The sequence below is a fragment of the Gorilla gorilla genome, chromosome 6, assembly GCF_029281585.2.
Source record: "Gorilla gorilla gorilla isolate KB3781 chromosome 6, NHGRI_mGorGor1-v2.1_pri, whole genome shotgun sequence".
Lineage (NCBI taxonomy): Eukaryota > Metazoa > Chordata > Mammalia > Primates > Hominidae > Gorilla > Gorilla gorilla.
Genome location: NC_073230.2, coordinates 165,350,298 through 165,422,386, shown reverse-complemented (window position 1 = coordinate 165,422,386; position 72,089 = coordinate 165,350,298). Strand labels below are relative to the sequence as shown.

General features: G+C 45.0%; 1 long non-coding RNA gene across 2 annotated transcripts; it reads left to right on the top strand.

Moving 5' to 3' along the window:
• The first annotated feature begins 55,264 nt into the window (after nt 1-55,264).
• Nucleotides 55,265-68,808, top strand: LOC101147970 (uncharacterized). Of its 2 annotated transcripts, XR_008667395.2 has the most exons (3): nt 55,265-56,562; nt 56,969-57,030; nt 65,508-68,808. It is a non-coding gene; the product is annotated as an uncharacterized lncRNA (long non-coding RNA). The 2 variants fall into 2 exon arrangements; XR_010134798.1 differs by having other exon boundaries at nt 55,265-57,030.
• The last annotated feature ends 3,281 nt before the right edge of the window (nt 68,809-72,089 follow it).

The window sequence follows — 72,089 nt, the reverse complement described above, 5'->3', positions numbered from 1 at the left end:
CAAACAAATTTGAGGGAAGTTTGCTCTGGGGAAGATTTTCAATGTTCCATTAAGGAGCATCATTTGAAAAGATACAGGGAACATAAACCCTTAAAAAACCCACAGTTGAGGGAATCTCACTGAAGCAGAAAACAGGCTAAAACCTGGGGAGGGTCTTAACAAGGCTGAAGTTTGCCAGGCATGGTGGCTCACACCTGTAATTCCAGCACTTTGGGAGGCCAAGGCGGGTGGATCACGAGGTCAGGAGATCAAGACCATCCTGGCTAACACAGTGAAACCCCGTCTCTACTAAAAATACAAAAAATTAGCCAGGTGTGGTGGCGGGCGCCTGTAGTCCCAGCTACTCTGGAGGCTGAGGCAGGAGAATGGCATGAACCTGGGAGGCGGAGCTTGCAGTGAGCCGAGATCACGCCACTGCACTCTAGCCTGGGTGACAGAGCAAGACTCTGTCTCAAAAAACAAAAAAAACAAGGCTGAAGTAGGGCAAGAACAGGCTCCATGTTGCATGGATGGGAAGTGCACTGATGGGGCTGGTCTAATCATGAGATGCAAAATCAGATCAAATGATTGAGCAGCAGGAGGAATTTGGGCCTCCTTGAGCCAAAAATACTTCCATCAAAACTTTGCCTCTTCTTTTGGGTTTCTACCCCAGTAACTTACAAGTGTTTATCTGGCTTTTGACTTTGTCTGGATTCTTGAGTTTTAATTTTGTGGGTAAGGCCAGAATGCTTCCTTCAGGAAGGGCTTGACTCCAGGGAGGTAGGACAGAGCTGTGTCCTGCAGGTGGGTTAGACTGAGGACTGTTCTGGAAGACTCCTGAAGATTCACCAAGCCTCCCGTGGGAGCCCTTGGAATTCTCGTTTCAGACACATGTTACGTTTTCCACAATTTCCTGGTGAAATGCAAAAAGACCCTTATGTATCTCAGAGAAGTAGCTGCATTGACATCCACTGACACCTCAAGAGGACTTGGGAGGCAGAGGACTGTTGATATCAGGTCCTGAAGGGGAAAGATACAAAAGCCCACATTTACCGATCTCACACCTCTCCACTCCACCTGAAGCTTCAAGCTGCTTCTAAACAGCGAGGATATCAACCCGAGAGCTCTCAAAGCGAAGTCTTGACTAACTCAAACTTTGCCTTTCCTCTGAGAAGTTAGAAGCCCTTCCTTAATGAACAGAATTTGTCTTTATAGTATATTTGTGAAACGGAATGTGATGATGCATGATCCCCATTTTATAGTTGAGAAAGTCAAGTCGTCAACAAGCCGAGTCACTCTTGGGAGTCTTGGATTTTACCCAATGCTCTGTCTCCACTAGGCGATGCTGTCTTGTCACATGTTCAAGTCTAGTGCCTCAAAAGAAAACACACTTAAAAGAAGAAAACACCGAGGCAGAGGAAACATCGGGAGGTGTTCTGGAATACAGCATGATACGTTTTAAGCAGATTAGGAGGATTCTCTGCTAATGAGGGGAATTCCAGGCGTGCCCAGGAAACATCTTTCATAACCTGCCTTTATGTTTGGCCTCATGCGAAGTTTTGTTTTGTTGCCAGAGCATTTTCTAGGGTCATGCCAACTCTAATGAAGGTAGCCCGTGATCTGAAAACTTTGATGGTTGATGAATCTTTCTGATGGGAACACAAAGGCACAGACACTCAGAAAATCCTCAACACAAATGATGAAGGTAAATAGCATATCATTTCCTAAATTGCTTAATAGTATTTGGTCATAAATATCTTGGTAAGTCTTAAAAGATTTGCAAAGAGTTCTCAGGAAAATCAGGAACCTGAAACTTATTGCTTCAAGCAAAAGTCTCTTTTCCTAGTAAAGAAACCAGGAGATCGTCTTTTTTTTTTTTTTTCCTGCAGACTAATTTCAGCCCAGAAGTAGTAACTTCTTTATTTCACCATGGTATCAGGTTTGTTTGATTTTCAAAAAATACATTTTAAAAATTTTCATCAAGTCTACAACCAACTTGTTTGTAAGTGGTCTGTAACCTTTTGGGCAGAGAGGCTTTCTGACCCACACTGGCTTTGCTGCACCTGCTGAGGTCAGTTGCGTTGAATGAAAGGCTGTTAGAGGCACATTGGTGGAATCTGAGGCCTCACTGCCACTCCCTAAAGGGACACAAGGGTCTTTCCCGACATGGGAATCACATGTCCAGGTGGAAGCTGAGGAGCCAAGCCTCTTGGCTGAGGGTTCCTGTTTGGGCCCTGGCCCAGTGCCGGGAGTGGGATGGTGGACTCAGGTCGGCCTTGGCCAGCTGGTCTTGCTATGGCGCTATGCAGTTCTCTGGGTTTTGTGTAACAGACCATATATCAACTTAAGGGCATTGTTATGAAAGCAGAGACTGCTGCCGACTGTGAGTGTCCGAGACATGGCTTTGAAGAGTTCACATCCCGGGATCGATCTCTTCATTCTCTTAGAAATCCGCATTAATAAGGTCTATGTGCATTTTGCCACATTTTTAAATGTAGAACCTGATTTATTTGTAATGAAGCAGTGAGAACATGGTCTGTTGAGTGGAACTCAGGTCTGAGGAGCCCTCTTCCTTCTGCCTTCACTGCCCCAGGTGAGGTCCGGCCGAGACAGAACACGAATGCAGGGCCCATTTACAGAGGGATGGGTGAGTTTAGGGAACAGACACGAGAAACTGAGGCACCCAGAGAGCACTGGAAAGGGTTCTGCTCCCCAGGGCTGGCCTGGCATGGAGGGGACAAAGTGTGCGGAGTCCAGGGAGGGCCGTTCGCATGAGGCCCAGTCTTGGATGCGGCACTTGGTCGTCTGCTGCCTGTGTCTCCCGTTGGACTGGACTAGCAGCCCGAGGTCACAGGGGTCCAGGTGATGCGGCTGTAGAGGTGGTCCTAGGGGCACAGAGCCATCAGAGGAGGGTCACCATGGGTGGAAAGAGGATGCCAGGCCACAGAGGAGGGGTCAGCACAGGTGGGCAGAGGAGGACAGGCCACAGAGGAGGGTCAGCACGGGTGGGCAGAGGATGCCAGGTCACAGAGCTGATGGGAAGGATGAGGCAGGGACACCATGGTGGCCTCAGGAATGGAATGATGGCCCCGTGGGCCCATTTCTAGGGTCCTTTGCACACCTCCTGTGCATTTGTCCCCACAGATAAACTAGCACAGGGACTCAGATTCTGCCTAAAGAAGCAGCATTCTCCACCTCAAAAGATTTTTGCCTGGACTTCAAGGTCCCTTTCTGTTCTCAAATCTATGAGATCCTGAATTCTAATCCCAAAGCACTTTTCAAGTGAGGCTGTAACTCACACAGGTCCTGCAGCTACACATGCAGGTGTGAAGCCCTCTCATAACATCCCAGTGAAAACTGTTGGCGTTGCGTTGTGGCCTCTGTTCCATTCTCTCAGCCCAAAAACAAAATGCTAATGAAGACCTCTGAAGAGGAAGTCATCACCATTTAGAAAACCAGCATGGTATTTTCTTTTTTGCTGAAGGACTTAATTATTATGAGAAATGATAATTAAAATTATAGTTTACCTTGGAAGTATTGGGAGATTTTTAGTTCTCTCATAAACTTATGAGCAATTAGATAGGAAAGAGACTCTTATAATGACTTTTAGTAAGAAGAGAGAGTAAATTCAACCTGGTACTTAAACAAAATTAAAAAAATTATTGATTTTTCATCCATATAAATGAACGTGGGGCTCGGGAGAGCCACCCCCTTCCCATGTTTTCCCCTCCTTATGTTCCAATGTGCCTGAGCCCCCTCATCATTCATTCACATGGGCTGCTGCTCCCATCCTTCAAAAAAGGGAAATGTCATCTGGTTGGGCTGGAGCAGTTGCAGTTTCATGTACATTTTGGAAGGCATGGACTGAGGCTTGTCTGTGTTATTTGAGGAACATGTTATGGATGGAATGTTTGTACCCCACCCCCCAGATTCCTGTGTTGGTGCCCTAACCCCCAATGTGACTGTGTTTGGAGATGGGGCCTGTGAGGAGGTGATAAAGGTTAAATGATGTCATCAGAGTGGACCCTGGTCTGACAGGACTAGTCCCTTCTAGCAAAAGGAAACATCAGAACTCTCTCTGCCAGGTGAAGACACAGCAAGAAGGTGGCCATCTGCAAGCCAGGAGAAGAGCCCTCACCAGGAACCACCCTGGCACTTGGACTTCCAGCCCCCAGGACTGTGAGAAAGTAAACATCTGCTGTGTCATCCACTTGGTCTGGGCTACTTCACTGTGGCAGCCTGAGGTGGCTAATACAGAAAGATAAAGAAGTTCACAGAGTCAGATGCCGATAAAGTGGAGATAGAAGAGAAGAGACTTCTGCCCACTGGGAAGGATATGGGCTCCCTGTGGAAGTAAGGAGCACACATAAAAAACCATGGAGATGCTAACCACGGATCATACAGTTTTCTATAGAAACCCTTTCATTTCTCAGCCGAGACCCCCTATCTAAGTAGGCCCCAGTCTCTGATCTCTCACCTTCCCACACAGGCCCCTGCTGCTGCACTGGCATAGCGGAATCTGTTTCCACATCTCGCCATATTGGTCCTCTTATAGGCCTTGGTGGTTACACGGCCCAATTCATCCAAGGCAGAGCAGGCTGCATTTACAACAATTAATAAATTCTTTTCTGTTTTTCCACTTTCATTATTAATCTGATGAATAGTGAACTATTCCTGTACCTGTATGTGGTTCAAACCTTACTCCAAGAATCCAGAACTGTGTCTCTGTTTACCTCTCTAAATGGAGATGTGTTCAATTTGTCCATATTCACCTGTTATGGGCTCAGTCATGCCCCCATAAAATTCGTATGTTGAAGTCCTGATCCCCAGGACTTCAGAAGGTGACTGTGTTTGGAGACGGGTCTCTACAAAGATAACTAAGTTCAAGTGAAGTCACTGGGATGGGCCCTAATCCAATCTGACGGATGTCCTTATAAGAAGAGGAGATTAGGACATAGACATGCACAAGGATGACTATGGGAGGACACAGGGAGACGATGGCCACCTACAAGCCAAAGAAGGAGGCTTGGAAGGAACCAGCCCACTGAGACTTTGATCTTGGACTTCCAGCCTCCAGAACTGTGAGAAAATAAATTTCTGTTGTTTGAGAGCCCAGTCTATGGAACTTCATTATGGCAGTTCTAGCAAATGGATGCATTATCTTACAGGAGCCAGCTAACAGGGAGCATGGCATGTCACATGGTCCCTGGATATATGCCATCTTTGGGAGCTACTCAGATTGATTCATTTAATCATTTATCCAACAACTATCTATGATATATCTGGCACTAGTAACATACAGTGAACATTACAGCCAGAGTTCTCTGTGGGGCTTAGTATTTTTAAACTTGGTATTTTTTAGTGACTAAGTCACATCAGGCAGCACATAATATGGACTTGTACTTAACCACATTTTATGAAAAATCAATCTGAGGTCATTTATTATAGCCATTTTAAATTACTATTTAAAAATAGAACCATATATAGGTTTATAAATGTATTTTTCATTTTAAACCAGTAAAAAATAGGGCAATGGGTCTCTTTATCTGTCACTACATTATAGGTAAGCAAAATACTTCTAATCCTAACGTTTCAGGTTATTATCTCAAACACATCAATCTAGTTATTGTGAGGGGAACAACATGGCCCTTAACACACAAATGCACACACGCAGCTTGCGCTATATACACACTTTACACAGCATCTACTGCCTAGCATGTACTAAACATGAATGCACACTTTGCAAACACATACATGTACATGCATATGTTTTGACTTTTTGTTTTCAGTATGCAATAATGTCACGTCAAAATAAACTTGCTGAGTATGTCTGAAATAAATAGCAGAATTTTAAACTGTCCATGAAATTAATTTCCTAGAATATACTCCAGCCCTTTCAGCCTGTGTAGCATGGAATTTTCCAGTTAGTCCTTTTCATGAGCCAGGTAACAAGGTTGAATTGGTGCAAGCTAGGAGGGAGATAGGAAGCCAAAACAAGGGGCCCGGCTTGGCTTGGTCAGGAGGTGGGCGACTGGTAGCACCTTGAAGCAGATTGTGTGGTGGGGGAGCTGGAGTTGAGGGACAGCTGTGGAGGCTGCGGGTCAATCTGAGGCTAAAAATGAAAGTATGCAACAAGAAGACCAGGCTGAGGCTGCAGCTGGGGACAAGGCTGGCCAGCGGCCGTGCTTGTGGACGGCGCTATTTGCCTTGGAGCCTTCTGAGGGCTTTCTGAAATGTCATTCTCAAGGGCAGGCCTTTGTCTGGCTTGAAGCTGTTGCTCCCTCAAAGGCAGTGGCTGATGCAATTTAGAGACTGATCAGCAAGGAGACTCTGCATATCTGGACTCAAGCGGAATTGCTCTTAGTTCCTCCTTCATTATTAATAATTTAAGAAATCAAGGTGTTTGCCCGTCTCCTCTTGCCACTCTTGCATACACAATTAGTTGCAGCAGAGCTCAGGGTCTTCTCCCATCATTTACACATCCTGGTACCTGTGGCTGTGTGCTAAACATCATGGATGGACTATTTTATCTTTTTCTTCTACATGAACGGGTTCAAGGGTGAAAAAAGAGGAATAGAACAATGGAAACCCATGTCTAGCTGCTGCATACCTTAGTAGTTGGCAACTTGTTGCCGTGGCATTTTTGCTGAAGCATCTAAGATGAATTAAGGATGTTATAGATGTCACGGCACCTGGTCCTATAGAGCTGCAGCATTTACCTTTCCAAAATCAGGAAGCCTTCCAAGGTAAACACAATGCCACTATCACACTGATATGGTTTGCTTTGTGTCCCTACCCAAATGTCATCTTGAATTGTAGTTCCCATAATCCTCCCATGTCATGGGAGGGACCTGGTGGGAGGTAATTGAATCACGGTGGTGGATACCCTCATGCTGTTCTCATGATAGTGAATGAGTTCTCATGAGGTCTGATGGTTTTATAAGGGGCTTTTCCCCCTTCACTCTGTACTTCTCCTTGCTGCTGCCGTGTGAAGAAGGATGTGTTTGCTTCCCCTTCCATCATGATTGTAAGTTTCCTGAGGCCTCCCAGCCATGCTGAACTGTGAGTCAATTAGACATCTTTCCTTCACAAATTGCCCAGTCTTGCATATGTCTTTATTAGCAGCATGAGAATGGACTAAAACATACATCAAACAAAATTCCCAATTACCATCCCATACTCATTCTATATTCACATTTTGCCCATTGCACCCTGGGGTTGATTGATCATTCATTTTTGTTTCGATTCTGTGTCTGGTATTGTGACTTTGGACAAATTCACTGGGCCTCATTTTTTTCCTGTTACTTGCTAAATGGTGATAATAATATTTGTGTTTCCTGTCTTAGAGGAATTTCGTGCAAATATGAAAAAACAGATATGGAATCCCTTTGGCAGACGGAAAGTACTATTCTAACTTCAGGGATTATTTTTATTTGAAGATGAGATTTCTTTTTTTTATTATTATACTTTAAGTTTTAGGGTACATGTGCACAACGTGCAGGTTAGTTACATATGTATACATGTACCATGTTGGTGTGCTGCACCCATTAACTCGTCATTTAATACTAGGTATATCTCCAAATGCTATCCCTCCCCCCTCCCCCCACCCCACGACCGGCCCCGGTGTGTGATGTTCCCCTTCCTGTGTCCATGTGTTCTCATTGTTCAATTCCCACCTATGAGTGAGAACATGCGGTGTTTGGTTTTTTGTCCTTGTGATAGTTTGCTGGGAATGATGGTTTCCAGCTTCATCCATGTCCCTACAAAGGACATGAACTCATCATTTTTCTTAGTGATAAAGAAAGTGGAACTTCTCACACTAGCTGTCACTGCAATGGAGATGATATATGTTGAAGAGCTGCCTGTGTGTTGGGGGACTCAGGTAGCCCACACATTGCTTCACAGAAAATGATCCCCCATGCTGGAGGGGCACAAAAATGGAAGCCAAGGAAAAAAACCACAGTTTCATGGATGTTGGCTCACAGCATGGTCTGGTTCCTGTTACCCTGAACAAACCATCTGGGTCTGAAGGGTGGCGACAGAGCACCTCAACACTTTTGTTCAGGTTCATCCTTCTAGAGCTTCTCCAGTTTTGCTTCCATCAAGAGAAAGCCTCCAATCACACTAGCCCACAATGGTCTCCCCAACTTGAGCACAAGTTCTTCATTTTAACTCAGAAATGTGACATTTACCATAAAAGTTTACCTTATGAAATCTGGCACACCTCAAATTCTGCATTTTTTAAATGTTCAGGGTGTCGTATCTCTGCAAATGAACTATCAGCCCCCAAAAGGCAAGAGGTAGTTCCATATGCACTTTTTATGTTCCAGAAAGTCTCCATGCTGATCTGAGTATGTGCTAGTTACAGCTCATAAGTATTGCTCAGTAAGTGAGAAAACCCTTCTTTTCATTTTTGAATAGTGAGCAAAGAATGGGAGAGGAACTCCAATCTCATAAGTAATTTTGATTAGTGTCATCCTTAAAAGAAAAACCTAAGGCTTTTTAATGACAAAATGTGGCATAAGGCACCTGGCTTCTGTCATCGCTGTTCTTCTGGGAAATATTTTGCAATCTTTACTTCCTTGAAGAATTTGACCTCAGTTTAAAAATCAGAGGCATTAAGGACAGGAGACCAAAGTCTCTGTGGAACCCTCCCACTGGCAGAGTTTCAGAGGAAGAGCAGCCCGGCCAGGTAGAAATGCAAGATTCAGGATAAGACCAAGGTCTTTTAATGATTAGCTCGGCCCAACAGCACACTTAAATGGAAAACCAAGACAGTCTCTAAGCTGTGGCCAATCTTTTCCCTGTTTTGCAACACCTCTTCCTGATATTTTATCCTGTGTCACTCACCATCTGTCATCATTAACGTTTACTGAGCACTAAATGGGAGAGACAGCCGCACATTTGTGTGTGGGGACTGAGTGCTTGGATTGGGTTTGAGTATTGTCCACAGCTTTCTAACTGCCCAGCAATCTTAAGGCTCCATTTCCTCAAATGGGAAATGGGGATAACAATAGGGCCCCTCTCGTAGCTTGTTGAGATCATTAAATGAGATAATGTGGGTGAAATGTTTAGTATAGTGCCTGGCACATAGTAGGTGCCCAGCGAACATGAGCTGTTTTCATTATTTGAAAATGAAAAGAAGAGTTTTCTTACTTACTGAGTACATGTGTGCCACTGGATTGTAGCCTGAAAGGGGCTATGCCAAGCATGGCTGAGCTAATTACAAAGTAGAGGGGAGCCAAATGGACTCAGGAAGGTGGACTATTCATGGAGGATGAGGGGGAAGGTGGAGACCTGAGTTTCTATCCTGGGACCGCCAATTATCCCTGGTCCCTATTTCCTCACTCTCAATGTAAAGGAGCAGATCTGAGGAGTGGTTCCCAAATGTCTTCTTTGCAACATTAGCCTGTAAGATGTTCCGTGGAAAAAGAGTCTCATGATCAGATAGACTTGGGAAACGCCAAACATTTTATCTTCCTCTTGGAGAATCACAATGTCTTTAAATGTCCTGAAATAGAGAAACCTGTATAATTTGGTTAAGCTCAGAATTTTTCAAAATTATTTGCCTGTTGATCCCTGACCTTTCTTGAGTGAGTGAGTGAGTGAGTGAGTGAGTGAGTGAGTGAGTTGAGTGAGTGACTATGGTATCCTTTGACATTTGTGGAGTCTAATGTCTCATGACGCTTACTTTCAAAATTGTTGGACGGGATGATCTGTAAAGTCCCTTTAAGAAGTCTATTTTTGGCATAATCCAAGGTTAATGATAATGATTCTAGCTTATCTCCCTCATAATTCTTTTTCTTTTCTTTTTTTTTTTTGAGACAGAGTCTCGCTCTGTCACCCAGGCTAGAGTGCAGTGGTGCAATCTCGGCTCACTGCAACCTCCACCTCCCAGGTTCAAGCGATTCTTCTGCTTCAGCCTCCTGAGTAGCTGGGATTACAGGTGCCCGCCACCACACCTGGCTAATTTTTGTATTTTTAGTAGAGAAGGGGTTTCTCCATGTTGGTCAGGCTGGTCTTGAACTCCCGACCTCAGGTGATCCGCCCGCCTCAGCCTCCCAAAGTGCTGGGATTGTGTCCTGTTTTAGACGTCAATGTGTACTTGGGCCCCTGTAAGTGCCTGGCCCAGGGTAGGCACTTAACTTAAAACCAAAATTGGAATTAAAGTTTGTTGTGAAGATCTAAAATCTAAACTTCTTGTATGGCCTCCAAAATTATGTTACTATATCATCTTCAAACATCGTGTGGGTGGCTGGATTGGGGAATCTTTTTTTTTTTTTTTTTTTTTTTTGAGACAGAGTTTTGCTCTTGTTGCCCAGGCTGGAGTGCAATGGTGTGATCTCAGCTCACTGCAACCTCTGCCTCCGGGGTTCAAGCGATTCTCCTGCCTCAGCCTCCCGAGTAGCTGGGATTACAGTCATGTTCCACCACACCAGCTAATTTTGTATTTTTAGTAGAGATGGGGTTTCACCATGTTGGTCAGGCTGGTCTCGAACTCCTGACCTCAGGTGATCCACCTGCCTCGGCCTCCCAAAGTGCTGGGATTACAGGCGTGAGCCACCATGCCCAGCCTCATAATTCTTTTTCTGATTTTCTTATACACTGAGTATCCTTCCTAGTACTTATGTCTTCCCCATAACTTCAAGGTAAGCTGCATTTCCATTTTATTTTTATTTTTTTACATTTCTTATGGTGCTGACAAGAAAGTTTCTAGAAAGTTAAGTTATACCATCTTTCAATCTCTTGTTTAGATTTTGCAAAAGTATATGTAATATTAGGGCTTCTAAAAAATAGAATTATAAAGCTATTCTGAAACATAAATGGAATTATTAATATTCTATGAAGGAGATGAAATTGGGACACAAAATTAGCATCAGCAAACAGCCTGTGAATTGAAAATCCACTTGTGTGGCCTGCCACATGGCAATTGAGAGCAACAGCGGGTAATTAGAATAATACTTATTTTGTTCTTAGGAGTCAGAATTTCGAGGGGAAAAGAGCAATGGATCTAGTTATTAATAAAGGAAGTTATTAATAACTAGACCCTTTATTAATAAATTAATAAAGGAAATTATTAAAACTTCCTTTAGCTGGAAAGACAGTTTTTAATGTAAAGATTTAACTAGTAAACTAGTGTAATCATCTTTAAAAACTCATGGATTACCACAACCTATTGGAGATTTAAATTACTCTAATTTTTACAAAAAGCCAAGAGGAGAAGCTGCCAGGTCCTAAGGAGCTGACGGCGGAGTCCAGTCCCAGCACGCGAGCCCGACGTCAGCCTTGTTGAACCAAACACAGGGAATGCTCCAGCCCCTACATCTGCTGGAGCCGAGGGGTGACCAACCAGGAACCTGATTTTTTTTCTTCCTCAGTTGTAAAACTTTGTCAGAAGTATGAACTCTGCTATTATTTTTGTGATAGGAAACACTAGCCAGTGAGCAAAGTCCTGTCTTTCTTGTGTTACCGAGAATCTTGCAGTTTGCCTGGGTCATGATTCTGGAAGCAAATTTCATTTTGTCTGTGAGTTCGCCCAAACCAAGTATGCTTGGGGTGGGCTGGCCAATGGGGATAGAGTCCTCCCTTGGGCACTAAGGAAATAAATGGGACAAACCTCGAAGCCTCAGTTTGCCTGAATAGAAAGAAGGTGGGGAGAATAAAAACTCCAGGGCTCCATGAGATGGGCACAGGCAGCTCGCAGCTCGAGATGTGGCAAACGTACTTGGTAAATGCTAATTATCATGATGATGATGATTAACTCGGATAGAAAGAAAAACAAAAATGCAATAGGTAACACACTTTGCTGAGCAGAGGCTAACCTCTTTCTAATAAAAATGGAGGCCCCCCCAAATTATGTTTAGTTGAAATACTTGCTTATTTGAATTCTACATTCTCTATAAGGAGAACTCAGTGGTATCCCAGCCCTAATAAAGATGAAAGGAACATTATATGTTAGCCAAGAAATATGAACCAAGGAGCATCTGGTAAAGAATATGTTTTTTTGGAGACAGGGTCTTGCTCTGTTGCCCAGGCTGGTGTGCAGTGGTGTGATCATGGCTCACTGCATCCTCAACCTTCTGGGCTCAAGTGATCCTCCGACCTCAGCCTCCCAAGTAGCTGGGACCACAGATGCCTGACACTATGCACAACTAATTTTCATGTATATATATATTTTTGTAGAGGCAGGGTTTTGCCATGTTGCCCAGGCTGATCTCAAACTCCTGGGCTCAAGCGATCCTCCTGTCTCGGCCTCCCAAAGTGTTGGGGTTACAGGTGTGTGCCACCGCGCTTTGCCAGAACACAGAATATCTCCATGTAAGTTCTTCCTGTAGAGGTGAGTTGCAGAGAATCAAGCAGAGAGAGACCCCGGGTCGCCTGTTTGGGCTTGGGAGTGTGACCCAGTAGACACCTTCCACCAAGGGAGGTTGCCCTGTGTTCCCGATGGAGTGTGGTCAGCACAGTACACGTTGTCACTGTCATTGCTGACGGCGTCGTGAAGTGCATGTGGCCTGCTCTCTGTTCCTTAACACTACCCTCACCTGTTCCCACTCTTGGAGATTTTTCCTTCTGGGTTGGCTGCCCGGTGACCACTGGCTCCCTCACTTCCCGCCTTTTATTTCAGAAACGAGGTCACTGGCTCGGTCTTCTTCAAGGGATTCTGCCACTCACACTGCAAGGACGCAGACAGCGGGATCAGGCAGGAAATACATTTGTGGGAAGCCACCCTGATTAAAGAAATCTCACAACTTCCGGCGGGAGGCTCCTGGGTTGAGTTCCGCCTTCCGCCTTCCGTCTCGAGCCTGTGTTTCCTGCCGTCTCTCCCGCCCCAGCTTTCAGGAGGAGGCTGGAGCTTCCTGTCTTCTCTCCCATCATTTTCACATCTTTCTCATTTTTCTCTGCTCTCCATCCAATTTGCTCAAGTTAATTAAGCTTCGAGTCTATGCTGAGTACAGTGCCTGGTGCTATCCGAGGATATTATGATTCTTATGACTATTTATGATTTAGCCTGAGCAGGACAAATATAAATGAACTAATTAGTAGGAAGTACACGGCACTATAGAATCAAGTCCTAGAAACTGCACGGCATTTTTCGCCTCTAAAACTGGATAGGGAAAAAGTGGTGAGCATTTTCTGGTCATAGAAAAAATAAAAACGCTTACATTCAGCTTTATTCATTTTGGCACTGGAATTTGTATTTGCGGGGGTCCGGGTTACAGTTATAAATTGGACATTCTACCTTCTGGCGGAGAGGACACAAATCCTGGAGACATCTGTCAAGGTCTTGCAGGACCTGTGCCCCTGGATCAGCGGGGCCGCCTCATTTGCAAAGTTCCATGTCTACCTGGTCCTCAGACGCAAGTCGTGATGCCAAGAAATGCTGATGGCGGGGCAGGGCCTGCCTGCCCACAGCCTACTTCCGTAGCACCAGGCATTATTTCTGCTCTTAGGCCACCCATGGGTCCCCCTCCCACCAAGGAGGGCCCAAAAATGCAGATGTCACAGCTCGTGGCACACGCACTGTGCAACACGAGGCGTCATTAAAAGCTCGGCATCCCGTGATGCTGCCTGCTGTGCTTACGGCTCGCTCTGTGTCTGTTTGAAGATGGCGTCGTCATTGAAAGGGCCCTCACCAGTCGCCCATCACAGGAATCCCCTTTCCCCTCCTAGAATAAGCCTTTCATTTGCTGCATTATTTCTGTGATTGTTTCTTTGCACAGTCATCTTTCAGGAGACCACTGCTCAGGGTGATGTCTCATGGGTCTGGCACAGAAGAGACACTAAGAAATGTGGGTGAAAAGGATGCATCCAGTACTTCACCAACCCAGAGAGGTCGCCTGAAGGTCAAATGAGATAATATGTTTGAAGGGATTTGAAATTTTAAAGATACATGTAAATAACTAACATTTATTCAGCACTTACCATATGCCATAAATTGTTCCAAGCACGCTACAATATTAATCGTTTAAATTTTATTAATACAATTACCACCTGTTTCACGAGGAAGCACTTTGAAAATAAAAAGCAAACTGATGCAAGGTGTCATTTTCACGTCTTAGAAATTCTAACTTTCTGCAAATATAATTGTAGAAAAGCAGTCATTGTTACTCAAACTCTACCAGGATTTAATACATTCTTGGGAGATTTGATGCAATTTTCTTCAATCAATATTTTGCATATTTACTAATTTCCCACAATGTAGTTTCTTGACCTTTATAGCAATTACTACTCCTGGAAGGATTTTTATTTGAAAGTCTTTTCTAAAGTAATGAATTTGTTTGTGGACTCTCCTCATCTTTATTTCTAGAGATAAAAAAATACTTTAAAAAATCTTTATGGTTGTTGGTTTCTTTGAAAGTTAGTGCTGCCGAAAGGATAAGGTATGTTTGATATTACATCAAGAAGGCACGAACTTAACAACTCTAGGTGCGTGGTAAATAGACATCCCATGAGGGACCCAATAGGCTTTATTTGAGTTTCTGTCTCTATTTCTTGATAAGCTGTCTTGAATGGATACAATAATTAACAACACAGAGAATGCAGTTCTACTTCCTAACATAATGATTTACTGTTGTCAAGATACTTTACAAGGTCACAGAATTACTTTTATATATAGCCCTAGGATCAGGCAGATAATAAACACTCTTGATGTATTTCTACTATTAGATTGACATTTTTGTCTCTAACTAGGGTGGAAAAAATGAGTTTGTCTAAAGATAGGATTGCATTAACCTTCATATCTTTGCATTTTCCTCCTGTTTGATAACCTATTTGATATTTAGTAGCTTTGTGTCTGACATCTGGTTTTTCGTCAGTCACATGATTTGGCCAATAATCAAAGAAAACTCTGCTATGATTTTTTTTTTTTAAGGTGAACAAATGAAGACTTTGGTTTTGAACATAAGGTCAAAAAATGTCAAGTACAGATCATTAAATTAAAAGTAATGAAATCAATAGCATTAGGAGGCTAAAAATACTTCTACTCAATATGGAAAGCAAAGAGGCCCGCGAAGGCATCAGATTAAAAAAAAGTTAGTATAATGGAACACATTTCAAATAATTCAAAGCACAAATGAGATGGGGAAGGAGAAAAAAGGGGTAAAGCTTGCATTTACGATGGAAATCTAATAAGATAAATTTGTAGAAACATCCTTTTCTTTGTGACAACACTAGGAAATTTATCAGTGGACATTATTAATGTAAATAGCAAATGCATTGACACTTTTCCCCATATTGTTGGCATTAGGATACTTAAGTGCTCTCTTCCCCCAAACTGTGTGTGATTTATGTCGGAGCTCATCTTTGCAGGCCACACCAGAGGCACCCTTATCCTCCTGTCTCATCCCTTTATGTTTTCTATAGATCCAGAGAGAATTGTCACACACACAAATTTTGTTTTGGAAAATCAGCTCCTCCTGCCACTCCCCTTCCCCTTCTTCAGCACCGGGGCTTGAAGGTTAGGAGGGGCCTATGGGCCTAGACTGAAGTGTAACCATACTCTAAGTCTTCCTTGCCTTATCTGTAAATTGGGAATGTTATTCCATGATTGTCCCTTGAAGTGGTGTATGGAATGGGCTTACATAGTTCACTGACATGAACTAAGTGATCAATAGTGCTTAATTGTGATGTGTTTGTTGTTTTGTTCTTTTCTCATCATACTCTTTGCTGTATAAGTCCTTCCTACAATGTTCTCCTAGTCCTTACCACATTGTCCTTTTAGGACCTTACTGTCGCATCCTCCTAGGTCCTTGCTATGACGTCCTCCCAGGTCTTTGCTATGACATCCTCTTAGGTCCTTTCTATGACGTCCTCCTAGGTCCTTTCTTTGACATCCTCCTAGGTCCTTGCTATGACGTCCTCCCAGGTCTTTGCTATGACATCCTTCTAGGTCCTTTCTATGACGTCCTCCTAGGTCCTTTCTTTGACATCCTCCTAGGTCCTTTCTATGATATCCTTCTAGGTCCTTTCTATGACGTCCTCCTAGGTCCTTGCTATGACATCCTCCTAGGTCCTTGCTATGACATCCTCAAGGTCCTTGCTATGATGTCCTCCTGGGCTTACTGTGATGTCCTTGTAGGCCCTTACTATGTTTTCTTCCAAGGTCTCAAGTGTGATGTCCCCCAGGGCCTCACTGCGATATTTTTCTGGTCCTTACTATGCTGTTCTCCTGGTTCTTCCTGTGACATCCTCCTTGGTTTTATTCTCTGAAGCATTTCTGAGTTTCTTCCTCATTAAGCATCATCTCTCTGGAGCACTCCATGTCTTTCTTACTGGCTCTTTAATTTCTCTGACCACTTAAGTGCAGCATTTCCCAAACCATGCTTCACAGAGGGGAGTGATCTGTGAGAGGCTAACAGGTGTTTTGGGAAAGTAACTATGCAAGTGAGATGATTAAAAAATATTTGTAAGAAAAATATTAGACACATTTATGTTCTTCTGCTTATTACTTAGCAATCTGTTTTTCAGTAACGGGCCAAAAGCAAACAGGAAAACAAGCAGAGAAACAGAAACAAAGGGAACCTCATACATAAAAAGCCAGGAACCTGACGAGCAATTAGCTTTGCATTTACCAACCATCTGTCTTCTCAAAGAACATTTATGTTGGGGAGATTTGACACCTCCCTTGATCTCCACTGGCCACCGTCATCCCTGCACAAGGACGGTGAATGCCTGCCATGTAGGCAAAACAGCGGGTCTACCATGCACATCCGAAAAACAGCGGGCCTACCACACCCATCCGAATCCTAACTCATTGCCTTAGTCTCCTCTTGCAAATGGATGGCTGCCACTCAGCCCCTCTATGTAGAAACTCTGTAGCCCAGATTTAATCTGTTCTGGTTTTCTCTTGTTGTGTCATAACCCCAACACCAGTGGCATCAAACGACAACCCTATCATGCTCACAGTGCTGTGAGCCAGGCATCCAGGCGTCCAGGTGTCCAGGCGGGTGCAGTAGGGCTGGTTGGTGTCTGCCCTGTGGTTGCTGGGGCGGCTCAAGTAGCCGGATGGGTCAGGGGTGGCTTCACTGGGGTCGCTTGTGGAGCCTCGCTCATGCCTGTTGGCTCTTGGTTCCTCTTGAGTTGCAGCTTCAGGTGCTGGAACATCTTAGAAGCTTTGTCAGTTGCCTCTCTGTCCTCTAGGGTTGGGTGACTGGAAGAGTTGGGGCTGGCCAGGGACTTCGCTCCCTCCAGACAGCCTGTCCACTTGGCTGGCAGGGGCTTCTCCTCACATGGTGGTCTCTGGGTGGCCAAGGGCCTCACATGGTGTCTGGCCTCCCTTAGAGCAAGGATTTTGTGAGAAGGAGGTGGACGCTGCCATCATGCTAATGCCTGGGCCCAGACCTGGGCCATCATTTCTGTCTCCTCTTGTCGGCCCAGCAGTCACAGGCCCTGCCCATACTCCAGAGGTGGGGACGGAGCACGTGCGGGTGGATGAGGTGTGGGTCAGAGAGGTTGTGGCCATTTCAAATATGCACAGAGGCTTTTATCTTTCTCATCATCTTAGTGTATATTTTTGATGTTGTTCAGTGTCATTGTGTATTGAAAGTTAATTAAATTTTGTTAATTTACTCAACTACAAGTATTTCATCTGAAGTTCATTTTTGCTGGTCATTTTAATCCAAGAGCTCATTATGGCTCTGAAGTCCCTCTGGGGTGTCCACCAGGCCATTACATTCATAAAATATTCTGTTATTGATGTCTGAGATGGATGGTGTGGAGAGCCACCATTTGCCTGTGTGTTCCTCTGCTGACAGACATGTGGCCATTGTGAATAGCACTGCCATGAACGTGGTGACTGCGGCCATCACAAGGACATGGCCTCCTGCCTGCCCCACAGGCAGAATCCTTCAGAGGTGTGCTTGTTGGTGAGCCTCCCTTACACAGCCTCACTCATACAGTCTCCCACACAGCCTCCCTCATGGGCCTGCAATACACAGCTTCCCTTACATGCCTCCCTCACATGCCTCCCTCATGGGCCTCTGGTACACAGCCTCTCTCACATGCCTCCCTCACACAGCCTCCTTCACACAGCCTCCTTCACACAGCCTCCTTCACACAGCCTCCCACACAGCCTCCCTCACATAGCCTCCTTCACACAGCCTCCCTCACACAGCCTCCTTCACACAGCCTCCTTCACACAGCCTCCCACACAGCCTCCCTCACACAGCCTCCCACACAGCCTCCCTCACACAGCCTCCTTCACACAGCCTCCTTCACACAGCCTCCTTCACACAGCCTCCCTCACACAGCCTCCCACACAGCCTCCCTCACATAGCCTCCTTCACACAGCCTACTTCACACAGCCTCCTTCACACAGCCTCCTTCACACAGCCTCCCACACAGCCTCCCTCACATAGCCTCCTTCACACAGCCTCCCTCACACAGCCTCCCTCACACAGCCTCCCTCACACAGCCTCCTTCACACAGCCTCCCTCACACAGCCTCCCTCACACAGCCTCCTTCACACAGCCTCCTTCACATAGCCTCCCACACAGCCTCCCTCACACAGCCTCCCACACAGCCTCCCTCACACAGCCTCCCTCACACAGCCTCCTTCACACAGCCTCCTTCACACAGCCTCCCACACAGCCTCCCTCACATAGCCTCCTTCACACAGCCTCCCTCACACAGCCTCCCTCACACAGCCTACTTCACACAGCCTCCTTCACACAGCCTCCTTCACACAGCCTCCCACACAGCCTCCCTCACATAGCCTCCTTCACACAGCCTCCTTCACACAGCCTCCCACACAGCCTCCCTCACACAGCCTCCCACACAGCCTCCCTCACAGAGCCTACTTCACACAGCCTCCTTCACACAGCCTCCTTCACACAGCCTCCCACACAGCCTCCCTCACATAGCCTCCTTCACACAGCCTCCTTCACACAGCCTCCCTCACACAGCCTCCTTCACACAGCCTCCCTCACACAGCTTCCCACACAGCCTCCCTCACAGAGCCTACTTCACACAGCCTCCCTCACATAGCCTCCTTCACACAGCCTCCCTCACATAGCCTCCTTCACACAGCCTCCCTCACACAGCCTCCCTCACACAGCCTCCCTCACACAGCCTCCTTCACACAGCCTCCTTCACACAGCCTCCCTCACACAGCCTCCCTCACACAGCCTCCTTCACACAGCCTCCTTCACACAGCCTCCCACACAGCCTCCCTCACACAGCCTCCCACACAGCCTCCCTCACACAGCCTCCCTCACACAGCCTCCTTCACACAGCCTCCCTCACGGGCTTCCCTCACATGCCTCCCTCACACAGCCTCCCACACAACCTCCCTGACAGCCCCCCTGAAACAGCCTGCCTCACACAGCCTCCTTCACAGCCTCCCTCACACAGCCTCCCACACAGCCTCCCTCACACAGCCTCCCTCACACAGCCTCCCTCATGGGCCTGCAATACACAGCTTCCCTTACACACCTCCCTCACATGCCTCCCTCACACAGCCTTCCTCACGGGCCTTCCTCACAAAGTCTCCCACATGGCCTCCCTCATGGGCCTCTGGTACACAGCCTCTCTCATATGCCTCCCTCACACAGCCTCCTTCACACAGCCTCCCTCACACAGCCTCGTTCACACAGCCTCCCTCACACAGCCTCCCTCACACAGCCTCCCTCACACAGCCTCCCACACAGCCTCCCTCACACAGCCTCCCTCACACAGCCTCCCTCACACAGCCTCCTTCACACAGCCTCCCTCACGGGCTTCCCTCACAAAGTCTCCCACATGGCCTCCCTCATGGGCCTCTGGTACACAGCCTGTCTCACATGCCTCCTTCACATAGCCTACCTCACACAGCCTCCCTCACGGGCTTCCCTCACATGCCTCCCTCACACAGCCTCCCACACAACCTCCCTGACAGCCCCCCTGAAACAGCCTGCCTCACACAGCCTCCCTCACACAACCTTCATGACAGCCTCCTTCACATAGTCTCCCTCACACAGCCTCCCTCACAGCCTCCCCAACACAGCCTCCCCAGCACAGCCTCCCTGATGCAGCTTCCCTCACACAGCCTACCAGAAAGCCTCCCACACAGCCTCCCTCACAGCCTCCCTCACACAGCCTCCCTCACACAGCCTCCTTCACAGCCTCCCTCACACAGCCTCCTTCACACAGCCTCCCTCACACAGCCTCCTTCACAGCCTCCCACACAGCCTCCCTCACACAGCCTCCCTCACAGCCTCCCCAACACAGCCTCCCCAGCACAGCCTCCCTGATGCAGCTTCCCTCACACAGCCTACCAGAAAGCCTCCCACACAGCCTCCCTCACATGCCTCCCTCACACAGCCTCCCTCACACAACCTTCATGACAGCCTCCTTCACATAGTCTCCCTCACACAGCTTCCCTCACAGCCTCCCCGACACAGCCTCCCCAACATAGCCTCCCTGATGCAGCTTCCCTCACACAGCCTACCAGAAAGCCTCCCACACAGCCTCCCACACAGCCTCCCTCATATGCCTCCCAGACAGCCTCCCTCACACAGCCTCCATGACAGCCTCCTTCACCCAGCCTCCCTCACACAGTCTCCCTCATGGGCCTCCCGTACATAGCCTCTCTCACATGCCTCCCGTACACAGCCTCCTACACAGCCTCCCTCGTCAGGGATGGTGAAGAGGGATTGAACCTCCAGCCTGGAAACAAGGGAGGCAGCTAGAGGAGGAGCAGGAGGCAGAAGGCTGGACAGGAGGAAAACGATGACTGCTCCCTGCATATATATGTGCTCAGAATTTCCTGGAAACACGCCGTCCTAGAAACAGATCAGGCTGTCAGACCGCGACACCTCCCCTTTTCAAAAGGCGACAGTCTTGATTTATGGAACGGACACAAATGACTCCCCTTCGCTTCAGCGACCATCTTCCTTTCGTGTTCGACTCAGGCTTTGTTAGGATGGAGGGGGCCAGGAAGGGTTTTGCTTGGAGAGCCCTGGGGCGGGCTGTGGAGTTGTAAGGCAAGTGAATGAGTAGAAATGGTTTTAAAAAGGATTGTGGACTTTAGACGCTCAGTGTCGTGAGTGACTGAAATGATAGTCAACCTAAGGTCACGTCCAACAGAAATGTCAACAAAATGGAATGCAAAAAAAAAAAAAAAAAAAAAAAGCCGAACAAGCAAATGAAAATAAGGGTTGAGAGTCTGGTCGCTCTGACCTTGAATGAGTTAGTGTCATGTGCTGCCACCCAGTGTGAAGGCAAACGGCTTTTGTGAAAACAGCGTTCTTGGTGGGGTTCGGCTTCTCCGGCCTCTCCAGGTCTGGGCAGCAGAATCTTCATAGAAAAAGCCCCATGGGCCACTCCAGTGTGGGTGCTGCCTGCAGCTGTGCCTGGCATTGTCTGCGTGGAACCTCCTGCTGGTGCCAAAGGTCCCGATGAGGCTGGGTGAGCCTACACAGTGCAGTGAGAATGGCAAGCACTAATGTGAGCATGAACAGTAGTAATGGCAGCATTAGCATGTGGCATTTATGGAGTGCCGACTTTGTGTCGGGCACTGATCTAAGATGGTTGCATGTCTTACAGCCGCCCAGTGGGGTTAAGCACGGTCATTGTCCCCATGTCTTAGAGGGAAACTGAGTCAAGACTGAGTGCCTTCCTGAGGTTATACAGATGGGAAGTACAGGAGCCAGGATGTGAGCCAGACGATGGCCTCCAGAACTTGTGTCCCCAGCTGCGAGAGGCCCACACAGCAGCCTGTGGGAATACCGACTGTGGGATGGAGTGTGAATTCCCAGCTCTCCTTCCCTAGGGGTCTGGGGGAAGTGTCTCTCGGATGCAAGAGAACACTCTTACTTTGATCCTGTCTGACTCTTCGCACATTATGGAGTTTCTGTTGCGTTCCCTCATCTGACGTAGCTCTGGACCCCGCTGGTTTGTTCTGGGAAGGGCTCCTCTCCCTCAGGGACTCAGGAAACCCCAAACTGCCACTGACTTCCCAGGCCTGTGATTCACACTGTTCTTGGTGGCTTTTGTGGGGGGAAGAATAAGCTTTAATAATTATAAGGCCCCTTAGAGAGCATCGGTAGCCTGAAGGAATCAAACTATCAAACTCACTTTTCAATTTTCCAAACCTTACTGTCCCACCCAAGAATTTGGGCAGTTAATTTTTTCCTTTAAATTACTTAGTAAAAATAATGCCCTGTGAATGATTTCTTGGGAAAGCCGATGTAATAGAAACAAAAAAGTGTTAATTTTGGGAAAACATCTGGGGTTCAAACTGAAGTGAAATTGATATAAGAGAGGCACAGTGGAGAGATTTGGCATGGCTAGGAAAATAGCTTCTGTATTCTCTTCTTCATCTGTGTCCTGCTTGTTTGAGGCGAGCATAACAACCGTTTCACTCGATGCAATATGTCTATTTCATCTTGAAGACTGGCACTGGGAGTTAGCAGGGCCACACATGAAAGCCCTGCTCTGCACTTAGAGGCCCTTCTAATCTTGTTAGAAGTCGAAAGTCCTCAGCTCTGAGCTATTAGAGTATGTGGGACTAGGAGAGACATGAAATACTCTGCACTTTGGGAGGATGGAAAAGCACACTGAAGGAAGGAGGTAACGCAGCTGGCATCCCCAAAAGCTTGTTCACAAATACTTATTAAGTGTCTTCTGTCTGCAAACTCATGTGATAGTGTTATGTGGATTATGACAATAATTACTTGAGCAACCCCTCTGCAAGGGAAATCCAACACATCAACACAAATAACCATGGCACGCGGTGCGCAGTGAGGAGCAACACAGTAAGTACAGGTTGTTGTTGATGTTCGAAGGAGGGAAACGCTGCTCCAAGCTCTGGAAGGTCCGAGAGCAGAGGCGGATGGGAGGGTGAGGAGCATCGGAAGGCGGGACATGGAACAGAGGACAAAGAATGGGAATGGTCTTGACAAAGTCCTGGGGTTTGAATGGGTAGAGACAGTGGAATGGGATTTGAAGTCACTGGATCAGATACGCAAACCATTTAGGGTTGAAAAGCATAAGATGTCTGTGGCTACCAAATGAATGGGTCTGTGGAAGACAAAAATGGGTAAGCAGGTGAGTGAGACAGGACCACACAGGGCCAGGATGCAGAGGCCCCGGGTTCCCAGCACAAGTGTCCTTTACTAAGTAAGCAATGTGGGGGTTTTCCCACACACATGTGAACGCACACACACACACATACCCATAGCTTTATTGATGTATAATTTACCTAAAATGCACCTCACTCCATTAGAGTGTACTATTCATTGGGTTCTGATGGATGTGAAGTCCTGTAACTACCACCACAATAACGTTTCAGAATACTTCCATCACCCCCCAAATTCCCTCCTGTCCCTTTGCAGGTAATTCCAGCTCCTACCCCAGCCTCTGGCAATCACTAACCTGCTTTCTCCCTCGATAGCTTCACGTTTCCTGGAATTTCATGTAAAGAGAATCATACAGTATGGAGTCTCCCATGACTGGCTTCCCTCTGGGGCATGACATGGTAGAGTCACCCATGCTGCTGCATATGTTAAGAGTTGAGTTGTTTTTATCACTGAGTAATATTTCATTGCATGGTTATACTACATTTTGTTTACTCACCAGTTGATGGACATTTCGGTTCTTTCCAGTTTTTGGCTATTATGAATGATGCTATTACCAACATTCACATAAAACTTTTAATGTGGACGTATTTCTTCATTTTTCTTGGGTAGATGCCTAGAAGTGGGATTGATGGGTTTGTTGGTAAGCGTATGTTTAACTTAATAAGAAATTGCCAAAACTGTTTCCATTTTCTACATCCAGCGATAATATATATATATTATTTCATCAACTTAGCTAAAGGTTTATAAATGTTATTGATCTTTCTAAGAACCATTTCTTGGCTTCATTGATTTTTAACTATTGCTTGCCTTTTGTCCATTTCATTGATTTCTACACTATGTTGATGATCTCTTTCCTTCTTACTTTGGGTTTAATTTGACCTTTTCCTAGCTTCTTAAAATGGCATTTCATATCATTGACTATAGACTTTAAGCTGTTAGCAGTAAGCATGCTGCTTTAGCTACGTCTCACAAATTTTGGTATGTTATGTTTTCATTTTCATTTTGTTCCAGATATGTTTTCCTTATGATGTCTCCTTTGACCTGTTGATTATGTATAAGCATTGTGTGTGCAGTTTCCACATATTTGGGGATTTACCAGAATATTTTTTTCTGTTTTAATTTAAAATTTTATTCTGCTGTGGTCAGAGAACATACTCTTCATGATTTCAGTCTCTTTAAATGTATAGAGAATTGCTTTATCCCAGGATGTGGTCTATACTGTTGAATGTTCCCTGTGTGTTTGAAAAGAATGTATATTTTACTGTTGTTGAGTGGAATGCTTTCCAGATGTCAGTTGTTTGACAGTGTTGCTCAAGTCTTCTATGATCTTGCTGGTGTTCTATCTACTTAATCTATGAATTATGGAGGGAGGAGTAGTGAAACATCTAGCTATAACTAGTTGTCTATTTCTTCTTTCGATTCTGTCAGTTTTGCTTCCTGTATTTGGAGTTCTATTGTTAGGTGCATATATGCCTAAATTATTATATATTTCTTCTACACTGGACATTTTATCATTATGAAAGGTACCTCTTTGTCTGGAGTAATATTCTTTAGCTTAAAACTATTTGTGTGATATTAACATAGCCAATCTACTGCTCTCATATGTGCAGTTTGCATATCTTTTCACTTTTACTGTCTTTGTGGCTTTGATTTAAAATATGTCTTATGTAGAAAGCATATAGTTAGATCTAGTCTCACAGTCTCTGCCTTTTGATTGGAGTGGCAAGTAAATTTATATTTAATGTAATTATTGATATGCTTAGATTCATGTCTGTCATTTTGCTCTCTTGTTCTTCCTTCTTTTGTATTAAATATTTAAGTGGAACATTTTTATATCTGTATTGATTTCTTAGCTATATTTCTTTGTGTGCTTTAAAAATTATTTGTAGTTGTTCTAGGGATTATGTAAGTATTTTAAACTTATCATGATCTACTTCAAGTTGTTACTGACTTTCTTCTGGTAAAATATAGGCACTTTGCACTCATATAGCTTCATTTTCTCCTCCCTTTCTTTGTGCTGTTGTTGATACACACACACACACGTACATATATATATGTATGTATAACATATATGTGCATGATGTATATATGTATAAAATCTATATGTATACAATTAGAAATAAAATATATATAATACACATATGTATATACATACACACATATGCACACACACATTCCTATATGTTAAAATCCAACAACACAGTATATATTTTTTGCTTTAAACACTCTTTAAAAGAAATTAAGAGATAAAAAGAAAAGTATATATTCTTGTGTATTTATGCAGATTATAACTCGTATTTACCATTTCTGGCATGTTTTATTCTTTCCTATGGATCTGAGTTACTATCTGGTGTCATTTTCCTTCAGCCCACAGGAATTCTTTTATCATTGTTTGTAGTGAAGTTCTAGTAGCAACAAACTCTGTTTTTCTAATTCTTTTTTTTTGATATGGAGTCTTGCTCTGCCACCCAGGGTGGTGTATAGTGACGCAATCTCAGCTCACTGCAACCTCTGCCTCCCAGGTTCAAGCAATTCTCCTGCCTCAGCCTCTTGAGTAGCTGGGATTACAGGTGCATGCCACCATGCCTGGCTAATTTTTGTATTTTTTAGCAGAGATGGGGTTTTGCCATGTTGGCCAGGGTGGTCTTGAACTCCTGACCTCAAGTGATCTCCTGCCTTAGCCTCCCAAAGTGTTGGGATTACAGGCGTGAGCCACCACACCTGGCCTCTATCTGTATTTTCATATCTAGGAAAGTTTTAATTTCATTGCTATGTTTGAAGGATAGTCTAACTGAATATAGAATTCTTGGTTGATAGTTTTATTCTTTTTGCACTTGAATATGTCACGTCTATTGGCCACATGGTTTCTGGTGAGAAATTAACTTTAAATTGTATCTCTGTTCTCTATATGTGATATGTTATTTTTCTCTTGCCACTTTTGAGATTTTTTCTTTATCTTTGGCTTTCAGCAGTTTGACTATAATGTGTCCAATTGTGGCTTTCTTATTGTTCATCTTACTTGGGGTTGGTGAGTTTCTTGGATCTGTAAGTTAGTGTTTTTCACCAAATCTGGGAAGTTTTTGTACACTATTTCTTCAAATAATTTTTTTCCCTTCTTTTCTCCTCTACTTCTGGGGCTCTAATTACATGTATGTTGGTATGTCTAACATTGATCTGCAGGCTCTGAGGCTCTATTCATTTTTCTTTGTCTTTCTTCTCTCTCTTCTTTGGATTGAATATTTTCTACTGATCTTTCTTTAAGTTCATTGATTTTTTTTTTCTTCTGCTACCTCATAGCTGCTGCTGAGCCCATCTAGTGAAATTTTTATTTCGGTTATTTTACTTTCCAGGTCTAGAATTTCTGTTTGGTTCTATTATATAGTTTCCAATATTTTGTTCTCTACCTATTCAGTCGTGTTTAGCACATTTTACTTTAATCCTTTGGATGTATTTTCTTTTGAATTGTTGAGCATATTTATAATAGCTTTTTACAAAAATCTTTGTCTCCTAAGTTCAACTTCTGGCCCTTCATGGACTCACTTTATATTGATTGGTTTTTGTTTTTCTTCCCTGAGTATGGGTTATACTTTTATTTTCTTTTTGCATGTCTCATAATATGTGTTTGAAAACTGGACATTTTAAGTACCACACTGAAATGACTATGAATTCTGGTTTGTTCCTCTGAGGGTGTAGACAATTAGCTTGCCTGGACTCAAAATGCAAAGTGTCTCCACTGTGTGTGCAGCCACTAATATCTTTATTTTGTTTTTCTTTTCACTTTCTTTTTGCCCTGGCTCCCCAGTGGTCTCCCAGTGCCTGCATAGGCTAGCAGTCAGCCAATGATTTGAGTAGAGGTCATGCTGTTCCATTCAAGCCAGGAAAGCTTCTGCTGTGCCATGTGGCTGTGTGTGGACTGCAGGATGTATTCAAAGGCATGGCAACTTCACAAGTGTCTCATGCGTGTGATTTTGACAGACTTTTCCAGCATCTTCCACGTGTAGTTTGGCAGCAGTGACATGTGATGAGCACATCTCGGCTCTTTCATGGCTTGTTTCCCTCCACAACCTCCTTCTTACATCTCTAGCTGCTTTGCCACCCACCCTGAACATTGGTGAGGACACATGAATTTGCTGTTGGGTGTGTGTGTGAGCTCATGAGTGAGTGTGGGTAGTGAGCAGTGTTTGACTGGAAATTGTGGGACTTGGATTTTAAGTAATTTCTCATTTTATCTGACGACTGAACCAGGCAGTCAGAAGCTTATGGTCAGAAGCTACAGACTCCATGGCTTCTGACCATAAGGCTGCACACCCTCCCCACCTGCTGTGGGGAGAGGTGGTGTGGGAATGCCCCAGGAAGGAAGGCTGCAGGCTCATCAGTCTTACCTGGTGCAGGCTGGCTTTGTTGAGAAGTGTAAACAGTTCTCAAGTTGTTACCTGCCTTTGTTTGTTTTCCAGTGCCTCAAAATGGACATTTTTAATTATTTTTTTCCATTTAGTACATGTTTTCTGTGGAGGGAGAATGTCTAATATTCTCAGACCACCATAGTGAGGCTAGGTTGCTTTAGAAGTTGCCTGGATGGTGTGTCAGGGTGAGGAATGGGGTGAATGTGTGAAAAGGGTAAGCCATGGTGAGAGGCGGGGTATGGGGCCACACAAGGAGCAGTTGAGGTCGTGCTGGAGAAGGTGGCAAGGTGCGGGCAGTGAGAACAGAGAGGGAGGAACAGACGGTGTGGTGTGACTGAACATGGGCAAGTTACTGGAACTCACAAAAGCTCCAAGCCAGGTTGCTGGAAATTAAAAAGGCAAATATAAGAGAGTGATAGCAGTAGCTAGAAGGGAAGACAGGGCAGCTGATGTATTATTTAAGATGAAAGTGACCTGTGCAACCTGGTAGGCAGAGAGGGAAGTTCAATGGAGAGGTTAAAGACAAAGAATAAAGAAAGCTGTATGTGGGGACATAGTCTTGAAGTTGTGTTCACTTCATCTGGATATTACATCTGGGACACAGTAGCTTTTGTTCTGGCTTAGATGGTGACAAGCTGAGAGGAGTGTCTTCCAAACATTGCCTGATGATGCACACCTTGCCTCTTTGGTTGAGGGAGCTGGCACCATCACTGACTGAATAAATGGACAGTGGACACTCCTCCTTCCTATGAATGCTCACTTTTCTTTTCTGAGAGGAAGAAAGGGTATTTTTCTTTCTAGGACTATGGATATAATTGTGCAGACAGTGGAAAAAGGGAGAATGTGAACGGCCACTTGGAATATTTGATCTGGATCAGTAAATGTCAACTTAAGGAGGTAGAAAAATGACCTATCATGTAGTTGACATTGGTGAGGACACATGAATTTGCTGTCAGGTGTGTGTGTGAGCTCATGAGTGAGTGTGGGTCATGAACAGTGTTTGACTGGAAATTGTGGGACCTGGATTTTAAGTAATTTCTCATCTCAGCCCAGCAGTTTTTTCATTTCCCCCAGATAAATTGTATTTGATGATATCTAAAGACCGGCACAGATACATACTTTATAACAATTCTTGTGGTCTGGTTGGGGAATACGTATTTCAACAGACTTCTAGATCTTGTATTAGTTGTTCTTTGGTGTATGTGCAAAAGAAAGGCTGCCTCATAATAAATTGGTGAGATTGTTTTATAACAAGACTTTTTTTTTTCACATTTGTGACAAAGCTTGAGATTTAGTTAAAATCCTTATGGCAATCATATTGTTTGGCTCTGTGTCCCCACCCAAATCTCACCTTGAATTGTAATAATCCCCATGTGTCAAGAGTGGGACCAGGTAGAGATAATTGGATCATGGGGGCAGTTTCCCCCATACTGTTCTCGTGATAGTGAGTGAGTTATCATGACATCTGATGGTTTTATAAGGGGGTTCCCTCTTCACTTGGCTTTTATTTCTCTCTTGTCTGCTGCCATGTAAGACATGCCTTTGCTCCTCCTTCACTTTCCTCCATGATTGTGAGGTCTCCCAGGTCATGTGGAACTTGAGTCCATTAAACCTCTTTCTTATTTATAAATTACCCAGTCTCAGGTATGTCTTTATTAGTAGCATGAAAACAGATGAATACAGACAATGTTCAACATGGCTTCTTCTTTTGCTGAATTCCTGCCTGTAATGAAGGGCATTATATTAATATTGGGGTGCAGTCCAACCGAGCTCACCTGTGAGTGGCCACAGAATCCTGCAGATGGGGGGATTTGAGTGATGGTACTCAAAAGGCTCACCTGCTCAAAATCATAATCCATCTCCAGGTGCTCTGGTACCTGGAATTCTACCCTGAGGAAAACCTTCCAAAGGGTCAAGGCATTATATTTCCCGGATTCATTTTCAGAAACTCAGTGCTTCATGGAAATAATGATGGATTACACCCTTGACACTGTAATGGGGTTGAGTTTATTTCACAGTTTTTGGTCCCATGGGGCAATATCATGTTGTTGGTGACTTGAGTGATGCGGCGTGGAGAGGGGACATGGCCTGCAGGAAGTGCCTTCATGTGTCACTGCAAAGGTCCTCCTGAGCTGGGCTACCTGTGTCCTGTCTTCTTCCTTCTACTTTGTCCCACATACACTTGCTGGCCCACTTTTCCTGTTATAGTCAGAGTGCTTTTAGTTGCTAAAACTCAGAAACCCCTTAGGCTAGTTAAGATGGGGAAGGGGGTTTATTTTAAGGAGCAGAAGAACTCATGAAAGCCAGAGACAGGGAGTGAAGGACAGCTGGGTCCCCTGGAAGCTGAAAGTGGGGATCACACAGCCAGGAATTAGAACAACGGCTGCTGTTGTAACGTCTTAGTTGCATTCCTCTCATCTGGTAGACCGGCTTCCTCTGCTAAAGAATGACCTAAAATGGCCAGCCTGGCCCCAGTCTTTAAGCTCTCCTAGGCCTGGTGCCCACCTCTCACTGCCTGATTCCTTCTGTATTGATTGGCTCAGATTTCTTTTTCTTTTCTTTTTTCTTGAGATGGAGTGTCACTCTGTTGCCCAGGCTAGAGTGCAGTGGTGAGACCTTGGCTTACCGCAACCTCTGCCTCCTGGGTTCAAGAGATTCTCCTGCCTCAGCCTCCTGAGTAGCTGGGATTACAGGTGGGCACCACCACGCCCAGCTAATTTTTGTATTTTTAGTAGAGACGGGATTTCACCATGTTGGCCAGGCTGGTCTTGAACTCCTGACCTCAAGTGATCCGCCTGCCTCTGCCTTCCACAGTGTTGGGATTACAGGCGTGAGCCACTGCTCCTGGACAAATTTCTAAGAGACATACTCTTACGGACTCAGCTCAACTTGGTTGGGGGAGAGTCCTTTGCACCTGGTGACCCTTTAAGTTGCTGTGCCAGAAAGTGAAGATCACAGAATCTGTTGGTCCCTACCCCAGAGCCAAGCAGGGGATTCCTGCAGACTCTAGAAGGGTGGGGCGGCAGTTGTGGCTGCCTCTAATGCATGCTAAGCATTATTCTGATTTTGTCATTCATTTGCACCAAAAACTTCAAAAAAAAAAAATCCTTATTTCTTGCAAGACTGTTTATGACATGGCCCGCGGTGTCTCTCTCATCCCACTTGCTGCATTTCTCCTTGCCCAGTGCACTGCCTCCGTCTTCCCGGCCCGGCTGCTGCAGTCCTGATGGCCCCGCTGCTGCTGCAGGACATCTGCACTGGCCGTCTGCAGCCTCAGGGCTCTTCCCCTCCCAGCCATCAGCCTGTCTTGCTTTAGCCCCCTCAGGGCTTTACTGAAAGACCACCTTCTCCTCGAGACCTCCCTGTGTACCCTATCCTGAGGTGGGACGAGAAGAAACACTGACCAACCCTCCATGGGGCTTTGTCTGGCCTCACTCGCATAGTCAAACTGGGTTATGCATTTTGGGGAAGAGTGTCCCTGGTCTTTGGGGAAGACTGCCTAAGCCGGTCTGACCGTGAGAGTAAGACCAGAAAACCCCTATCGTGGGACAGTCAGTATCTCTCAAAATGGAGGAGGACATGGAAACCCAGGAAGGACTGAGGAACTGTCCCAGAAAAGAGGCGGCTAAAGAGACATGGCAGTGTTGTGACAGCTGCACCAGAGAAGGACATTGGTGGAAGGACCAGTGGCGCCTGGACGGTCTGGAGTTCTGCCAGCAATGGAGCAGTGGTGGGGCCCTGGTTGTCTGGCGATGTAAGATGTTAAGTCTGGGGGAAGCTCAGTGAGGGTACTATCTTTGCAACTTTTCTTTAAGTCTAAAACTATTCTGAAGTAAACATTTTGTTTTAAAAAAGCACGTGTCCATCACCTTGACATTGCTTTTGCATCTTCCCTGCTGCAGCTACCTGAGGGGCAGCTGCCTGTGGGGCCAGCACTGCCCGCCTGCCTGGGGGCTGCCTCTCCCTCCTGCAAAGCCCCCTGCCTTGTGTCGTACGTTCAACTCTCTCCTTCAACTTCTGGAGCCAGTGCCCCTCCTTGATGAAGCTGCCTGACCTTGAAACACAGGTAGCATTCTTCGTGTCCCCGGACTCCCCTGATTCTTCGTGCCCCCAGACTCCCCTGGGACCTCCTTTCTGCGGCCGGGCACTAGCAGCAGCTGCCCTGAAACCTCCTGTGCTTCTGATCACGTGATGTCCCCAGCTCAGGAATGACTTCTGCTCAGTCCCGGACTCCCACAGTGTGAGATGTAGGACGCCATGGGTGCTCGCTGAGTGGATAAAGCTGAAGGCTCACATCTTTCCCGCAAAGTCCCCTGCCCGTGTCCATTACGAGGCGTTTTGGGGGATAAAAGGCCAAGACCAGCTTGGCGAGTGGGCTGGGTGTCCTGGATGTTGAAGGTCAAAAGTAAATGATGGACACGTGCTGAGACTGAAGCGTCTGGATCTGGATGAATGCTTTAAAAAGAGAGCGTGTGTGTCCACAGGTGCTGAATTTCCACCCAGGCACCAGAGAGAGTGGCCAGAGGAGGAAAATGCCAGCCTGCCCAACGAGGGAGAACTCACCGGCCCCAGCAGAGCCCCAGGCTGCCCTGGCCTCCTCGCTCTGGAACGTGTGACAAGCACCCACAGCATGAGGAAGGGGCGAGGCCAGCCCTGCAGACCCCATAGTGACAGCCAGGCCTAGGTGGAGCTTGACCGCCTGGTGGGTGCAGGCCTTCGCGGAGCACCGCAGGCCTGCGCCAGGTTGGCATGTGACGCGCGGTTTGTGGCTTCCTTCTCAGGCCTGTTCCAGAGTGTGGGAGGCCTGCCAGGAGACCACGTGAGCAGGAGAGAGGAGGACATTCCTTGTGCCCAACCATGGGGAACAGTATATTTTCCGTAGCCTGATGAACTGAAGGCAAATTCAGAGCCAGTGTGCATGAGCTGATAAAAGGGGTGAGTGCCCTGCTTCTGTTGATCTTGTAGTGAGTTGGTAAATGCAGACATGCACACATCCAACCTGGTTGTGCTTAGAGACCAGGTGTCCAGAGGCCACCATTCCCTAGGCGCAGCTACTGGGCAGTCAGCGGCCAGGGCGGCTGACCCCTGCTCACGTGGTGCAATGCAGACCTCAGCTGGCTTCCTGCACGCACTGCCTGAAGCTCCCCAAGAGAAGCATTTCCCCGTGAGAACAATACAGCCTTATTGAAGAAACTGAACACTGGGGACCCAGGGGCCAGGTTGCTACAAGCTGAGTCAGTGGGGACGAGGCAGGCGGGAGGCAAGGGGTATTTACTTATCGCTTGGTGCCTCCCACAAAGACAGGATCCCCGCAGCCCCACCCGGCCTCTTCATTCTTCAGTCACCCTCAGTGTCTGGCACGGAGCTGGACTTAGGAGGTGCTGGGTGGTGTGTTTGGAAGGAATGGCCTAGAACCAACCTTCAGGAGGGCCCGGATGTGTGACCTCTCCCTAGCAAGCCTTAAGAAAGGCATTGCTCAAAGAGCAGAGTGTCGGTCACATTGCCCGTAGTGTCAGTCACGTTGCCCGCAGTAGGGCCACAAACGTTTATTCTCCTCCCTTTCCTCTCCAGAGCTTCGGAGAGGTCGACGGTGACTTGGGGAGGGTAATACGAGGAAGGGCGGGGACAGCAGGTTTGACCAGGTCAGATGCTAAGTTGGCAAGAATTAAGGTTGCCAGGTAAAATCCAAGATGCCCAGGTAATTTGAGTTTCTTGAAACCGTGGCTAGAATGTGGTTCTCATGAAATTGGGATGTGGGTTGGAGGCCTGCAGGTAGCAGACGGTCTCATGTGGAAAGACGTGTTTTTCACAGCTGCAGACCCGAGCCCTCGCCTCCAGTGCCTTCCCACAGACACTTGCTACTGGACGCTAGTTACGAGAGTTTCAGGAGCAGCTGCCCCGTCAGCGCAGCGCCGTCTTCACACTGCCAGGGCAGCTTGGTTTGGGATGAGCACGGGGGCGCAGGTGGGGAGGATGAGACGCCGGTCTTCAGACCTCAGGTCCCACCTTTCCTGGGATTCTCCTTCCAGCTCAGGCACGAGTTACTCCTGTGACTACTTAGAGGGTCTGAAGTTCTGTGTTCTGACCTAGACTCTGTTGAGAATTATTGGAGGGAGAGCAGGGACTAGTGATTCGAACCCATGCTTAGAAACCACACATTGTTACTGCTGAAAGGAGGCATCCACATCACTGTTACATCGCCTTGTGCTGCAGAGGGGGAACTGAGGCTGAGAAGGTTCAACGAAATACTCAATGATGAGTCTCACGGTTCTCCTGCCCGATCGTCCCCATGCTCAGGGACAGATGGGAGGATTGGTGCTATTGGAACATAGCCAGGGTCTGGCTTTTCTCAGATTTGAAGCTGGCATTTGTAAATGTACGTGTAGGAAAACAATGATTGCTTCTGAAAGGCGCCAGACAGAGTGATCTATGAGAGAAAGATGGCGCGGGCAGCTGTGTTTGAGAAAGGGACTTGGCTTTCACTAATACAAACTGTTGATATCACCTTGAACGATACAGGGCAAATGAAATCAGCTGCTTGGAGATTACAAAGTTAATCAAATATGAAGAAGTGAATTACACCCCGACATCTCACATCCCCAGAGTGACAGCTGCGTGGATGGCCTCTAGGACTCACAGAATCCCATGGTTGAGGGGCCTAAAGGGCTGAGCACTTGGTCCAGCTTCACTCGGACACTAGAGGCTGCTCTAGTCAGTCTTTGCCTGAGCTCATTACTAAGGGGAAATCCATCCCTTGTTTTCTCTCTTTTATTTTGACAGTTAAAATATTTTAAATCAAAAAGAGAATAAAAAATGCTGACGAGGATATGGAGAAAGAGGAACCCTTGTGGCTGACGATAGAAATGTATATCAGTATTGCCACTGTTAAAAAATAATATGGAGGTTTCTCAAAAACTTAAAAATAGAATTATGCTGTGATCCAGCAGTTCCACTGCTGAATATATAGCTAAAGGAAAGGAAATTAATATATCAAAAATTTCTTTTTCTTTGGGTGGATACCCAGTAGTGGGACTGCTGGGTCAAATGCATCCCTTGTTTTCTAAAGCAGGTAATTTTTGTTCCCAGGCATGGGTAGGAGTTTTGCTTAATCCCATTCATGTGCAACTTACCCGTTACTGGCAAGCCAGGAGACCCACATACCTAGGGGAGAAAACAATATCAGTTACTCCATGCCTTCTTCATTCACACTTAGTTTGAGATGACAAATTCTCCAAGTTCCTTTTTCTTGAGAGCAAAGCATTCATTTCCTATCTGCAGGAAGCGGACCTGGCACCTCTGTGAGATACTCCTTAAGATTTTACCTGGAACACCCATTTAACTGAATTTTTCATACAATGCTATTGTTTTTCATATTTTGACCCTTTAGTTAAGCATGTAGAAGTCACTTGGGGTTGTTTGCTGGGCTATAAAACGTATGGTGGCTAAGATGGTATTTGGCTGAAGAAAAAGAACAGATTCAGAATGAAGATTGTATTATTTTGGATATGTTGGTTTTACTTGTTTTGAGAAAAAAAATCATTTTATCCAACGTGGTGCTATTTGCATATTCATTTCCTTGACAAGTAAGAAAGTTCTTGAAAACACCATTTCTTTGGGCCCTTTGATCACTGTGGCTTAGGGAGGTTGGAGACCTGCAGGCTCTGAACTAAAGACACAGATCTGGCCAGAAAATCCAGTTTTATTTAACTCAGCAAATTTGACTTGACTCAGGCTGGGTCACTCTTATTTTTTTTTAAATTATACTGTAAGTTCTGGGGTACATGTGCAGAACATGCAGGTTTGTTATATAGGTATACAAGTGCCATGGTGGTTTGTTGCACTCATCAACCCGTTATCTACATTAGGTATTTCTCCTAATGCTATCCCTTCCCTAGCTTTCCACCCCACCGCAGGCTCTGGTGTATGATGTTCCCCACCCTGTGTCCATGTGTTCTCCTTGTTCAACTCCCACTTATGAGTGAGAATATGCAGTGTTTGGTTTTCTGTTCCTTTGTTAGTTTGCTGAGAATGATGGTTTCCAGCTTCATCCATGTCCCTGCAAAGGACATGAACTCATCCTTTTTTATGGCTGCATAGTATTCCATAGTGTATATGTGCCACATTTTCTTTATCCAGTCTGTCATTGATGGGCATTTGGGTTGGTTCCAAGTGTTTGCTATTGTGAACAGTGCTGCAGTAAACATACATGTGCATGTGTCTTTATAATAGAATGATTTATAATCCTTTGAGTATATACCCAGTAATGGGATTGCTGGGTCAAATGGTATTTCTGATTCTAGATCCTTGAGGAATCGCCACACTGTCTTCCACAATGGTTGAACTAATTTCCACTGCCACCAACAGTGTAAAAGCATTCCTATTTCTCCACATCCTCTCCAGCATCTGTTGTTTCCTGACTTTTTAATGATTGCCATTCTAACTGGCATGAGATGATATCTCATTGTTGTTTTGATTCGCATTTCTCTAATGACCAGTGATGAGGAGCTTTTTTTTCATATGTTTGTTGGCAGCATAAATGTCTTCTTTTGAGAAGTGTGTATTCATATCCTTCTCCTGCTTTTTGATGGGGTTTTTTTTTTTCTTACAAATTTGTTTAAGTTCCTTTTAGATTCTGGATATTAGACCTTTGTCAGATGGATAGATTGCAAAAATTTTCTCCCATTCTGTAGGTTGCCTGTTTACTCTGCTGCTAGTTTCCTTTGCTGTGCAGAAGTTCTTTAGTTTAATTAGATCCCATTTGTCAATTTTGGATTTTGTAGCCATTGTTTTTGATGTTTCAAACTATACTACAGGGCTACAGTAACCAAAACAGCATGGTACTGGTACCAAAACAGATATATAGACCAATGGAACAGAACAGAGGCCTCAGAAATAACACCACACATCTACAACCATCTGATCTTTGACAAACCTGACAAAATAAGCAATGGGGAAAGGATTCCCTATTTAATAAATGGTTTTGTGAAAACTGGCTAGCCATATGCAGAAAACTGAAACTGGACCCCTTCCTTACACCTTATACAAAAAAATTCACTCAAGATGGATTAAAGACTTAAACATAAGACCTAAAACCATGAAAGCGCTAGAAGAAAACCTAGGCAATATACCATTCAGGACATAGGCATGGGCAAAGACTTCATGGCTGGGTCACTCTTAATTGTTTTTTTTTATTTGAGACGGAGTCTCACTCTGTTGCCCAGGCTGGAGTGCAGTGGCCTGATCTCAGTTCACTGCAACCTCCTCCTCCTGGCTTCAAGAAATTCCTGCCTCAGCCTCCCAAGTAGCTGGGATTACAGGCACCTGCCACCATGCCCAGGCCAGGTCACTCTTTATGGGGCAGACAGACAGGTGAATGGGATGTTGGCCTGAGCCTTGAGAAACGGATAACAGGGAGGGTAAAAGGGAACATGAGACAGGGCTAGAAAGAACAGAAGAACCAAGCATGTTCCACGGGAGCGTGGAGAGAGACAAAAAGAAGAAAGGTGAGAAAGTTTGATTCTGACATTTGGGGCAGTGGCCTTGGAGACCAGCATGAGGCCAAAGTGTATCTAATTCCGCCACAATTCTCTGTTGTCTGCATTGATTGTGGGATTGAAAAAATATTTTGGAGCATTCCTGCTACTTTACCTTGGAGAAGATACTTCCCAGAGGCCAAAAAACAGCAATTTTCTCTGCTGGTCGAATGCATTATCCTCACCTTTGGCTTCCACATGACAGAAAGCAAGCTCACATTGATTCTTGGTATCGATTTCCAAATATGAAAGCAGTACTTGGAATTTTCGAAGCTTCTAAACAGATCTGGTACAAGGAGCCAAGCCTTCTTCCATCTTCTTCCAAATGATCTTTAGAAAAAAGATGAAGAGTTTTGAGCTAATATCATACAGCAAGCCAGCCCTATCTCCTGCTCATTCATTCATTTTGGTGCAATTGAGGTTTCTGTGTGGAATCGGAGCTCATCTGAGACCTGTCATTGGGACGTCTCATTGGCATCACACAAACTTGAAGCCTGCATTAGTGAGGATGAGCTTCCTTTTTACAGTAAATTCCTTTAAACCCAATACATATTTTGGTAAAAATATATGTTTTAAAATATATGTAATGGGTAAGCAAGATATGCTGCTGGCTCTGAGGTTTCTTCCACGTCTGAGAAAGCAATACGAAGTTTTGGCAGAGGGAGTTGCCCAGAGGTAGAATGGATCTGAGCAGTGCCGTGCCATTTGTCACAGAAGAGTTGATCCAAAGTGTACACACCAGACGCTTTCAAACAGTGGAATTTTTCTACAAGAAGTCAAAAATGACAACACAGAGGCGTAACATGGTGCTAGACTCTTCATTAAAATCGCCATGTTCTTTCAGAGCAAAGGGAGCTCCGTTCAGGAAATACTGTTCTCGTGGAATGAGTCAAGTCTGAAAATTCTGGGTCAATGCTCCTCTACCTTTTGAAAAGACCTTAATAATTGTGGTTATTAGAATTCTGGGTCTCCGTGGAGAACAGAAAACATTTAGATGCCAATATTAATAGTTAAGTCTCATGCAAACTTGAGTTTGGGACAGTGTTTCCAAAAGAATGGAGAGAGGAACCAGTCAAAACAATGCACAGAAAGAGTGAGTGGCGAGACACAGGTGGTATGCAGCATACGGGTGTGTGTATGTCTGTCTCTGGGTGTGTCTCTGTGTTAGTCTCTGTGTGTCTGTGTGTCTGTATGTGTGTCTGTGTGTATCTGTGTCTGCGTGTATGTTTTCCTGTGCCCATGTGTGTTTGCATGACTTTTTACCTGTCTGTGTGTCTGTGTATTTGTGTGTGTCTCTCTCTGTGTCTATGTGTGTCCCTATCTCTGTGCATATCTGTGTGTGCACCTACGTGTCTGTATGTGTGCACCTGTATGTGTTAGTGTGTCTGTGTGTTTCTATGTGCACCTATGTGTCTCTGTGTGTGTGTCTGTGTTGGTGTGTGTCTCTGTGTCTCTGTGTGTCAGTGAGTGTGTCTGTGTGTGCACTTGTCTCTGTGTGTCTTTGTGTGTCAGTGTGTTTGTGAGTGTCCTCGTGTCTGTGTGTACCTGTGTGTCAGTGTGTCTGTGTCTGTGCACCTATGTGTGTCTGTGTATTTGTCTGTGGGTGTATCTGTGTTTGTGTGTGTGTTTTCCTGTGTCTGTGTGTGTACTTGCCTGTGTCCCTGTATCTATGTGTCTATGTATGTGTCTATGTGCATATCTGTGTGTGTCTGTGTGTTTGTGCATACCTCTGTGTCTCTGTGTATTTGTGTCTGTGTGTGTGTTTGTGTGTCTGTGAGTGCATCTGTATCTGTGTGTCTGTGTATTTGTCTATGAGTGTGTCTGTGTGTCTGTGCGTGTCTCTGTGTCTGTGTGTGAGTGTGTCTGTATCTGTGTGACTGTAGTGTGTCTATATCTGTGTGTCTTTGTGTCTGTATCTGTGTGTGTGTCTCTGTGTCTGTGTGTGTTTGTGTCTCTGTGCGTCTGTGTGTGTGTCTGTATCTGTGTATCCGTGTGACAGCGAATGTTCCGTATCCATGTGTATGTCTGCGTGTGTGTGTATGTGTCTCTGTGTCTGTGTGTTTGTGTCTCTGTGTGTGTCTGTGTGTCTATGTTTGTATCTGTGTGCGTGTGTCTGGGTGTGTGTACATGTCTCTGTGTGTTTGTGTATCTGTGTCTGTGTTTGTGTCTCTATGTGTGTGTCTGTATCTATGTGCGTGTCTGTGCGTGTGCTTGTCTCTGTGTGTCTGTGAGTGTGTTTGTATCTATGTGTGTGTGTCTGCATGTGCATGTCTCTGTGTCTGTGTGGGTGTTTGTGTCCCTGTGTGTCTGTGAGGGTGTAGCTGTGTGTTTGTGTGTCTGTGTGTCTGTATCTGTGTGTGTGTGTCTGGGTGTGTGTAAGTGTGTTTGTGCATGTCTCTGTGTCTGTGTTTGTGAGTGTCTCTGTGTGTGTCTATGTGTCTGTGTGTCTGTATCTGTGTGTGTGTGTCTGGGTGTGCACCTGTGTGTGTTTCCCTGTGCACCCCCCTTCCCACCCGGCAATCTGCCGTGCATGCAGGGAGCCCGGGGAGGGCTCGTCATCTGGGAGTGTCAGCAGACACCGCAGCCATCGGCAGCAAGCATCCACCTGCTCCGCGGGCGTCTTTTTCAAGCGAGTTCAGCTCACCTCTGCTTCTCTTGGTTTTCCTTTGCTTAATTGCAGGTGATGATTCAAAAAAGCCTTCACCTGTTTGCGCCTGGCTTTCATCTTTCGCAGACAAAGCAGGCTGGGGCCTGGGCCTTGATCTGCGGCGTGCTCAGGGCCTGGGTATTAAAGGGGCTGGATCACCCTCAGGCTTTTAAGGGTTTTTTTTTTTTTTGGGTTAAATTGATGAGCATGTATAATAAATTGAAGCTTTGTTGTTTGGCAGATTTTTTTATATTTGTTATTCTTCTATCAGTGCAGAGACTGGTGGTGGGGGGGTGGGGGTCACCTTCTCTCTCCTCTCCGCGGCCCAGATTTGCCTTGGGACCATAATGGACAGATTTTAAGATTACAAATACGTTTGCTATGTTTCTGTTTCTTCAATAAGAGCCCTAAATGCAAGTGTCCAAGTGTCTAGATGTCCAGTGTTAATGCAGCCGTGTCTGCACTGGGCTGAGGGATGTGGTCCCCGGAGGATTGACTGCTGTGCTCCCCACATCTTCCCATAGAGCATTTGGCCCCAAAGTGAGGCCGTCCCCACCCAGGCTCAGCCTCTCAGCACCCAGCTGCCTCCTGGTCCGTGGCAGGTGCTCAGCAAGTTCCTCTTTGTTGGACGTTGGCTGCTCATTCATCCCCATGTAGTTTTCTTGTTCATTTCTTTGGAATGTTATTTTGTCCAAAGCAGAACCGAAGGAATTAACGAAGTACAGGTATTGTGCTTGGAAGCTACTGGCCTTGGAGAAGCACACCACACCTTAGAAAGACAAACGTGCACTGCACCTAAGCTGCAACATCTACCAGTAATCAATTTCAGACACGCTTGCCTGGATCTGTAGACAGACTGGACTGTAAGATTGTACGGCTCCTGTTTTCTGTGTGGAAAGGGGAGCATTGAATATATCTCTGATGCTTCTGTTACATACCAGAGCATAACGTGACAGGTGTGTGTGTGTGTGTGTGTGTGTGTGTGTAAGTGCACGTGTGTACTGATATATTCATTTTGGGGTGGGCGAAAGGGAACATTTATCAAATACTTCCTTTTTCTTTTTCTTCCAATAAGTCAACTCTTACTCTTGGTAGTGCGTGGACAAAGTCATGGAATATACAGGAAGGTTGTGTTGACTTTGTTTTCAGTCCTCACCCCTCTTCTTGGGTTGAGGTGATCGAACTCTGCCCGTACTTGCTAAAACGCTCCACTCTGTTTTAATTCTTTGTAAATAGAGCTCCCCCTCCCCCGCACCGTGGCTTATTCCTGCAGTTCCATTCACTACCACGTTCAGCCTAATCACATCTCCTGGAAATAATATGAGAAAGTTATGCTGTTTTACTCCATCAGATTTAATAAGTTTGGATGGTTTCCAAGTACTAGGCATTAATCACACTTAAACCCGGGCCTTGATAGTTCATCCACCCGGAGTATTCATGTCAGAGACATAAAACAATCTGCTTTAATGCTCAGAGTCCTCTGGAAAACTGAGCACTTGCCTTGTGTTAATAAAACTTGCTTTCTACAGTGGGGCTGGGAGAGACAGGGCATGGGGATTTTTATATCATGTAAAGCATATCATGGGTGCGTTTTCCTGCCCTTGTAGTTTCTAAACCCAGTTTTAAAGCTTTGCAGAATTATATGAAAAAAATTAGGCAACAAGGTAAGCCTGGAATAAGGAAGAATTAGTCACACCTTGGCAGCACCCAGAGTTTGGTTTACATCAAAGCGGCGGAGAGAACGTTCTCCTTCCGACCTGACAGCTCTCCTCAGCTCAGGGTTTCCATTCTGGGATGACAGTGAAATTGGACACAACAATTGTCCATTTTCCAGTGGGTGGGTGTGATGTGCCCTTTCTGTACAACTCTCCAGGACAGGAGGTGGGGGCTGCGGGGAGACAGACGGATGGAAACTGACACACACAATGCTTTCTTCATCGCCCATCTACATTGGGTCTGTTCCTTAGGTTGGTTTGTGGGTTCCTTTGACATGGGGTTCCTTTTACTGCCTTCCCTCCATCCCCGTGAAGAGAATGCTTTCTAAAACACTTCCCATTGTTTTGTTTTGAAATGAGCATCTTCATGTCGTAGCAGGATTATTTTAATATTTAACCAGAGCAACAAAAGTTTTCACTTGTTAGTATTTAGCTAAAGATTCTACCGTGTCATGAAGATAAATCTGCTCAGGTGGACAAAGAGTACGTTGAGGACATCTGGGTGCCAGTGGGTGGTGTTTGTTGATGCTGGGGTACCTGCTAAGTGCTTTTGATTCTGAGTCTCTAGAACGTGGCTGCTGCAGGCTGTGCCCACCTGACTGTGAGACACAAACACCAGTTACACTGTGCACTTGGTCCTTAAAGCCTCTAGGACAGCAGTCCCCAACCTTTGTGGCACCAGAGACCAGTTTCGTGGAAGACAATTTTTCCATGGACAGGGAGTGGGGATAGTTTTGAGGTGATTCAAGCGCATTACATTTATTGTTCACTTTATTTCTATTATTATTATTATATTATAATATAGAATGAAATAATTATAAAATCCATCATAATGTAGAATCAGTGGGAGTCCTGAGCTTGTTTTCCTGCAACTAGATGGTTCCATCTGGGGGTTATGAGAGACAGTGACAGATCATCAGGCATTACAGTAACATGATCCTCTCATGCACAGTTCACAGTAGGGTTTGTGCACCTATGGGAATCTAATACCATTGCTGATCTGACAGGAGGCGGAGCCCAGGTGGTAATGCGGGTTATGGGGAGCGGCTGTCAATACAGAGGAAGCTTTGCTCACTGGCCCACTGCTCACCTTCTGCTGTGTGGCCCAGCTCCTAACAGGCCATGGACAGGTATCGTGGGGGAGCTGGGCACCCCTGCTCTAGGAAATACAAGGTGTGGCCATCTCTGATACAGGATGGTGTACATGCTAGGTGTGGAGGTAGCACTTGTGTGTTTCACATCATGAAACACAGGGCAGTGGATACCAGCTGCTAAGTGGGATGGGAAGATGATGAATTTGAGATGTTCTGAGAGTGACAGGCTAGGCTCGGAGATGTCCAGCAGCTGGAAAGTCCGAAAGGGAGGGAGGCCGTTCCTCACCCTGCTCTGATTTCAAAGTCCCTACTCCTTCCACTCTTTTCACAATTTCCTGATCCTCGCACGGGCCCTGGGCCTGGCCTTCCATTGGCTCTCACATGCCGCTGCCACTGGAGGATTTTCTGGGAGGGTGCGTGTCTGCATTTTATTTTGTTGGATGAAGATTACACGTGCAAGGTATTCCAGCCTCAATCTGGGAATGCAATACATGACCTGGGAATGCAATAAACACACAAACACAACAAATGAAACAAACCTTAACACGACCTGGGCATTTCTATTCACATCGTGGTTGACTAACATGAGGCATGTTAGATGGCTGAGTAATTGTTTTTGTTCTTCTTTATAATCCATGCTGAGGAAGAAGTCTGTCTTTAGAAAATGTGGCTCAGATAGAGATGGAATTCATTTGCTTCAATTGTGTGAACATCTGAAATCGGCACCTGTCTAGGTATTAATGTTCCGAGTTTAGGAGGTGTTTAGCTGGCTGTGTGTTTGTATACACGTAAACCCGGTATTGATTTGAAATACATGTGCACATCAGCAAGTCGCGGTGGAGTTTGGTGGCACACCTTGCAATGCTGATGGGATGCTGGGAGAGAGGGCTTATGCCTCCCAGGGAGCTTGCAATTTGCATGGTAGTTGTAATCCTTCCTGAAAAATGTCTTGATTCACGTGACATCCGACTGGGCAATACCATGCATTGTGTGATTCATCCCTTAGACATTGATTTAAGAAATATTTATTGAATGTCTGTGATGAGCTGGCCACCTTCCAGATGTTAGAAACAGAGGAATGAGCAAAACAGAGCAAGTCCCTGCTTTCACAGGAAGGAGGAAGACAGAAAATACTAATAAAATAGATAAATAATATAAGTTAGGACTGACAAGTTCTGTGAAGAATGAGTGTAGGGTAGGGAGAGAGGGGAAACAGGTAGAAGGTTGCCATCCACTGTGGTCAGGGAGGGCCCATTGGTGCAGGACGCTCCAGCAGAGACCCTCACTTGAGTGAGTGAGGGAGCCTTGGAGGTACCCTAAGGAAAGAACATTCTAGAAGGAATAGTGAGTGCAAAGCCTCTGAAGTAAGAGGGTGCCGGTGTGTTCAGGAAACATCTATCGTTCTCCTTCAGTATACATTATTGTCCATATAGATTTTTTTAAATGTAACCGGAATGTTCAAGTGTAAACAAATTACCTTCCCAAGCAGATTTATAACTATTTGAGGGCTGGAACTATATATTGTAAATGTATCTTGTACTTTTTAAATGTCTAGTCCAATGTTGAACCCATAATAGGTAATCATCAAATACATGTTAAATTTGATGGAATCAGTGATTTAAAATATGAAATTATTATTAACTGTAATGTAGTGAATATGGAGTTGACATGGGGCATTTTCCCAGGAAAAGAAAAAAATTCAGCCATCTCAACCTTTCTTTTCAGTTGCCCCTAATGTTAAGATTTTATATAGTCTCCTCAGGCTCAAGTTAATCATCGAATACTGTCCCAGGAAATGGCCCAAACTGGATATTTGATATAATTTTTTCTGATTATAGAATATCTGTAAGATTACAGTTCTGTCTTCAGAGATTCTACAGTTTAGCAGATCAAATGGATGGTGATAACATCCTAATTATAGTGCAGTGACACACAATATGCATTTTGGAAATTAATTTTGACATCACTGTAATTTTTATTATCATTTCACTATATATGAACATACACACCAACACATCACATTGTACATCTTAGATATGTACAGTTTTTATTTGTGAAGCATACCTCACTAATTGTACATCTTAGATATGTACAGTTTTTATTTGTGAAGCATACCTCACTAAAGCTTGGGGGGCGGTGGGAAAGGCATGTTTTCCTTTGGAGCAGAGCTGTGCCCTGGAAAGGAGTGCATGTGAAGATGGAAAGGAAGGAAAAGCTCTTCGTGCACGTGGGGATTTTGGGCTTAGAGGGAATCTGCGGTAAATCACGGGGAAGCCAGGAATCCTCATGAGAGTACTCAGCCCTGGCTGATGTGGAAGCCGTGTGAGTGCAAGCTTGCGTTTCTCTGTATCATGTAGTGCTGTGTAAGGAAGAACATTCCAGAAGGGTCAGGGGCACAAAGGCCCTGAGCTGGATGGTTCTTGGAACAATAGGGAATGTCAAGGCCACCCTCTTGTATTCCCGCAGTCCCTGTTGTCCGTACAAACCCCTGTTCATCAAAGCCAAACCTCTGGGCCCCTTAGGCAATGGTGTCTCAGGTGGGAATTGCATTGTCCAGGCTGTGGGCGTTTGCTATCTAACCACACCATGTCTTCCTCAATACCACAGCCCCTGCACCCATCCGCACACATGCACCCACTTGACACTGCTGGGGGTCCGCCCTGAAGGTGCTCTCCGGTGGGGGCTTCTGGGATGAGCAGTCCCACTGGCCCGGCTCTCACGGAGCCTGCGTCCTGCTGGGGACACAAAGCCCAGGCAAGTGAACAGTGGGTTGGCAGTGGGGACAGTGAACAGGGCTGTGAAGGAGCAAAAGGTGTGCAGGGGAGAGACAGCCAGGGGCTGGTTCAGATGGGAGCTAGGGAAGAACTCACAGAAGAGGTGCCAGTTCAACGGAGGTCAGAGCAGGCAGAAGGGGTGAGCTGTGCAAAGGTGGGGAGCAGAGAGGCTTAGGGACACCAAGGAGGCATGAGCGGGAAGGCCGGGGCACAGCAGGTCAGGTGCAAGCAGAGGTGGCCTTGCACGCTGAAGTCTGGGGTGAGGCCAGTGTGTCTGTCCTGCTGAGGGGAAGGGCCGGCCTCTGTCCCTTGGATCTGGGCGGGGAGCTGAGATAGGGAAGGTTGCGGGAAGAAGGTTGCTTTAAGCCAAGTAGTGGGATCGGGTGGGCTCACCCAGGAAGGAAGTGGGGATGGAGACGGGTAGATGATTACACTCTTGACAGAATCTCACCAGCACTAATTTGCCTTGTCAGTTTATGTTTTTTTTTAGGACCATCATTGATAATTACCCAAGAACGTGATTGAAGTGTAATTATGAAAGTTTGGCTTGGGGAGAAAACATTTTATACTATTTTAGACCCAAATTCTGTATTAGAGCAACATTCAAGATTTTCTAATTTCTAAAGTTTAGAAAAAAATACTTTTTTGGTGGCAACTGTGTAATTGGTGTATGATGCGTAAGCGTTTTTAAGTGTGTGCCCGTGTGATTAATGGAAAAGTTACACCCTGAAAGTTGCTATTTAAAAATGCAGCCGGTAACCATTATCTAGGAAGGCATCCTGCTTCAGTTCAATATGAATTTAAAACCGTGTCGTGTACCTAGTAGAATATTAAAAAAATTCTGCATATGAAAATCCATTATAATCTCAAAAGGAGATACTCCTCTTATTAATCTTGGCCAGAGTCATATTTTTCCAGCTAGCTGTTTAAGTTTGGTGAGGGTGTTAAAACCAGACTCAAAAAATAGGTGAGAACCCCATGACCTGCGAGGTGCAGGTCAGCCAGGCTGAGCCTGTTGAAAACAGGTGAAACCCGCTCTGAGACGCCGCTTTACTGCAGATTTTCACCCGCTGTGCGGAGGAGGATTGGGAGACCGATGCTTCCTTTGAGGATGGTGGAGAGTGGTGAGGGGAAGCAGTCCCTGCATCCCCCCAACTCCCCCTCAGTAGCCAAGTACGGTTTTGAGAGAACCATTCTGCTAACTTGACATGCGTCGGATGTCCCTTGCCAAGTGGCACCAGCATACCCAGGGTCCCAAATTGCGGTGGCTACCTGGGCTCATCTGTCCTTGAAGACATATCCTGGATCACTTTCTCTCTTCCATTGCTGCTCCTTCCTAATTCTGAGCTCTAATTGCAAAACACCAATTGCTTTAATAATAGAAAGCGCGTGTCAAGAATCTTTCAAGACATTTCATAGAATTTATGTATCTACCATCAACCTTTGACTCGATTGACAGAAATTATTAATTGGGCAATTCGAATGATCTTAATATTGATTTAAGCTTTTAAATGGTTTTTTAGACATTTTATCCTAATGCCATCATGAGAATCAGGAGGGAAAAAATGATTTTCTAATTCATCAAATTTCTACATCAAATGGTGTAAACCAACATTGAGACTTAACTCCTCTTACTTCTAATGCATACTTTCACATTTCTACACAGTTCAGATGAACTGAGTGCTTTCACTGCTGGCTGGTGATCCCAGTCCTGCATCCATGCTTTCTGGAGTGGCGTCCAAGAGCCCTTGATTTAGCAAATTACGGGCAAGAATGTCGTGTGGATTGGGATTATGTCCAAACAGAAATAATCATTGCTGGTGATTTTCCTTTGGCATTTAGATGGATATTATGAAATAATTCTATTAAATAAGTTTACTTATTCAGCTGTTCATTTTGTATGCAATCTACTGGCACATATAATACAAGACGCGCACGAAAGTTCTATAAGTGGGAACTTGGCAATATCACCCATAACACAGATTAACTAGGTCATACTTCTTTGGTAGAGAACTTTAGCTCCAAGAAATCACTATGAAGCCACAAACACTGAGCCTGCCTAGGGTTTCTTGGGCTTCTCACCTCCCTGCAGAAAGGTGCTGCCCTCCACTTTGGCAAGGACACAAGCCAGGTTCCTGTGCCAGTGAAATAATCTTTGCCATCTACGTGGCTGAAAAATCTCTCATTTTGAACAGCCTTCCCTGTAACTCTTATGGAAGGCTTGACTGAAATGAGGATGTGTAAAAGATACTTAAGGGAAGTGCTAATAATTTATATCATTCCCCATTGATATCTCTATTTTTCAAGACAGATAAGGCTCCGTGACCTGCACTGTATCATTCTGACCCTGGAGAAGTAACTGTGCATAATTATGCTTTTACATTATGCCCAGAAGGCCAATAAAAGAAACAGCCATATGTAACTTAAATTTGCGTTTTAATAAAACTTCCATTGACGGTATTGTTCAGAATTCCTTTGCTCAGTGTCCCTCCGATAGCTCATGACCAAGAAGAACCCCAGCTTCACATGAGCTGTGTATTTCCTCCAAATATGGACAAAGTAACTCTAGCCTGACTGCTGGGGAGCTTATTCAGTGCAAAGTTTTGCATTTAATTTCTGCAACATCTATCTATCTATCTATCTATCTATCTATCTATCTATCTATCTATCTATCTATCTATCTAATCTGTCCATCCATCCATCCATGCATCTGTCTGTCTGTCTGTCTGTCTGTCTGTCTGTCTGTCTGTCTATCTATCTATCTATCTATCTATCTATCTATCTATCTATCTATCTATCTATCTCATCTATCTGTCCATCCATCCATCCCTCCATCCTTCCATCCATCCACCCACCCACCCACCCATGTAGGTAGAAAGACATAGTGACCTTCCTTACCCCTACGGTCAGTCTTTACTTCCTTTTTTTTTCTCAGTGTTGGTAAATTTTGGTCATATTATGTCTAAATTGTTGTAAGCCATCTGAAATCCCATTTGGATAGACTGTAAGTGAAAGAGAACCCATTAGTTACAAATGTTGATGGTTGATTATGGTGTAATATTGCTAATCACCTCTCTGAAAATATATTTGAATTTTAGCATAGGCCTTAAATTTAAATAAATGACTCATGTTTGGATTTCAATCCCCGATAGTAAATGGCGGGGAGGTTACTTAAGAGTCAGGGAAGGATTTCTGCCTTTTCCTATGAGCCCCACTTTCAGACAACCTACTGCAAGAGAGAGAGAGAGGCTCGTTGTATATTTTCATGGCCCATGCATGATTTCAGTTAACCAGATATAACTAGAGAAGAAAACTGAGCAACTCACATAAGTCCTTGGTGCCTGTGAAAAAGAGTGTGTAAATTAAATCCAAAAAGCCCATAGCTGTTAGCTTTTGCAAGCTTTTATCCTGTGAAGCTTTATTCTTGTGACAGCCTTGTTGATTTGCCTAGTGGACAATTAACAGGCACATCATTCATTTTTATTCAAAGAATGTGTGCTGAGTCTCTACTGTGTGCCAGACACCCTTGTAGGTGGCAGGGATGTGGCTACAAACAAAACTTAGGTAGCCCTTGCCCTCTGAACCTTGATTCAAGTAATGAAGGTGAAACATGGTTGCTATTGTCATAGAGAAGCAGAGAGTGTGGTGTGGCAGCCCTTGCCCTCCTGAACCTATAGTCCGGTAATTAAGTTGCAGTGTGGTTGCTATCATCATGGAGAAGTAGAGAGTGTGGTGTGGCAGCCCTTGCCCTCCTGAACCTATAGTCACGTAATTAAGTTGCAGTGTGGTTGCTATCATCATGGAGAAGCAGAGGGTGTGGTGTGGCAGCGTGTAGGGGCTTGCCTGCCTGGGGCGGGGAAGGCCTTGTGGGGAGGCTGAGGCTGAGTGGTGGGGAAGATCGGGAGGTGCTCAGGCGGAGTCCTCCTGGATTCTGCAGCAGAGAGGGGCTGTTAGGGGCTGTGTTCAGGCAGGGGCCGGCCATGGTGCTTCTCTGCACAGGCGTTGTTCTCTCATGAGAAGACCCCTCGCCCACGTGCTCCCCAGTGAGCCCACGCTTCCTCAGGACCCTGCACTGTCCCATCCCCTTCCCTGGGCCCTTGGCTCCTCCCACAGCACCACATCCTGCATTTACAGCCACTTGTGTGTTTCTCTGTTAATATCATCTGTTAGCTTTTGCTCTTCAGGAAGAGTGTCATTTTCATGATATTTGCAACAAGACCTGAGATATTCCACAAATACTTACTTAAAATAACTCATTATTCGAAAAAATTAGTACTTAATTATTAATAGCATGTGCTCTTGGTAGAAAATATAGATAAGCAAATAAGAGGTAATCAAATCTGCCCACAACTCAGCTATTAAGAGACAGATACATTGACATTCTGATGTAATAAATGAACTTCTGGGCTTCTGTCTTTCATCTAATTATTACTATAACATATAAATATATGTGTGTACATAGGCACATATATTTACATAAATTTACAGACTACAAATTCTGTTTTGTAAATGTTGCTTAATAATATATTATTAGCATCTTTCTATGTTAAAAACTATTTTTCCACAACACTGTAGAGTTTATTTTGATGATAAACATGCCTATGGAAAATTTTCAGGAGATTCAGAAATTTTAAGAAGAGAATTAAGAGCACTACTTGAGCATTCAGATGTAATTTTTAATACCCAGTGTTTATTTCTTCCATGACTAGATCATAATTTCTCCCAACAATTCCCTATTGTTGAATATCAAAGTTTTTATTTTTTCTATGAAAACCAATGCTGAGATAAGCAGTCTTGTGGCTCCATCTTTGCATACATCCTAAATTATCTCCTGAAAACAGATCCTTAGATGTGAAATTGCAGTGTCAAAGGGTAGGTCTAACCAAAATGCTTATTTGGAAAAAGTTTAAATTTCCTTTTCTTTTTTTGAGACGGAGTCCCACTCTGTCTACCAGGTTAGAGTACAGTGACAGTAAGCTCTGCCTCCCAGGTTCGAGCAATTCTCTTGCCTCAGCCTCCCAAGTAGCTGAGATTACAGGCATATGCCACCATGTCTGGCTAAGTTTTGCATTTTTAGCAGAGACGGGGTTTTGCCATGTTGGCCAGGCTGGTCTTGAACTCCTGGCATCAAGCGATTCACCTGCCTCTGCCTCCCAAAGTGCTGAGATTACAGGCGTGAGCCACCACACCTGGCCAGAAAAAATTTAAATTTCCGTCAGAATGTTCTGACCCATCTGCACTTCCATCAGTATTTCATGAGCATGCCTATACTCTAGACCACTGAGTTTTTCTTTTAAAAATATGTATTATTAATTTTCTCTGATTACAAAATCAATGCATATTTGTAAAAGCACCCATTCACTCTCCCCGCTCAATATCTCAGCGTTCGAGGCACAAAGACACCCAACTCAGTGAAGCAGGGTGGAGGCGAGAAGGGGGTGGGGGCAATGTCCTCTGCAGAGCATGGGTCTGCACACAGCTGGGGCTGGAAGGGAGGGTGGCTGGCCAGTGGCATGAGCCTCACTTTTAGGCTTTCTGAATGAGTATTCTGGATAAAGGGACACTTTGGTTTCATGAATCTTTTTCTTCCTATAAGCACAGTAGAGACCCTGTGTTTAAAATGCCGGTTGAAATTAATCATACAATTACAGCGTCTCTGTATTGTAGCCTCTGTATTCTATCCATGATGTTGTCTGGGCTTTCCCTCCAGACCATCAAAATGTGGCACCGATGGATATGCAGCCGTAAGAGAATGCCTGCCGGGTCCCCCACAGCAGCTCCGTGCGGCAGATAGTAGGGTCTTCATTTTATCCGCATGCAAAACACTCAGGTCATGAAGTTGTCTCAGGGCACATAGCTGATAATTATCAAAGCTTGGATTTGAATCCCATCCGGGGCTGAGACAACTGCCCACGTGTGTGGGTTGGGAGCCAGTGAACTCGACCCTGCCTGAAAATTATCGACCCAAGCTGGAAAATTATCAGCGTGAGGCACAGTTTTCACATACCTTAGTCAGTTAAAAGAAAATTTAAAAGAGCTATCAGACAATCAGACCTATATGTTTTGGATGGATTGGTAATATATTTGGATCCTTTGCAGTGGGAAAACCTGCTTGAAGAAAAGAAATGGCAAGATCATGACCTGGTTACCGGACTGGAACTGAGTGCTCCGTGGAACTGAGGCCTCTCTTCCTCTTGCACTTCTGCAGGATACGAAGGGGATGCTTTGAGTTGGCTTGGCCTGTGTCTCCTTCCTTGTTTGATTGACATGGGCGGGCCATCCTGTTATACGTCCCTTCTCTGTTTGCTTCCTGTCTTTCGACCATTCAGTGATTCTCAAGTTGGGCTGCATGTGAGCATCATTTGGGATTTTTCTTTAAATTTCAAAGCCTAGGTTTCACCCCAGTGCAATTAAATCAGACTCCCTAGGGTGGAGCTCTGGCAGTAGCCTTTAAAAAACCCGCAGAAAAGATTTGGTGATTCCAGTCCACAGCCAAGATTGCGGAACCACTGGTCTATGTCGGTTCCCTTCCTTATGGATGCTATGTGTTCTGGCAAAGCTGGGTGTAATGTGAATTTTGGGGAAAGAATTTCTTGCACTTTGTTGTGATTAAACTCAGAACAAATGACTATAAAAAGTATTACCCACTAAACTGAGTTGACAGTCTTTGGTAAATTAGGCCGTTAAAGTCGGTGACATTCTGAACATTTTTGTTGCACTTTGAAAACGTGGGTGTATATCCTATATACTGGGTTCTATTTGTTGTCCTCTATCTCTTCTTTCTCTTCTACCACAGAGTCATCTCCTAGATGAGTACCTCCTGACACTCACTTACAGCCCTCTCTATTTAGCTTTTCTCTCCTTTTATCTGTGGTTGGCACAGAATAAAGTCACAATATCCTGCTTTCTTGGCTGGTACTGTCTTACTCTTAGGCATGATATTTTATAGCCTGAAAATGCGTAAATTCTGAATCTAAGTTTCAATGTCTTTTTTTCTAATCCATTGATGATCGATTTTTGAGGTCTCTTCACCAGCACTCCAGCCTATGGGGATGGGAGGAGAGGTGTGGGTGCTGGGACTGTTGGGGTTTTGCAGGGACCATCTGTCAGCCTCTCTACTTGACGACTGAGGATACGGAGGCCTAGAGAGATCAAGGAACTTGTCCAAGTTCATAAATCAACCAATTTCGTTACCTGAGTGTGGATATAAAGTATTGATGACAGAAGGGTTTGAAATTGAACTGAAATGAGGTTTCTGGATTACCCGTGGACTTCAATTACCTGATCCATCTCTTTCTCACTGTGGGACAGGTATTCTGTGATTTTATGTAATGAAGGTTCTTTTTGAAATGGGCTCGACCCAGAGGAAAATGGCAAAATGAATAGCATGCTAATGGATTTTGTGGGTTTGTTTTGTAGATGAAAGTCTAATTTTGGGTTTTGGGATAACTATATCAACATGCCATTCTATCTCATCATTATTGCTCCTTGTTTAGAAAATAAATTTGATCAATTGGAAATTTTAGGCTTGAAAGAAGAAGCTTGAATGAGACAGAATACTGATTTACACATAACTTACGTAGCCTGAGGGGAAAAATCAGTAATGTAGAAATAAATTAAGAAATGAGGGCTGGGCACGGTGGCTCACGCCTGTAGTTCCAGCACTTTGGGAGGCCAAGGCAGGCGGATCACTTGAGGTGGGGAGTTCGAGACTAGCCTGGCCAATGTGGTAAAACCCCATCTCTATTAAAAATACAAAAATTAGCTGGGCATGGTGGCACATGCCTGTAATCTCAGCTACTCAGGAGGCTGAGGCAGGAGAATCGCTTGAACCTTGGAGGTGGAGGTTGCAGTGAGCAGCGATCACACCACTGCACTCCAGCCTGGGTGACAGAGCAAGACTCTGTCTCACAAAAAGAAACAAAACAAAACAAAACACAACTGAGATGACATCAACATAAATTAAGAAATGATTATTTGTCTTATTCCAGTAACTGTTGGAATTACTGAAGGGCAATCTCTCCATGCTTCTGAAGCTGGGATACCTGATACACTGGGGCACTTTGAGAAGCTGAGAGAGGACGATCGCTAACGTTTGCTGAGTGCTTGCTGCTCCCAGGCTGTTCCCATCTCAGCTGCCTCCCACACCTTGCGTCTTTCCAGGCTTCTGGGATTCTGAATGTTTCTGAACACAGTAAACCATCTCCTGCCTTGGGGTCTTGGCACGTATGCCTCCTGGCCATGTGTCTTTCTTGCTCTCTGCGTGGTCTCCCCTCATTCCCTTCTCAGTGTGTCTCTCCCCACCCTATCTGGATCTACGTCATGCCCCCTTCTCCCTCCCCCTCCTGTCTCCCCCCACCTCCTGTCTCCCCTCACAGAGAACAGCATCACCTAACCCATGAAACCCAGACCTCAGCACGGCACTTCCCATAGCGAGTGGATTACCACGCCCTCTTCACGCGACCCCTAAGCACCTCTCCAATCTGCTTGCCTCTGGCCTATACCTGAGTCTCTGCTCTCGGCGTCTGTCATGTATGCTGGACAATTTTCTCCCAGCTGCTTTGCCTGCTCCTACTCTTCTAGAAATATGTGGATAATGGTGAGATTTAGCTGTTACTGCATAGAGCCGCTGTCCATCCATTTGCAGCTGCATAACATTCCTTTATGTGACTCTGCCACAATTTGTCCATTCCCCAACTGAGAACACCGGAATTGTTTCTTTGACTATTGCAGACTCTCCTGCTATTCACACACTGAATGCTTCTTCAGGTGCAGGCGTGAGGCTTTCTCTGGGATATGTACCCTGAGGTGGGATTGTTGTGTCTAGGCAAACCCTCACCTTCACAACATGATAACAAGTTGCTTTCCAAAGAGGTTGTGCAAGTTTCTCTCTGTGATTCACTGGTCCACATGCTCTCTAAACTTTGGTATTGTCAGAACTCTTAACTTTTGCTTGTAGAGTAGACATAGAGTGGGTCTCACTGTGCTCCGTTTACATGCAGCTGATGACCAGTGAGACTAATGTCTTTTCCCATGCAGACTGGATTTTCCCTATGGCCAGTTCTACCTTTGGAGTCAATACTGGCTTTATTTCTTCCTTTCCAAGCCTCTGACTTTAACGCATTCCAGCTTCCTTATAGCGTTACCTCTGATGTCCAGGGCGGTGCTGACGGCAGCCACTGGGCCAATCTGGCCTGGGCCTGATTTGGAGGGAGTGTTCCTTCCAGGGTTTTCTCATGAAGAACGATGTTCATGGGAAGTATTTCATACACACTCTGCCAGACTGAAGACGTGTCCTTCTATTCCTAGCTTGGATGATGTTTGATGAGATCAAATGTGTTTTCTCCATTTGAGATAACCAGGTAATACTCTTTCTTTTTCTTTCTTTCTTTCTTTCTTTCTTTCTTTCTTTCTTTCTTTCTTTCTTTCTTTCTTTCTTTCTTTTTCTTTCTCTCTTTCTTTCTTCTCCTTCCTTCCTCTTTCTCTTTCTTTCTTTCTTTTTCTTTCTCTTTCTCTCTCTCTCTTTCTCTTTCTATTTTGAGACAGAGTCTCACTCTGTCACCCAGCCTGGAGTGCAGTGGTGTGATCCAGCTCACAGCAACCTCCGCCTCCCAGGCTCAATCGATTCTCCTGCCTCAACCTCCCAAGTAGCTGGGATTACAGGCACCTGCTACCATGTCAGGATAATTTTTGTACTTTTAGTAGAGACAGGGTTTCATCATGTTGGCCAGGCTGGTTTTGAACTCCTGACCTCAGGTGATCCACCCGCTTCGGCCTCCCAAAGTGCTGGGATTACAGGCATGAGCCACCGTGCCCGGCCTACTCTTCTTTAATCTTTTGATATGGTGAATGAAGTTCATGAATTTTTAAATATTAGAACACTCTTGAATTTCTAAAATAAATCAAACATGGCCATGGCATGAGGTATTTTCTTATTCACCGCTGGGGCCGATTCACTAATATTTTGTTTAGGATTTTGGCATGTATATTCATGAATAAGGTTAGTCTTGCCTCAATTCAACAGGAAGGTTACACTACCCTCATGGAATAAGGTGGAGATAGTCCTTTTTTTATTCCCTAGAAGAATAAGATTGCATGAGATTGCAATGACCTGTTTCCTGAAAATTTGTTAGGACTCACTTGTAAAAAACTATCTTGCTTTGTGTTTTCTTTCTAGGAAAACCCTTAACTATGGCTTTGGTTTCTTTAATAGTGAACAGAGTCTTCAGGAATTCTATTTATTTTCAAGTTCTTCTAAGTTATACTATAAAAAGTTATCTTTGTCCACGTGTTCCCATTTTTGGCATTAAATCATTTTAAGAATTATACCTGGCATCCTGTTTCTTTATTCATGACTAACATTCCTTTGTTGTATCTTCTGTCTTTTTGTGTATCCGTTTCTCCAGAAGTTTTCCTATTAACTTTGCAAAGAACCTGTTGATGGTCTTCAGATTCCTGGAGGCATTTAGGGAGGGAGCAAGTTTGGGAGAGGAGTGAATTCACCTGGGCTGCAGCCCACTGCTGAGGACAGACCCTCCAGGGATACAGGTGTCAAGTCCATCAATGGGCTCTGACCCACTGGAGAAAGGGCAGCATCAACCATTGGCCAGGCTGCGGGACCAAAGCTGACTTATGATGGTGTCATCGGGTAAGACCTCGCCTGCCCTTGGATCTCTCCTGCCTCCCACAGCCCCTTGAACCCCAACAAGAAAGACATACTTGGTGGTGGCTGATGGCATCAGGCACCTAAGCTGCTGGCTGGAGGAGAAGCGTCGTGAACCGTGGAGCTGCAGCAGGAGCCGGGTGGCCATAGCGGCCTTGGTGGGGTGGCAAAGGTCGATTTATTCAGGGCAGAGTTTTTGGTGTCTGGAGCGGACTGGGCATTTTAAATTGCTGACTTTGGATGCATTTGTTGACTTCACGTGGCCAAAGCGCTTCTTATTTCCTGGGACTGATTAGAAAATGTACACGTCCCACCTGGGTTTTCATCCAGGGACAGAGAGTGTCCAGAGAACAGGTTTAAAAGGGACAGTAGGAAACAAGCCAAAGCTGTCTCGGGTTACATCCAGAGCACCTGCCTGCTCCTCACGCAGCTCCTCAGACGTCTCCACCTAATCACAGAATGACGGAGCCTCGCGTTTCCTCTCATGGCCACCAACGCCGTGGGGCAGCCAACTTACAGAATGTCTTCACTTCAAGATGGGATACAGCCTGAAAACACGAGCAGCGAGTGTAAAATGGGTGGAAGAGGTATGGCTAAGCCTTTCGAGGTTGGCACTGGGACAGCAGTGGCACCTCCTCCTGACACATCCCTGAAGGTGAAGGCTGGGCTTCCACGGAGCGTGCGGATGCCTAACGTGGTGTGTTTTCTTACTTTTTCGTGAGTGAGGTTGAATTTACTATTTTCCCTGGCCCGCGCTGTTTCATTTCTGAGGGTGCTTTTGCGACAGTGTCTGCTATGGAGCAGTCTATCAGCAAGGATGATGTGTTATCTCTCCAAAAGCTCAGATGCTTGGCATATGTCTGCACAATTTAAACATTAGTAACCAATTAGCTGCACAGAACCCATTTTTATTTTAAAAATGTCCTACCATTATTTCATTCCCTACTTTAGGAAATTTTGAAATTCCCAAATAAATAGCAGTCAGATATTTTGAATGATAGTGACTCCGACAGGAAACTAGCCCGAGTTCTTTACCCACTAAGAGCATCTCTAAGTCACCCTGCAGATTCTGTTTCTATGTCTTAGAATATCTTTTCCCCTAGGGATTCTGCAGTAGCTTGTGACACCCTTATTTGGAAGAAGCACTTGCCAGAAAGTGAACCGTGTAAGGTACAACTCAATTCTCCTTCACCCTTCTTAGAACCTCATGTGTCCTGGAATGGAGCTTATTGGCTGTTACTTGGGTTTGGGATTCCCTTTTGAGCAATTGTCTATCTCTGGAAACTTTCAGAATCGCATCCCCTAGCCATCTAAACATACACACACACGCACACTCTTACACACTCATCATTGTGACACTGAAAGGGCTGAGTGTTTGACCACACGTTTCAAGTGTTCAAGATAACTATCTCCACCCCAACCTCCCCCTTCTCTCTCTCTTCCTTCTTTCCTCCCTGTCTTCATCTCCTTCTCTCTCTCTCCCCTCCTCTTTCTTTTTCTTGTTTCACTAGCCCAGCCATTATGCCTCTACTTGCCCAAGAGAGTGTCATTTAAAACACTGTCAGTAAGGGCTGCACGTTATTACTTAATTTGGGGGATATTGCTACATCTTTTACTTTAAGGGAAGTGTTAACTGATGTTACAGTGCTAATGATACAGGTCTGCCTCTCCTAAAATAATTATAGATCAATAAATTACAGGGTGAATTATAGAACAATTATAAAATAATTTACTACAGTGTTTCTTCAAGGGTTGATATAATAGATTTAATTTATAAAGCTTTGTTTTTTCCCTCTTTTCATAACTATTGAGTAAAGCAACAGTAGCAGTCATGATGGCGAGTATTATATTCCAGTGAATATCCAACGATACCACCAATCAGTAATTCCATGCTTAACTTGTGGGGAACAAGCTATTCTCCATAGCAGCTGTACCACTCTGCATTCCTGCTGCACCGTGTGAGGACCCCCATTCTCCACGTCCTCACCGACACTTCTTTCCCAGTTTTTGATTATAGCATCCTAGTGGGTGTGAGATGCTATCTTACTGTGGTTTTGATTTGCATTTTCCTAATGAGTAATGACATTGAGCATCTTTTTATTGTGAATTACATAAAATTGGAATGGAAAAATAAATAAGAACTGTAGATGAAGCATTTTTTTTTCTCTCTCTCTCTTTAAATTGATTTCCCTCCCTCTCTCTGTCAACACACACACCCCTGAGATGGCAGACCTTTTGGCTAGAAGGGCTCTGTGGGGGTCGTTTAATCCACACCCTCGGCTCAGGGGGCCCAATTCAACACACATTTGTTGGGTGCTGGGCCCTGCTGGGCCCCACAGTGACGCAGAAACAAGATAGGCTCAGTTCATGCCCTCATAGAATTGACAGCCTAGTGAGGAGAAAGCCCTCCAACCGGAGTCACACAGATAAGCAAGGAGGTGAGTGTGCAGCACACAGGTCAGCTGTGGACCGGGGTGGGGCACAGGCCTGTGTAGGAGCACATAGGCAGTCGCATGGCCTGCCTGGTGGGTCAGAGAGGGCTGCTCTTGGGGGTGACTCTCAGGCTCTGACACCTCCAAGACAGCTGGGGCTGGGGGTGGGGGCAGCCCTGGCAAAGGTGCCAAGGCCTGCAGCGGGCAGGGAGGATGTGGTGGGTGCTGGAGGACACAAGGATGAGCTCGGCTGGCAGCCCCGAGGCTGGCGTGTGAGTCGCAAGGCAAGGGGAGCCGGCAGCTGGGGAGGGTGGCTGGGATGAACGGACCTCAGGCAGCAGGAACGTCTGACCCAGGAGGCCTGCCTCTGGGTGGGCAGCACCCAGGGCTTCCTCACCTCCTGAAGTCACTGCCTCCAGGGTCAGGAGAGGCAGAGCTACCAAGCCCTGGTCCAAGGCCCTGACCTGGGGGGTCCTGGGCGAGCCACTGGACTCCCTGTGCCTCAGTTTCTTTACTGGGACATGAAGAAGTAGTTTAGGACCACTACAGCCTTCCCACCCTGCCATTCGGAGAATCTCTGAGGCCGTCGTCCGAGGCGTCACTATCAAACACAACTTTGTTACCTCCTTTATCCTCACTTCCATCTCAGTCCTCCTGGCTCGTCCCTCACAGAAAAGAATTTTCTCAAGAATTCAGGCTTGGACAACATGGGATCCAAAGATGGATTTCCAGGTCAACTCATAACTAAGATGAAAAAGCAGCAGCTCAGCACCCACTCAGCCTTTGGATTTGTGGGGGTTTCTTTTTCCTGTTTTTAAAGGACAGATAGCCATATGTATTTACTGTGCATAAAATGCTCTGAAGTTACATACATTATGGAAGAGTGAAACCTCGCTAACTGAGAAATGTGTCCAAAGGTAGTTATCCGAAGGTAAGTGAGTTAACCTCACTTAGTTATCATTTTTGTGGTGAGAACAATTACTCACTCTCACCATTTTTCGAGAATGTGTCATCACTCCCTATGGTCACCATGCTGCACAACACATCTCCAGGTCTTGTTCCTCCTGTCTGACTGTAATATGTATCCTTCGACCCATCCTCCCCTCCCTGAACCAAGCCGTCAGCTGGTTAGATTCTACCTGTGAGTGAGGCCACGTGGTATTTGTCTTTCTGCATGGGGCTTATTTCACTTAACATAATGCCTTCCAAATTTATCTAGATTGTCATAAATGATAAAATTTCATTCTTTTCATGGCTAAATAGTATTCCACTGTATCTATACCACATATTCCTTATTCATTCATCTGTTGATGGACACTTATGGTGATTCCAAATCTTGGTTGTCATGAACAGTGCTGCCCTGTGCATGGGAGTGCAGATGTCTGCTCAGCACTCATTTCCTTTGGATCCATACTCAGCAGTAGGGTTGCTGGATCATATGGTGATTCTATTTTTAGCATTTTGAGGAACCTCCATACTGTTTTCCACAATGGCTATACTAATTTACACTCCCAACAACAGTGTATGAGGATTCCCTATTCTCTACATCCTTGCCAACACTTGTCTTTCTTCGTTTTGATAATAGCCTTCCTAACAGGTGCAAGGTGATAGCTCATTGTGGCTCTGATTTGCATTTCCCTGATGATTAGCGATGTTGAGCATTTTTTCATAGACCTCTTGGCCATCTGCATGTCTTCTTTTGAGACATATCTGTTCAGATCTTTTGTCCATTTTTAAAAATTGGGTTGTTTTCTTACTATTAGGTTGTTTGAGTTCCTTATGTATTTTGGGGACTAACCCTTTATCAGATGCACAGTTTTGCAATATTTTCTCCCATTCTTAAGTTGTCTCTTCACTCTGTCGATTGTTTCTTTTGCTGTACGGAAGCTTTTTAGTTTGATGCATTCCGATTTGTCTATGTTCGCTTTTGCTGCATGTGCTTTGAGGTCATATCCAAGAAATCACTGCAGACGCCCATGACTTGGAGTTTCCCCCTGTGTTTCCTTCCAGTAGTTTCATAGTTTTGGGTCTTACAGTTAAATCTTTAATCCATTTTAAGTAGGTTTTTCACATGGTGGGAGACAAGGATCTAGTTTTATTCTTCTGCATGTGGCTATCCAGTTTTCCCACTATCATTTTTTGAAGAGACTCTCCTCTCTCCATTGGGTGTTCTTGGCATGTTTGCTAAATATCACCTGGCTATAAACACACAGATTTATTTCTAGGCTTTCTATTCTGTTCTATTTGTCTGCGTGTCTGTTTTTGTGCTAGCACCATGCTCTTTTAATTACTATAGCTGTGTAGTATATTTTGAAGTCAGGTAATGTGATGCCTCCAGCTTTGCTCTTTTTGCTCAGGATAACGTTGGCTGTTCTTTTGTGGTTCCATATAAATTATATATATATTTTTTCTATTTCTGTGAAGAATATCATTGATATTTTGATGGGGATTATATTGAATCTGTAGATCACTTTTGGGTCGTATGGATATTTTAACAATATTATTCTTCCAATCCATGAACATGAATATCTTTTTATTTATTTCCTTTTTAGTGTCTTTCATCAATGTTTTATAGTTTTTCAGTGTAGAGATCTTACACCTCCTTGGTTAAATTTATTTCTAATTATTTTATTTTTTGTAGCTATTGTAGATGGTGTTGTTTTCTTGATTGCTTTTTCCAATATTTCCCTATTAGTATACAAAAAGGCTCCTGATGTTTGTATGTTGATTTTGTATCCTGAAACTTTACTGAATTCATTTATTAGTTCTAATAGTTTTTTGATGGAGTCTTTAGGGTTTTCCATAGATATGATCATGTTGTCTGCTAACAACAATAATTTAACTTCTTCCCTTCCAATTTGAATGTCTTTTCTTTCTTTGTCTTGCCTAATTGCTTTGGCTAGGATTTCCAGTACTACATTGAGTAGAAGTGGTGAGCATGGACATCCTTGTCTTGTTTCTGATCTTAGAGGAAAAGCTTTGAGCTTTCCCCTGCTGAAGTTTCCTGAGAAGGAGAGTGACATACATTTCACAAAGGAAAACAAACCCTTGTGGTCACAGACAGGGATTCTGGGCTGGGAGCCCTGTGCCCTTCCCCACGGTGTTCTTGGAACCTGAGAGAGGCTGCCTGATCATGAACCTACTGCTGGACGAAGCTTTAAAAATCATACAGAAACATGGATGATGCCCCCCAAAGTTAAAAATGAGGTGGACTTATAGGTAGTTGAAGACTGCACAGCCTCTCAATATAACTTTCTGAAGCCCTTTTTGTAATACCCATGCTAAACCTTCCTGTTGTCCGTGCTTTTCCCCATGCAGGGACGTGCTGTGGGCAGGGGTTGGAGATAGAAATGGGTTGACTTTGGCCCCATGACTCGCTCACTGGGGAAGTTGTAAGCGGGTTGCTTGGAGGAGACAGAGGGCTTTGCAGAGAGAAAAACCTGGTGTGGATTTTTGGTGCTCTCAAAGCCATGTCGGATTCAAACTCATTACCCACTCTTCCCACCTCCTCTAGTGGAATCTGGCACCATGAGGGATGGACACAGAGTGGTTTCTTTTGGAGGAGAAGGAAGGTGGGATTTGGGATTCTCCTCTGCCTGAGTAGGGCATTGATGGGACCCTGAGGACACAAAGCATGGGTGTCTCCCATGTGGACCCTATAAGTTGGGGGGATGGCAGTGTGCCCACTTGCTATCTTCAGGTCCTAGGCCACGTGCCCTTCCCTTCCTGTTCTTCCTTCTTCCCTTCTCACGGCCTCTCCTGGTCTCCATCTCTTCTCGTTGTTTTCTTTCCTTCTCTCTCATCTGCTTGTGCATTCGTGCATTCGTTCCATCAGCGTTTACTGAGCACCTTGTACCAGGCAAGCATGCGAACTCTGCCCTCAAGAGCCTGCAGCCCCGGGCTCAGGACACATCAATGAGGTTGATCAGGCGTGAAATAAGATCAAAATGGAGGAAGGAGCTGCTTGAGCATGGGGGGGTGGGGTGGGGGCGGGGCTGGCCCTGCTTAGGGACTTGGGGACACTCCTGGGAGGAGCTGGCTTTGGGCTGAGTCATCCAGATGAGTAGGAATCTGCCAAGTGGACAGGCATTCCAGAAAGGCACATTGCACGTGGGAAGCAAGGGAAATGGGCCAGGCAACGTCCTGAAAGAATGAGGTTTGTTATTCCTGGGGCAGTAAGCAGCTCTGAGGGTGTCAAGAGACGGAGCTCAGTGTGGCAGGAGCATGGGGAGTGGTGGGGATGAGCCTGCGGGCCATCCATCCTGTAGACCTGGGGCTGCAGTCTATGGTTGGTTTATAGCTCAAGGGAGATGCCAGACCTGCTGTACAGACTAACAGATAACTGCCAGTGACCAGCTGCCTTGGGGACATTGCTTCTGACGTTCCTTGTATGGGTTTCTCGTAACCCTCATAGCAACCCTGCACAGGGTGCATGATTGGCTCCATTATAGGAACGAGAAAGCCAAGGGTCAGAGAGGTGGAGTCAGTCATCTGAGGTTAGCACCTGGTCAGTGGGTGACATGAGGCTGAGACCCCTGGCATGCTTCCTCCTTAGTGCCAGCCCCCCCCCGTGTGTGGTGAGCCGCAGGGATTGAGTGTGGCAGTGGTAGTAGTGTGTGGTGTGTGGCTGCGTGGCTGTGGCTGGAGGGTGTGGTGGACTTGAAGTGTTGATTAGCATTGGCTGCTCTCAGCCTTCTCAGTTAAACATGCACAAGCCTGCTGTCTGTCACTGATTGCCGTCTCGTCCAGCCTGTGCTGAGGTGTAGGTTCACATGGCCATGCAGACGTGTGTTGCAGAGCAGGCAGAGCTGGGTGGGATTCCAGCTCCATCATGTTCCCACTCAATGGCTTTACCTTTTTTGCTCAGTTTCCTCATCTTTAAAGTGAAGGGAATAATAGCGTCTACCTTAAAGAGTTTTTAGCTAAATCACTTAAAACATAGCAATTATGTAACAACTGCCAACAAGTATTAGTTATCATCATTGGACACTGTAAAATATTTAGTGTCCAAACTTATAAAATAGTTCCTAAATTGAATGATCTCATGATCTAGCTGGGAAAATAATGTGTAATTCAAAAATAAAAATAAAAATGTCAATTCTGTACAGAAATTCCCAAATGAATGTGTAGAGTCTACTATCCACACCAAGGAACGTGGAGAGATCACAACTTGGAGCCCCTGCAGAAAGTGTTTAGGGAAACAATGGGACTTGAACGGGAGCCTGGAGGCTTTAGGTAATGAGAGAGGAAGGGAGAGAATATTCTAGAAAGGAAGAATACCAGGTGAGAAGGTTTATGATGTATTTGGAAGCCACCTCCTGTTCCAGTCGGGCTGAAATACTGAGTTTGTGTGGAAGAATACGGGGTGAACCATGGAGAAAACTGATGAAACAAGATGGTGGTTCAGCATCATCCCAGAAGCCAACTACTGCTTGGAGAAGAGTTAACTCACTGGCTGTCTGTACGATGAACTGAAGTCAAGAAGAAATTAGAAGCAAGGATGAAACAAGCGAAGTAAACCCTTCTATGTTTAACCACAACTTTGTAAACGCAGTGACTCATCTCCATTCATGGGTGTCAGCGTGGTTCTGAGCATGCAGATGAATGTATCCAACCAGGGCTGAGGAAGCCAGGGTGACCCTGAGCTTTGGTCTTTTAGTTCCGTTCCTTTGCAGGCAGATACAACTAGGAAACGAGGCCCATATTTTGAGAAGTAAAAATATTCTACGCTGAGATCTTTGCAGTTTTATTTCCCTAATTATTTTGGATAATCAACATTTTCATTTTTTTTTCCAATTTTCAAATCAACCTTAGATTTAGCCCCTTAAATATATCTTTTAGGAAGTAGCATCTTGTTGCCTTAGGAACAGCGTTTGAAAAAGTTCTCATTTGTGCTGTACATTTCAATGATAAAGAAAGGTCACTGGCATCCCCCTGTGGAAAATGCTTTTATCATTTAAAAAAACATATGCACATAGAAAGAGTTAGTAGAAGTCACTATGTTGTAAGAGCCCAGGGTTGGTATTAGCAGAACTTAATGTATTCCCTCTCAAAATAAGATCATTGTTGGAAAAACTATAAATAATTTTCAAGTTTATTTTCAGATTGAGTTTGTTGTTAGTAGCACTTTAGGATTTACTGTGATGAAAGACAACGGTTGTGTTTTTAAAAAGTGTTCCCCACTTGGACTAACAAAGGGACTCAGCACTGCAGCCTCGATGGAACGTTCTTTCTCCATGCAGGCACCAGATGGCGCCAAGCCGCAGGTCCTTCACCTGGATTAGTTCATTATTTTAAAAAAGAATTTGGGAATTATGGCTGCTGGCATTCGGGGCTCACTAAAATTTGTGCAATGTTTCCAGCTGTGGATAGAAGCGTCAAACGCTATGTTTAATATGTTTTTCCGGAATTTATTCTCATCAGTGGCTGGAATTGGAAGGCCATCTTCCCTCTCAATTCTTGACTTTGGAGGGAAGTGAGGGAAGCAGCTTTCTGCTTAGGCTGTCCTGGGCAAAATCTGGATATCTGCACCACCTTCCTTACAGTTTTTCTGTTGTGCTTCCCTTTAACCTGTAGAAAAGTGATTTACTAGAAGTAACTCACACTAAAGTGTCAGTGACTTACTTCACTAGAGGAAGAGTCACAAAAAATAATGTCAGCTGCAAAGGGTGAGGTTGCTAGAGGACTTTTAACTCTCAGTGACAAAGCCGTTCAGAAACTACGTTTAAGATTTACATTTACTTTTTTACCTCTAACCTTACTAGTATTGTTTTTATGTGACCAGATAATAAAAACATATGACATTTTATATGATGAATTTTTCTTACCAAGGCAAATTTGGTTTTGGATGTTTTCACAAGAGTAGTAAAATTAAGATTAGCCACGCTGAGCTCACAATGAACAAAAAAAAAAATAGTTTTTGGAGGTTTGATTTGAACTCTGAGAGGAACAGCGTAAGAAATAGAACAGGAAAAGACCTCCGAATATCCAGGAATGTTGTAATTGACATATTTGAATCTGAAAACACTGTTTATCCTTGTGGCTAATGCAGGGTAATATACACTGCCAATGTTTCAAACAAACAGGGTAAATGCCACTGCTGAAATTACAGCTTCTGCTTACATTCTTTCAGCTTATCCTTTATTTTTATAAAAATATTCCTCTTGCTGAACATATATTTTGAGATTAAGAAGTGTCTTTTCTTTCTCAGGGAAGAATATTTCTCAGCCCTCCGTTCTCAAGACAGATGAGTGCTTTAGAAAGAGGACTCTGCAGCGGCGAGGAGGATGGAATGACAGGCAAAGCACGCAGGACCAGGAGATGGCTTCCTTCCCTCAATCACTCATCCAAAGACGTTTAATGAGCACCTACTGTGTGTCCGGCATTGTGCCGGGCAATGGGGATATCGTAGTCAGTAATAAGTGAGGAGAGATGAGTTCATTTGTGAGAGGCTCTGACCAGTGGAATCAGAGGAAGGGAGTTCCCCAGGGTGGGCCAGGTTCAAAGACATTTTGGAAGTAGAATCTGCAGAACATGATGATCTTTTGGAAACAGGGCAGGGACGTGAATGAGCACGTAATGTCCCCATGGGTTTGTCTTTCCGAAGGTTTAAAATCCTCAAGAATAAGGAACATAGGCATGTGTGGTAACGGTCTCCACGGTGGGGGAGTATTATGTCAGTGCACCTGCATGTTAACTCTGCTCATGAAGGGGCCACGTCTTCATCACCACAAAGCCTCAGGCATGCATATCTGGTCCCTCCTACCCCCTCCCTATTGAGGTGCAATAAAGGCCCATGTTTCTCCTAGTATGGGAACAGAACTAAGTCCTTTGTTCTATTTGACATGTATCGACTCAAGCATTCGATGAGTATTGATGAAGTGTGTTCTAAGCTTGCACCGGGCTAGGTCTTCTACTGCAATCCCCACGCTTATAAACCTTGCCAACCTGTGCCACCTGCAAGCTTTCTGACCTTGGGCGTCCTCATCTCTTCACCTCCACTGGTAAAGATGAGCTAACTGGTAAAGATGAGCTATGGAAAGAACGTGGAGTAGTCCTCGGCACATAGTAGGAATTTAGTGAATATCAGTTCTCTTCATTCACAAGCCCTTAATAGGCCAGGTACTGGAACAAAAGACAAATCAGATGGAAGAAGGCTCATACTGCATCCCGGACTGGCAGAATGAGAGCGGCTCCTGGAACCGGGATTCCACGTCAGCTTTCAGCTTTTTTTCTGCTTTTTCCTTCTTCTCAGGCCTTTCAGGATTTGGTTCTTGTTTTAAAGCTTCTGACGGAGACAGCCAAGTAGCCTGTCCTTGCTCTACGGGCTGGGAAGCAATGAGTGATTGCTGAAGAGGCTTTTTCTCAGCAAAGGGCAGAGGCAAAGGAGAGAAGAAAGGAAGGGCCCTGTGCTGCGAAGCACTTTTCTCATTTTCTGCTGCTGGTGCTTGTGTTGGTGTCTTCCTCAACATGCAGGGGAGGCCCAGAGAGGCACTGCTACGGGTTCCAGACATTCCTTGTATTCTCACTGCCTGGCTCTGTCCTCAACCACTTACTTCCGGTGTTAGCGGTGAGTCTCAAAGGAACATTGTGCTGAACTGTTCTCCATCTCAACTACATGATCCTGCAGCCCTCAGGATGAAGGATTTCGGTCTTTGATTCCAGTGACCTGGAGTCTTGCTTACTGTCAACTCCATGCGGAGAACTGTAGAAAACAGGATAAAGACGAAGACTAGGCCGAGCCGTCCAAGGCAGTGAGTCCACAGTAAGTGGGGCGAGTTAGGCCGTTTCCGCACTGCTATAAAGAAATACCTGAGGTTGGGTAATTTAGAAAGAAAAGAGGTTTAATTGGCTCATGACTCTGTAGGCTGCACAGGAAGCATGGTGCAGGCATCTGCTGGGCTTCTGGGGAGGCCTCAGGAAACATAATCATGGCAGAAGGTGAAGGGGAAGCAGGCGGGTCTTAATGGCGGGAGCACGAGCAGAAGAGCGGGGAGCGGCCACACACGTTTAAACGACCAGATCTCGTGAGAGCTCCCTCACTATCACGAGAACAGCACCGGGGACGGTGCTAAACCACTCATGAGAAACCACCCCTGTGATCCAGTCACCTCCCACCAGGCCCCACCTCCAACACTGGAGATAGCATTTCAATGTGAGGTTTGGCAGAGACACACATCCAAACTATAGAAAGTGGGCAGGATGGCTGGAGCGGCAAGTGTGGGGAGATGAGGGAGGGTGTCTGAGGGCACTGGAGCCCGCCGGAGGGCAGCCACGGATGAGGGGAGCTGAGCTGGGCTCGTGGAGGCGGGGTTTCTGTTGACTCGGATGGAGAGACTGGGCGGGCCCGGCCCCAGCCATCCCCGCTAGTCCGCTGAACTGTGGCCTGGGAAGTGGCTTTTCTGTTGGGCCACATTGGTGCTATTGAGTTCAAGGCTGAGAGCACAGAAAGAATCCTGAGAAGCCTTTTGTGGGGGCCCATCCCGTCCAGGCATGAGCAGCTGTCATGTGCATGCCATGATGACCGTCACTGTCAGGACCGAGACATCCTTGCAGTCCCACAGGTCGCCACCCCCCTGGCACAGCACACCTGCCAGTCACTTGGTCTTTGCCCGGGTGTCTCGCTGGGACCTACAGTTCAGGTGAAACATCATCACATAGAAACCACTGCAGAGAAATTTCGTAGAGTGCAGTGCCCCTCCAGCTCAGTGAACAGTTGATGTTAGGTGATCCTTGGCAAAAATGCTTCATCTTAATCAGAGAACACCTCGTTCTTAGAAGCTCTGTATAGCAGTTTACTTCGTAAGCTGGAAGGGCCTTAGAGCTGACCGATCGTTGCTGAGTTTTGTGATTTTTCTACTCTGCTATCCTGACTTTGCCTTTCACCACTTTAAGAATTCCAACCATTCCAGCCGGGAAAACTCACTTCAGCTCCTCAGCTACCAACAGCAAAGACTCACATAGAGCTGCCCTCAGATCCCAGAGAAGGAGAAACGTTTGCATGGTGCCCTCTTGTTCTCCTGAGTACAAAGTGTTTCATTTTAATTACTAATTTACCGTAGGAACCCAGGGATTCGTGTATTGCCTCTCTTTGTCTTGCAGATCAGGAATGTGGTTTTAACAGTTTATTTGTTACGACAAAATTCCATTTTAAGAGAACCCGTAGAATTTTTTTTTGTTTTATTTGTAGGGATTTAGACCATATAATGAGTCCCTTTATAAATGGGTTTAGATAACACAGCGCAGGAGTAGCTTTTGTCTCCAACAGACTGGAGGAATAATAAAATGTAGTCACTACTAAATTATGTCATGGACTGAAGTAGATTTTTACCATTAATTGGATCTAGGCCCTCTGACCTTTTTGCAGGAAGCAAACTAAAGGTATAATAATTTTTACAAGGATGAGCTTTCTGCACTTCCAGTAATTTTTTTTTAGAACACTGAAATAATTTCTGGACATTGAAAGAACTCTGACATACTGTTCTCGAGATAAACAGAGCTGTGAATTTCAAGGTTGTCACATTTTTCTTTCTCCATACCCTCTGCCCCCACAAAGTGAAGATAATACAGGTAAATGAACTCAAAGATAACCTGCATTCAGGAACAAAAATCTAATTGAATCACATTTATATTTCTACTGCTCAAGTTTTAAAATGATCTCATTCAGTGTCTTCCCAAGAATATCAAGATAAATAGAAGCAGATTACAACATTTGGCAAATCTAAATGTATATATTTAGTGGCATTTTTTTTCTTCTGAGATTAAATACTTTTTATAAAACTCAGAAAACTCTAAAACTAAAATTTTGAAAGGAGGCTAAAAAAATGGGAAACTCCAGAAGGGCTTTCCAGGCAATACAGGATGGAGAAGCAAGAGAAAGTTGTAGATGGGTGTTACTGTTGATTTCATATTTCAGTTTATTTTTGCTTTTTCACTTCTGTCTATTTTGCATATTCTTTGCCCCACATGTTGGTGGGGCCACTATTGTTCTTTCCAGCTCTGCTAAACACTGTCCATTGGTTTAAGATTTTTATCATTTTTAAAATGATGCTTACAAGTCAATTGATAGAACGGAACAAATACCGTGGGTGATTCACAGTCTGTCATTACCATGCTGAAAAGGGAGACTTTTCTGAGTTTAATAATAGGATGGCTGGGTCAAATGCTAGGTCCGTAAGAGCTGCTTAGTAAAATTTTTCTCTTTTTTTTTTGAGACAGAGTTTTGCTCCTGTCGCCCAGGCTGGAGTGCAGTGGCATGATCCCGGCTCACTGCAACCTCTGCCTCCCGGGTTCAAAAAATTCTCCTGCCTCAGCCTCTGGAGTAGTTGGGATTATAGGCGTGCGCCACCATGCCCGGGTAATTTTTGTGTTTTTAGTAGAGACGGAGTTTCACCATGTTGGCCAGGGTGGTCTCAAACTCCTGACCTCAGGTGATCCACCCGCCTTGGCCTCCCAAAGTGCTTGGATTACAGGCGTGAGCCACCACACATGGCCTGCTTAGTAAATTTTTTAGTGACAGTTTAACCCAGCTAAAGACTATACAAAGAAAAGAAACTTTCCCAGTACCGTGTGCTGCATCCTGCTCTCTGAAGGTGGAGAGGGCGTTGGAGCTTCGGTTTGAACCACTTGGCAGAACCCATCAGATCACTGTTCAGTTTTTTTTATCAATTTAAATAAGAAAACCAAATAATTTAACCTTTAGATGTGAAATAATTGCCTTGGGATAATAGTATAGAATCTCTCATTTAAGGACTATTGTATGAAAGGTTAGAGCTAATCATTTTGTTTTAGAATTTAATATGCAAAAAGTATGTGTCTCTTGGACATATACTTATATCCATGTATTTTATGAAATTATTTCCAAGACATGGATGCATCTTTTTTCTATGCCTTCTTTGTGCAGCTGCGGAAAGATAATTAGCAACATATAGAAAGTATTTTGAAAGTAGAGACGTGACAAGCAATCACTCATACTTCTGCCGAACTGTCTCAGGCTGTTTGTAAGTGGGGTCAACAACATGTTGACGACATGGTTGAATGCTTTATTTGAAGTAAAGATGTGTGATCTTTGAATGAAGTTATTAATGATGTGACAGAAATCTTGAAAACCTCTCATTTCAATGGGAAACGACAGTCAAAGCCTTGTACTAACAAGTCAGTTGCCAGGACGCAGCTTGGAGCACAAGATATTGTGCCTGTGGATGTTGGCTGCACCAATATGAAGTAGGAAAAGCATTAACGCTGCGAATCTCAGTCTTTCTGCCTAGAACCTTATCAGGGTAATGTAGTACATGGCTAATGGTTTTCCTAATCAAGTTAGAACTTTCTTTTTCTAGTTTTCACTGAATCAGTATAGATACAATTGTGCTAGAGAACAATCAAAAGATTTCATTTCATGCTAAGTCTAGTTCTTACCACTCCCACAGTACAGGGGACCTGATGGAGAAAGGGTAGGCGCGGATGTGTGGGCCAGGCCGAGGGGACTAGGCAAAACTGGGGCACCTAGCAGATTCCCCAAAGGTTGGAGGGTGGCACAAAGAGAAAATAACCATTTATTCCTGAAATTCCAGTATTCTTAAATAGAATTCTAGGTCCCACATCTCCCCTCAAGAAAAATATTTCAGGTGGACTAAAACCGAGGGAACCACTCCCTTAAAACAAAGAGAATGTTTCCTCCCAGGAAGTGAGGAAGTGATGTGGAAGCTCCGTCCACCGAGTTGTGGGTGCAGCTGGACAGTGAATGGTGACTGGCCCGTTAGTCCTGGGGTCACTGCAGGAGGAACGGAGGCTCCTCCCTCTTCTCCTTCTGCTCTGTCGGGCCACGATGTCACTGAGAGTGACTGTCCTTATGTTCCTACATAATCAAATCATGCAGGTAATAGGAGCTCTGGTCCTTTTAAAAATAACTTGAAGGGAATGTTTTTAGGAGAGGACTGGAACAAACGCTTCTTGGGTTTCTTCTAGTTTACTGCACAGAAACCATTTACTAGCAGCTTAATGAATCCCGATTGATCACGAACCGTAATGTCAGGGTAACCGTCCTCATTTTCTCTGTTTTCAGATTTATTTTGGTTACTCAGATATTTACCTCTGCTCCTCAGAGGTAGTGAGCTGATAGTGTATTTGTCATCAATTTAGAACAATGCATGAGAAAGCAAAATTCTGGCTTCCCCGCACCCTCTCACTTCTCTGATTAACATCCAGAAACAATTCACTTCTGAGCAAAAAGGTTCCGCTCCTCTGTCATTTTTTGCAGCACACTGTGCTCCCTGAAGCTGCAGGTATGTCCCCTGTTGTTGACGGGATAGCCTCATCTATGTTTATGCTGTTTAATTGTGTGAGTTCCCTGTAATCTGTAAGAAGAGAGCCGCCTGTCCCGGGCCATGAAACGCCTGAGACAGCCGATCGTTATGCTCCGGTTCAGACTGTTAACGCTGTAAAAACAACAATCTCGGTTTGAAGGGAGATCAGCGGAGCTTATTCTGATTAAAAGGAAGCAAAGTATTTTAAGTGGCTGGTGGGTGAGGGGAAGTCAGGTACAGCCGTGGTATCTGATAGGTGCGGTCTTAGCCAGTGTTGACAGCTGAGGTTTAGGAGAAAATGCTCGGAGTAAAGAATGCCATTCTCTTCCCAAACATCCAGCTATTTGTTTGAATATTATCGGCATTTTCAAGAGGGGTTTTCAAACATGTGCAGAGCTTCAAATATGTAGTCCTTCAGTTCAGCTTTTTGAAGCCTTGGGAAATCCAGTGTAGCAACAACCACAGTTGGACATTTTATTACAAAAATGACC